At 48.8% G+C, this 66,390-nt stretch overlaps 26 protein-coding genes across 26 annotated transcripts in view; 15 read left to right on the plus strand and 11 right to left on the minus strand.

The window, feature by feature from the left end:
• Window positions 1–279: 279 nt before the first annotated feature.
• Window positions 280–2,331, plus strand: FTJAE_2163 (acetyl synthetase; the record flags this gene model as incomplete). The annotated part of the gene is made up of 6 exons (XM_037348329.1): window positions 280–561; window positions 626–1,003; window positions 1,056–1,307; window positions 1,412–1,544; window positions 1,600–1,925; window positions 1,996–2,331. 6 exons carry the CDS (start codon window positions 280–282, stop codon window positions 2,329–2,331), a joined length of 1,707 nt encoding a protein of 568 aa, XP_037210667.1.
• A 218-nt stretch (window positions 2,332–2,549) lies between these two features.
• FTJAE_2164 (uncharacterized protein) lies at window positions 2,550–3,015 on the minus strand (the record flags this gene model as incomplete). The annotated part of the gene is made up of 2 exons (XM_037348330.1): window positions 2,550–2,667; window positions 2,723–3,015. 2 exons carry the CDS (start codon window positions 3,013–3,015, stop codon window positions 2,550–2,552), a joined length of 411 nt encoding a protein of 136 aa, XP_037210668.1.
• Window positions 3,016–3,452: 437 nt separating this feature from the next.
• Window positions 3,453–7,541, minus strand: FTJAE_2165 (uncharacterized protein; the record flags this gene model as incomplete). The annotated part of the gene is made up of 2 exons (XM_037348331.1): window positions 3,453–7,154; window positions 7,203–7,541. 2 exons carry the CDS (start codon window positions 7,539–7,541, stop codon window positions 3,453–3,455), a joined length of 4,041 nt encoding a protein of 1,346 aa, XP_037210669.1.
• Window positions 7,542–7,940: 399 nt separating this feature from the next.
• FTJAE_2166 (uncharacterized protein) lies at window positions 7,941–11,039 on the plus strand (the record flags this gene model as incomplete). The annotated part of the gene is made up of 1 exon (XM_037348332.1): window positions 7,941–11,039. The coding sequence occupies one exon, from the start codon at window positions 7,941–7,943 to the stop codon at window positions 11,037–11,039; it is 3,099 nt and encodes a 1,032-aa protein (XP_037210670.1).
• A 320-nt stretch (window positions 11,040–11,359) lies between these two features.
• FTJAE_2167 (uncharacterized protein) lies at window positions 11,360–13,513 on the plus strand (the record flags this gene model as incomplete). The annotated part of the gene is made up of 1 exon (XM_037348333.1): window positions 11,360–13,513. One exon carries the CDS (start codon window positions 11,360–11,362, stop codon window positions 13,511–13,513), a length of 2,154 nt encoding a protein of 717 aa, XP_037210671.1.
• Window positions 13,514–13,577: 64 nt separating this feature from the next.
• On the minus strand, window positions 13,578–20,897 carry FTJAE_2168 (uncharacterized protein; the record flags this gene model as incomplete). The annotated part of the gene is made up of 1 exon (XM_037348334.1): window positions 13,578–20,897. One exon carries the CDS (start codon window positions 20,895–20,897, stop codon window positions 13,578–13,580), a length of 7,320 nt encoding a protein of 2,439 aa, XP_037210672.1.
• Window positions 20,898–22,102: 1,205 nt separating this feature from the next.
• Window positions 22,103–23,059, minus strand: FTJAE_2169 (sterigmatocystin biosynthesis peroxidase stcC; the record flags this gene model as incomplete). The annotated part of the gene is made up of 4 exons (XM_037348335.1): window positions 22,103–22,260; window positions 22,315–22,586; window positions 22,633–22,876; window positions 22,939–23,059. The coding sequence occupies 4 exons, from the start codon at window positions 23,057–23,059 to the stop codon at window positions 22,103–22,105; spliced, it is 795 nt and encodes a 264-aa protein (XP_037210673.1).
• Window positions 23,060–24,025: 966 nt separating this feature from the next.
• FTJAE_2170 (uncharacterized protein) lies at window positions 24,026–24,421 on the plus strand (the record flags this gene model as incomplete). The annotated part of the gene is made up of 1 exon (XM_037348337.1): window positions 24,026–24,421. One exon carries the CDS (start codon window positions 24,026–24,028, stop codon window positions 24,419–24,421), a length of 396 nt encoding a protein of 131 aa, XP_037210674.1.
• A 1,168-nt stretch (window positions 24,422–25,589) lies between these two features.
• FTJAE_2171 (KES1) lies at window positions 25,590–26,873 on the plus strand (the record flags this gene model as incomplete). The annotated part of the gene is made up of 1 exon (XM_037348338.1): window positions 25,590–26,873. The coding sequence occupies one exon, from the start codon at window positions 25,590–25,592 to the stop codon at window positions 26,871–26,873; it is 1,284 nt and encodes a 427-aa protein (XP_037210675.1).
• Window positions 26,874–26,990: 117 nt separating this feature from the next.
• FTJAE_2172 (high-affinity glucose transporter) lies at window positions 26,991–28,564 on the minus strand (the record flags this gene model as incomplete). The annotated part of the gene is made up of 2 exons (XM_037348339.1): window positions 26,991–28,365; window positions 28,416–28,564. The coding sequence occupies 2 exons, from the start codon at window positions 28,562–28,564 to the stop codon at window positions 26,991–26,993; spliced, it is 1,524 nt and encodes a 507-aa protein (XP_037210676.1).
• Window positions 28,565–30,075: 1,511 nt separating this feature from the next.
• On the plus strand, window positions 30,076–32,777 carry FTJAE_2173 (uncharacterized protein; the record flags this gene model as incomplete). Its single annotated transcript, XM_037348340.1, has 5 exons — window positions 30,076–30,095; window positions 30,380–30,579; window positions 30,634–32,495; window positions 32,553–32,622; window positions 32,713–32,777. 5 exons carry the CDS (start codon window positions 30,076–30,078, stop codon window positions 32,775–32,777), a joined length of 2,217 nt encoding a protein of 738 aa, XP_037210677.1.
• A 729-nt stretch (window positions 32,778–33,506) lies between these two features.
• On the plus strand, window positions 33,507–33,930 carry FTJAE_2174 (glycine-rich rna binding protein; the record flags this gene model as incomplete). Its single annotated transcript, XM_037348341.1, has 4 exons — window positions 33,507–33,532; window positions 33,596–33,668; window positions 33,722–33,828; window positions 33,882–33,930. The coding sequence occupies 4 exons, from the start codon at window positions 33,507–33,509 to the stop codon at window positions 33,928–33,930; spliced, it is 255 nt and encodes an 84-aa protein (XP_037210678.1).
• Window positions 33,931–35,228: 1,298 nt separating this feature from the next.
• On the minus strand, window positions 35,229–35,813 carry FTJAE_2175 (cupin 2 conserved barrel domain protein; the record flags this gene model as incomplete). The annotated part of the gene is made up of 1 exon (XM_037348342.1): window positions 35,229–35,813. The coding sequence occupies one exon, from the start codon at window positions 35,811–35,813 to the stop codon at window positions 35,229–35,231; it is 585 nt and encodes a 194-aa protein (XP_037210679.1).
• A 583-nt stretch (window positions 35,814–36,396) lies between these two features.
• Window positions 36,397–36,606, minus strand: FTJAE_2176 (uncharacterized protein; the record flags this gene model as incomplete). The annotated part of the gene is made up of 1 exon (XM_037348343.1): window positions 36,397–36,606. One exon carries the CDS (start codon window positions 36,604–36,606, stop codon window positions 36,397–36,399), a length of 210 nt encoding a protein of 69 aa, XP_037210680.1.
• An 806-nt stretch (window positions 36,607–37,412) lies between these two features.
• Window positions 37,413–39,360, plus strand: FTJAE_2177 (glutamyl-tRNA(Gln) amidotransferase subunit A; the record flags this gene model as incomplete). The annotated part of the gene is made up of 2 exons (XM_037348344.1): window positions 37,413–37,701; window positions 37,892–39,360. The coding sequence occupies 2 exons, from the start codon at window positions 37,413–37,415 to the stop codon at window positions 39,358–39,360; spliced, it is 1,758 nt and encodes a 585-aa protein (XP_037210681.1).
• A 720-nt stretch (window positions 39,361–40,080) lies between these two features.
• FTJAE_2178 (Cu2+-exporting ATPase) lies at window positions 40,081–44,539 on the plus strand (the record flags this gene model as incomplete). Its single annotated transcript, XM_037348345.1, has 5 exons — window positions 40,081–40,662; window positions 40,811–40,863; window positions 41,352–41,638; window positions 41,702–41,770; window positions 41,814–44,539. 5 exons carry the CDS (start codon window positions 40,081–40,083, stop codon window positions 44,537–44,539), a joined length of 3,717 nt encoding a protein of 1,238 aa, XP_037210682.1.
• A 788-nt stretch (window positions 44,540–45,327) lies between these two features.
• Window positions 45,328–47,073, plus strand: FTJAE_2179 (DNA recombination protein; the record flags this gene model as incomplete). Its single annotated transcript, XM_037348346.1, has 1 exon — window positions 45,328–47,073. The coding sequence occupies one exon, from the start codon at window positions 45,328–45,330 to the stop codon at window positions 47,071–47,073; it is 1,746 nt and encodes a 581-aa protein (XP_037210683.1).
• A 106-nt stretch (window positions 47,074–47,179) lies between these two features.
• Window positions 47,180–48,381, minus strand: FTJAE_2180 (uncharacterized protein; the record flags this gene model as incomplete). The annotated part of the gene is made up of 3 exons (XM_037348348.1): window positions 47,180–47,461; window positions 47,509–47,605; window positions 47,744–48,381. 3 exons carry the CDS (start codon window positions 48,379–48,381, stop codon window positions 47,180–47,182), a joined length of 1,017 nt encoding a protein of 338 aa, XP_037210684.1.
• Window positions 48,382–49,183: 802 nt separating this feature from the next.
• FTJAE_2181 (uncharacterized protein) lies at window positions 49,184–51,411 on the plus strand (the record flags this gene model as incomplete). Its single annotated transcript, XM_037348349.1, has 5 exons — window positions 49,184–49,257; window positions 49,461–49,478; window positions 49,528–50,224; window positions 50,274–50,525; window positions 50,581–51,411. The coding sequence occupies 5 exons, from the start codon at window positions 49,184–49,186 to the stop codon at window positions 51,409–51,411; spliced, it is 1,872 nt and encodes a 623-aa protein (XP_037210685.1).
• A 454-nt stretch (window positions 51,412–51,865) lies between these two features.
• Window positions 51,866–53,450, plus strand: FTJAE_2182 (benzoate 4-monooxygenase; the record flags this gene model as incomplete). Its single annotated transcript, XM_037348350.1, has 5 exons — window positions 51,866–52,243; window positions 52,294–52,820; window positions 52,982–53,150; window positions 53,200–53,344; window positions 53,389–53,450. The coding sequence occupies 5 exons, from the start codon at window positions 51,866–51,868 to the stop codon at window positions 53,448–53,450; spliced, it is 1,281 nt and encodes a 426-aa protein (XP_037210686.1).
• A 435-nt stretch (window positions 53,451–53,885) lies between these two features.
• Window positions 53,886–55,106, plus strand: FTJAE_2183 (Dehydrogenase reductase SDR family member 7B; the record flags this gene model as incomplete). Its single annotated transcript, XM_037348351.1, has 5 exons — window positions 53,886–53,988; window positions 54,044–54,237; window positions 54,291–54,356; window positions 54,418–54,721; window positions 54,787–55,106. The coding sequence occupies 5 exons, from the start codon at window positions 53,886–53,888 to the stop codon at window positions 55,104–55,106; spliced, it is 987 nt and encodes a 328-aa protein (XP_037210687.1).
• A 42-nt stretch (window positions 55,107–55,148) lies between these two features.
• Window positions 55,149–56,537, minus strand: FTJAE_2184 (uncharacterized protein; the record flags this gene model as incomplete). Its single annotated transcript, XM_037348352.1, has 2 exons — window positions 55,149–55,951; window positions 56,021–56,537. The coding sequence occupies 2 exons, from the start codon at window positions 56,535–56,537 to the stop codon at window positions 55,149–55,151; spliced, it is 1,320 nt and encodes a 439-aa protein (XP_037210688.1).
• Window positions 56,538–57,444: 907 nt separating this feature from the next.
• On the minus strand, window positions 57,445–58,284 carry FTJAE_2185 (uncharacterized protein; the record flags this gene model as incomplete). The annotated part of the gene is made up of 3 exons (XM_037348353.1): window positions 57,445–58,019; window positions 58,072–58,099; window positions 58,216–58,284. The coding sequence occupies 3 exons, from the start codon at window positions 58,282–58,284 to the stop codon at window positions 57,445–57,447; spliced, it is 672 nt and encodes a 223-aa protein (XP_037210689.1).
• Window positions 58,285–62,463: 4,179 nt separating this feature from the next.
• FTJAE_2186 (soluble quino glucose sorbosone dehydrogenase) lies at window positions 62,464–63,938 on the plus strand (the record flags this gene model as incomplete). Its single annotated transcript, XM_037348354.1, has 4 exons — window positions 62,464–62,751; window positions 62,821–63,216; window positions 63,283–63,650; window positions 63,707–63,938. The coding sequence occupies 4 exons, from the start codon at window positions 62,464–62,466 to the stop codon at window positions 63,936–63,938; spliced, it is 1,284 nt and encodes a 427-aa protein (XP_037210690.1).
• A 123-nt stretch (window positions 63,939–64,061) lies between these two features.
• FTJAE_2187 (uncharacterized protein) lies at window positions 64,062–65,301 on the minus strand (the record flags this gene model as incomplete). The annotated part of the gene is made up of 2 exons (XM_037348355.1): window positions 64,062–64,705; window positions 64,767–65,301. 2 exons carry the CDS (start codon window positions 65,299–65,301, stop codon window positions 64,062–64,064), a joined length of 1,179 nt encoding a protein of 392 aa, XP_037210691.1.
• A 325-nt stretch (window positions 65,302–65,626) lies between these two features.
• The window catches only part of FTJAE_2188 (uncharacterized protein), a gene marked incomplete at both ends in the record, with an annotated part of 2,347 nt that continues 1,583 nt past the window's right edge, over window positions 65,627–66,390 (plus strand). Inside the window, 3 exons of the mRNA XM_037348356.1 lie at window positions 65,627–65,683; window positions 65,742–66,158; window positions 66,212–66,390. The exon at window positions 66,212–66,390 is cut by the window's right edge and continues 1,457 nt beyond it. Of these exons, the coding sequence (XP_037210692.1) occupies window positions 65,627–65,683; window positions 65,742–66,158; window positions 66,212–66,390 (653 nt within the window). The remainder of the gene's footprint in view (window positions 65,684–65,741; window positions 66,159–66,211) is intronic.

Here is a 66,390-nt window from a genome sequence, read left to right on the forward strand (position 1 = left end):
TATATATATATATATATTAAAATTAAAATTAACTTTTATTTAAAATATTATATTAAATAATATTCTATATAAAATATATTTAAAAAACTTTTAGTCTCCTTTTAGTAATACTTGCTTTATTACCTGTAAACTACCTCGAGCCTCGGTTCCGCTTCCCGATTGGGACTTGCTCGGCCCAAGAACTCTGGGAAAGATGCATATAAGAACCATGCTCTACAGGTAACGCAGGAAGAGACAGTCACAGAAGTACTTCAAAACAATCATTGAGCAACAGACAAGATGGTGTTTAGGACCACGTCTCAATTACTCCAACCTTTGCCGCGTGATCTTCCTGATGATGTGCCAATTTTCGAGTTCTTGTTGAACGAGCGCTACGGGCGACATCCTCTTGCTGATTCCCGACCTGCGTATACCTGCGGTATAACAGGCTTATCATACTCGGCTCACGATATTTCAGAGCGCATTGAATATGTGGCTAGGTCGCTGGCGCAAATCATGGGATGGGAGCCCAACAGTGGTAGTGAGTGTGACAAGGTTGTTGGCATCTTTTCCCAGAATGCGGTAAGTCTCCAGCAATAAGCTCTCATTTCTAACCAATCTTGGTTAAAACGCTAACATGGTACAGGTGGATGCCATTCCGTCAATGTGGGCAACCCATCGGCTCTCCGGCATTGTCACGCCAATCAATGCTAGCTACGTAAAGGCCGAAGTCATCCACCAATTGTCGCAAGCCCATGTCAAAGCTTTGTTCACCTGCAGATCATTGCTCCCCATTGCCCTCGAAGCCGCGAGAGCAGTTGGCATCGCCACGGACCATATTTTCCTGCTTGATACTGGTGCCGACTTGTCTAGAGACCCGGGTCTCGTACCCTTCAAGTCTTTTGATGAATTGGTTCGCCTCGGAAAGGAGGCCCCCTCCCTAGAGCCACTGAAGTGGTCCATAGGTCAGGGTGAAACCCAACCCGCTTTCATTTGCTTCTCGAGCGGAACCTCTGGGTTGCCGGTACGTCATCCTGTATAAATCTGTGCCAGCATCTTACTGACTGTCGATATAGAAGGGAGTGCTGATATCGCATCGCAACGTGATCGCCAACGTGCTGCAACTCGCCGGGCTGGAGAGAACTCAACGAGAACCTGGCAAAACAGAGACAGCTCTCGGACTTCTTCCACAGAGTCATATTTACGCACTGGTAGTGATATGTCACGGATGTGTGTACCGCGGTGATCAGGTTGTGATTTTACCTAAGTACGAGCTGTCAACAATGCTGCGTGCAGTGACCAAGTACGCTATTGCAACCTTATTCCTGGTATGTGTAACAGCCTTGCTAAGCCCTGCTTGTTGTATGTGCCAGGTCTAATTCCCCGGAATTCGGGTATTTAGGTGCCCCCAATCTTGCTTGACTGCATTCAGCATGCTGAAAAACTAGAAGAATATGACCTTGGACATGTTCGAAATCTGCTGACAGGGGCGGCGGCCTTCAGCCCCACGGCATGGGCAACTCTGGAAAGGATATTTCCAAATGGCGTATTGAGACAAGGTTACGGTTGGTGCTCCATCGTTGGCGAGATTCTGAAGGCTGAGCTAAGCGTTATATACAGGTCTTACTGAGAGCTCAGCGTCCGTTAGTTCGTCGCCGAGATCTGATTGCATGTATGGGTCATCTGGCGTCTTGCTCAGTGGTATTGAGTGCAAGATTGTGACTGAGAGTGGAGAAGAGCGAACGGGCTACGGTGAAGAAGGGGAACTATGGATAAGGTCTCCTAGCATTGCCATGGGCTACTTGAACAATGACCGCGCGACCCGTGAGACATTCGTCCGAGACGGGTGGCTGCGGACTGGCGATAAAGCCTTGTTTCGCCGTGGGCCCAACGGCAGCGATCATCTATTCATTGTTGATCGTATTAAAGAATTGATCAAAGTAAAGGTATGAATGACCCTTCAGTCCCGCTAAGTGACTTGAGCACAACACTGATATCTCTTGAATCTCTTGACAGGGTATGCAGGTAGCCCCGGCGGAACTAGAGGCCTACATTCTCGCCAACGAGGCGGTGGCTGATGTAGCCGTCATTGGCGTGCAGGATGAACGGCATGGCGAGGTCCCAAAGGCCTTTATTGTCAAGAGGTTAGGGTCCAATATAACCGATGAACAGCTGACGGAGGAAATCCACCAGAGTTTCAAGAAGGACAAGGCGAGATACAAGCATCTGAGAGGCGGGATTGAGATTCAAGCTGCTATCCCCAAGAGCCCTAGCGGAAAGATTCTGCGACGGCAGTTGAAGGACCAGGAAAGCAAACTATGGATTGAGGCGGCCTATAAGGTTAAGCTTTAGGCTGCAAACACAGATAATGAATGACAACACGATATTACTTGAGAGAATTCAGTTATATTACTGTTCTCTCAACGTCCCGCCACCCTCCCTTTAACAAAAACAATGCCCACCACCCTCCTCTATTAACAATCAAGTCCCACCTCTTTAACCCATATTCACAATTTATATAGTTAAGTCGCATTTGCTTCCGCCTGTCGGCACTCCAAAAGGAGATCAATCTATGTCTCCAAGTCGGCAACGTGCTCTTCGAGCAAATCCTTATGTTTCTGTCGGCGATTCAAGCTGCCGAACGCCCAGGGGAAATCGCGGAGAAATTTTGCTCGCCTAGCGCAATGACTATAATTCGTTAGTATTCGGTAACATAAGTGAAAAGCGTAAGTGTATAACTAACTGATATTCCGCAACAATTAGTCGCGAGACAATACGCCTCAGGGCCCTTATCTCTGCGCGAGAGAGTTTGTATAAGTGGCCATGGCCAGCGCCAAAATCCTCCATCTCAGTCACCAGGCGGCGTTTTGCCAAATCCCAGCGTTTATATGCCCTATACGCTCGCCGTTCAACGACGCGAGGAAACGTGCGCGTAGGGGGGAGACGAGATAATAATGCCAAGTAATAGGCATTGCGTACTTCCTGGTACTCGGGCGGAGACAGGACACAGGGGATGACAAAAAATGTTGGATCCATTTTGTGCGACGAATGCGAAAACGAATACGAGAAATTTATGATGAATTGGATATGTGTTCGTGGTTAATTGATGGCAATTTAATTCTGGTATTCGATGTTGACAAGTTTAAGATTGGTAGTGATGGCTGTCTTGTGTTTGTACTTTCTCGAGTATGGTTGTTACTTCCTTGGACATAACTGACCAACAAACGCATATTACTGATGACCTCGGTAACTTCCTGAATACTGGTATGTAAACTCATTAACAAACAATAGGCAATGGCAATCATTTTGCTGTTATCGTCTTTTTACCTCCTGGGGAGGATTATTATGGGGGCTGCTGTAAGTCCTATCTATCTGGTTAGATATCTTTACGCCAAGTGTAACATCAGCGCTGAGTGGTTTGTTTGGGAGCTACCTAAATCACTTCAAACTAGACCAAAGCCCCATTTCCAGTGCTACTTGCCATTCTTCTTGCTCGGCCTTAACAGTAGATATCCATCTAAGGCAACAGCTACCTCGATGTCATCTTCCTTGGCCTTCTCGTTATCCGCTCCTACTGTTGCATCAAATCCTTCCCTCAGTGGATCCGTGACACCCAAATGCACATATCTCACTTCACTAGTCAAATCACCAACATCCCTCTTCTCTTTGGTCTCATCCACTACAGGCTGTACCCACTGCCACTCGGCACCAGACGTCGTGGTCGGCATGGTATGCACTGGCACAAGAGGAGCCTTCGGATCTTTTCCATCGCCGATAACTTGTATTCGCATTTTGCCGTCCGCTGCAGAAACAGGGTCTGAGCCACGAGATCCGATAATGACAGGACCTGAGCGGAACCAAACGCCGAGATTTTGAAGGTCTTGCTCTACGTCATTCCGGTTTAGCTGAGCTTGGACTGCAGGGAATATCCCTGAGCGTATATGGATTGGAAGGAAGGGATCCAGGAGTACAGTTATGAGACAGGACTGCAAGGCCTCTGCTTTCCGCTTCTGGTAGTTACTTGCCTCATTGTTGATGTTGGAGGGCGATGGCGAACCCGAAGAGAGCACGGGAGGATAGCTGGGGGACAGTGTGAGAGGAGGTGCATCACCCGAGTGCCTAACGTTCGGCAAGGCCACATCGCCGATGGCATAGTCGGTGATAACGTTCCAAGCCTTGCCATCTTCTGGAGTTGTGAAATACCCTATCAATCCATCTTGGTGACCCAGCATGTCGCCTAGTTTGATACCAAACTCGTATCGAGTCAGTTCCTCGTCTCCAGTCTCCCCAGAGATACTGTCGTTCTCATCTTCAGCATAATCAGCAAAGGCCTGACTATGCATAGGTGGAGTTGCAAGCTCGATCCCCAATGACAGATGTGCGAGAGCAACGGGACGGCCGACAAGAGCAGAAGGGAACTGAGAGAATTGCTGGGCTGGCGGTGCTTGAATATGATCCTGAGCAGCAACTATGGTCTTCCAGAGGCCAATAATGAAAGGGGCATGTGACATTGATGCGATTAGATCATCCAGCGACATCGGCTGCTTGGACCCTTTTAGTGCCGATATGTCAAATTTATCCAGCCGAGCCTGAAGCCGGAAGTCATGTTCGTCGCGCATCATATGTGGAAGGATGTCAGAAGAAACGTCAACCCCTATGAGCGAATGCCAATGGACCGATTCGTTGGGCCCAGAGGGAAGCATGGCCTCGCCCTTGAAAGTCCTGTTCCTATCATACACCTGTATAGACTGATTGTGAAAGTTTATGAGCAGCCATGCAAAAACAGGAGTGTCGCCTTCGGCTCCTCCACACAGAAATTCAGCGTGCATCCGAGCATCCTGATTGATCCGTGGAACAAGTTGAAACCATTCACAATCTTCTGCTTCATTAACGGTCGCAAATGCTGTATTTGGTGAAGCGTCACTGTCTGGCTCACACAGCAGCGAAGACCCAATGTGAGGATATAGAGTTGCTTTTGGTTGTTCTGGTCGCGGATCGTGGGCACATATGACCTGTCCAAAACGGTCAACGATCTTGAACTGGGTCAGTCGTGCTTGGCCGTGTGTCACCGGTTGAAAGAACCGATTCTTATGATCCACGGCATCAGTGCTGATCAAGGTCTCATACGATAAGCCCTCATGGTAAGTTCCGTAGGGAGTAACATCAAGACCACCGGATGAGGAGTCCGCTGGACCCCCGTAAAAGATATTGAGAGATTCTGCCTCTGCAAATATCTCTTCCCCTGGGCTAGGCGCCCCTTCACTCGTGGGTATAGCATGAGCTCCTTGGCAAAGAGTGAGAAGATGATCGGTGAACCCGTCAAGTCGACCAAAGAGCAAGTTCTGGCCTCCGAGGAACTCTGCTGCAAAGGCCTTCACCGGATCCACATCGCCAGAGGCAATAGGGACTGTACGGTGCATCATATCAAGGAGCCCCAGGATAAGCTTCTGGCCACCTGGTTGCAGAATGCTTCGTCCAGAAAACTTACGAGAGCCCAGTGTCAGATCCGACAGCTTCTGATCAGTGTCGAGGCCATACTGCACTGTGCCGTCATCGTTGTATGTCAATTGCCACATTCTGCTCGGGATGTTGACGTACTCCACCTCCCAGTCCACAAACAGCGGAAGCCATGGCTGACCGTCCCAGCAACATTCTTCCCACGAAGGGTTCTGAATTAGTGCATTCTTGCCTGGTGTCTCTGATAAAATCTCCTTGGTAAAAGCCAACATAGTATTGGTCAAACATTGACGAAGCTCGATCGGAAGCTTGCGGAGCCCACTATGATCGTTGATGTGCTCCCAGAGATCAGTAATACGAGCTTCAGTAGTTGGCGCCCCTTCCTTCACAAAAGGTGTAGCCTCTGTCCATTTTCTAAGGGCCTCGGCGTTCGTAGCAAGCCATGAGTTGAAAGTGTCAGAATCGATGGTGGTGGGTTTAGAATCCCATTTGTCTGGCCACCCGCTGCCCATGTTTCTGAGGACGAACGCAGGGTCGGTATGAGAAAAGAACTTGCTGGTCTCTTCCTTTTCAAACGGTCCATGGGGCAGTGATCCATCCAGGACCGACAGGATCTGAATCTCTGCTGACCTTATCAAGATGGTGAGGCTTTGCATCTCCTCTAGTAGCCGTTTAGCTCTTGTAGTGCACCGAGATCTGCGCTGCACAGAAAGACCGTCGCGTCTACCGATTAGGCTCCGGTGTTTCCACCACTCACAAAAGACCAGATGTCTTGTGTACCTTTTCCGACGACAGAGAGCATCCAGATAGTCTTGCATCACGTTCAGCTGGCGTAGCACTCTCTTCTGCTCTGCATTTGGTATGTTTGGCTGTTGGACTTGTGAAAACGAATTACTACCAAACGAAGCACCTTTTTCTTCCTGTTTCTTGACTCGCCAGCAAAATCCGCCATGTGTACCCTTGAAGTTGGTAGCTGCTATTGATGCGCGGCCAAGTTGTGAGTTGGATTGTTGTAGAGAAGCATCGCTCTTGAGACTCTCGAAGGCTTCGGCCATGGATGCGTCTTCTGCTGAAGAACCTCTTAACAAGGCAACGCAAGCATCCATCACGTCGTTGCCTACGCCAACTGGCTGTGTGTCCGCGAATAGCTGGGCCTTTTCTGCCGCCTTGATCTTGCTAGGTGCAGCATCCCTCTGATAATGGACAGAATAAAGCGATCCCCAGCATACCGAGACCGGCGTTGATGGTTTGCTTGGGTTGTCAGACGCAAGTTCGAGGGCGTCTTTGGCGAAAAAGCCGTAAACAGAATAATTGATCTTTGCGCTCTCAATTGAGCCGGGTTCGCCACCCTCCTTTGTCAAGTTATCATGGAAGCTAAACACAGCTGAGTTATGAGGTATGAAGTCCGCGAACAGAGGGTTGCCCGATCCCAAAACGGTGAGGGGACTGCGATAGTGGGCGGGATCATTTTGTACACCGCTCCAGTCTTGCGGAAGACGTGAGACCTGCCCTAGAACTGTTTTGATTTGATCTTCCGTTGGAAGGCCCCTATCAATGAATGGCGATGAAACGGACTGGGGGTTGCCTCCTTCATCGAGGATTTGGCTGACACTTCGGACTTTGTTGCCCTCTACTAGAAATATTTCTAGGGCCGGGGTATCTGGCTGGGACTCTGCGATGTGGCGGAAAATGAGCCATCTGTCGGGCACCGCTTCATACTGTATATATCAGCGAGTGTTGCGTTACTATAGATGCTTTTAACTCACTTGCACTGGCCCAGTGCTTTCCAGACTTTGGTTCACATCTCCATCTGCGGTTCCTAGCCTAAACTGCTTGGGCAGACACCAGTGAAGATATATACCAAGCTTGGACTTCAGAACTTGGCCCGTTTCGATATCTGCTATCCGCGGATTGACGCTCCAGGGTGAAGCATTTCTCAGATCAATGGGATCCTCAACGTCTGGCCGCGAGTTAAAATCGCCCGACGACAGGGTCTCATAACGTGGTGGATGAACCGGGGCCAGAAAGAAGCTATCTCCTACGACTGAATTGTTCAGGATATAGGCATCGACTTTCATGCCAACGCAATTGATTGACTGCGACATGTTAACGAATCTCGATGGCTGGGACAATAATTACCTGAGGACTCTCTTTTCGCTGGAGGGCTTCCGCAAACTGTACCAATGGCTCGACGTCGACATTTACCTCACATCAGCTGTTTTCTCTTCACAACTCACATGCGGCCTCGTGGATACGTACGAATGCCGAGTCTAGAAGCACAGTGTCAATATTAGTGGATATGTTGTCATTCCATAGCTTGCGCACTATCGATTTTGGTGGGGGAGCTGAAACAGGGTCTACACGGTCAACGTGTGACTCGTCACAACAGCCATCCTCAAGAGTCGGAGGTCACCGCTGCGACATGTGAAAGGATCACATTGCCTTCAAGTCGTCTGAAACATTTGATTAAATCAACAGTTTGCAAACGGAGCAAAGTTGCAACCATGGCGAGTTTGGTGGAATTGAAGCCTGGCCAGGCACAATTATTCTCATCCTTTCAACCTTCTCTTGCCCCAGGTGATTACAAAGTAACAGTCACGCAGGAAGTCATTTTGCAGGATAAGGACAAGGAAGGGAGGAAGACTCTCTCTACAGATAAGAAGTTCAGAGTCGAAGGACCAAGTCAATATCAGCTCCCTGCTGGCTCAATTCACTCCATCTACCCTGGAGAAGGAGAGTCTGTGCCCTCCAAAGTATTGCCTCAAGTCACGCTCAATGACCCTCATATACCATGGGAGCTGAGTCCAGACAACGATCAAGACATCTCCAAAAAACATCTCGATGGGTCGCTTATACCATGGCTTGCTCTGCTGGTCTTTACGGAAGATGAGATCAAGACTTTCCCCACCATGGAAGCAAGACCAGCGCCTTCCCCAACTCTATCACTTCACTTGAGTAAGAAACAGCTCAAAGCGTTGAAGTCTTCATCTACTCAAGTCCCACTATCCACCCAAGATCTCGATACAGATGCCGATGGTGGTGTCAATACAGTTTTCGTCAACTCGTCGGGGTTTCGGGCATATTTCTCGAGGCAAATGGGCGACAGCGAAGTTGAGCCAGCCATTGCGCGGTACTCATATTTATCGCATATCCGACGATCACGCTCAACAAAACCACGCGATCCGACCACAGATACTTTCAGCATTGTTCTAGGTCACCGATCTGGCCCATTGGATATTGAATCTCCCACCACTGCATATGCCCATCTTGTTTCTCTCATGGGAGTACCAGACTTGAATATGCCCGGCCAGTCCGATCTGTCAGCTCTGATCTCACTGTACTCGTGGTCGTTCACATGGACAAAAGGAAATGACGCCGAGATTAAAGGCGTGGTCGAAAAAATATCGAAGAACGTTAGGCCGTTGGCACGAGTACTGGAACTATCAACAGATCAATGGCTAAGACGACGTCTGGAAGCTGGCTACACCATGGTCAAACACCGGACCCAAACGGGAGAGCAGACTGCAGCTCTCTTTCGGGGCCCACTGATACCTCAACAACCTCGAGGAAATGAGCTGGACAATGCTGAAGCATCAGGTCATGGTTCCGGGTTGCAAATCATCGACAAAACAACTGGTATCATCGACATCACGTACTCGGCTGCATGGAGTCTGGGCCGATCGTTGGCGATAGAGAATTCTTCATTCACCATGGCTATATCTGCATTGCGGATGAAGATCGCGCAGCTACAGCGAAAAGGTTCATCGGGAGCATTCTTGGGTGGAAACTCTGAGGCTCCGGAGGGAAATACCCTGCCCGACTGGTATGAGAAGCTCAAGCAGATTTCCCAGCGTACAGCGGACTCAAAGGCTGCACTGGCGAGTGAGTCCCGGTCGCGATGGAAGAGAGCTCGAGAGAAGCTCGATAAACCGAACCTTGAGACGACTGTGCCTGGTTCTGATGCAGAGACAGATGGCGATGCCGTGCGGGAGTTTCTTGAAAAAGAGGTTGATATCCTGGTCGATGACAAGGATTGGTACGCAAGGGAACTCGCAGAACCTACACAAGAAGGACTATTTCTTGCCAAAGTCCTCGACTTTGTCTATAATCAGCTTCTCACACTTAAGGCTGTCCCACAGAGCTTTATGTTTCCCGAGCCTGACATCCTCGACACCGAAGCCATTCTCACATTCCATGTTGATCCGCTCTGGGTTGATACTCTCGTCGACGGCGCTTTGAGCATCGGGAGCCACAGCACTGTGAATGAAGACTACACTAGAAGCGAGATCAAATGGGCCATAAACCTTTACCTTCGCAAGGTGGAGCTTCGGTACAAGCACCCAAGGATTCCTCGATGGGGAGTTATCATTTGTGGCACGCTTCTCAAGACCTTTGACGACCCTCGCGTCAGGACCGGGAGCTCTGAGGCACCATCTCCTCAATTCCTGGTGAATAAAAAGCTCACCGATAGAGCTTTGCTGCTCATCTTCAACTGCAGGCCAAGCGACCTGCCTTCGGGACTGACGGTAAGTCAAGCGCCTCACCAACAGTGCTTCGCTGTAGGCAAAGTCTTGGAGCCGAACAGGATTGAGATTGAGCCAGTTGGCGTCAGGCCGGAGAAACCCGATACCGGTACTGAAGACGTGCAGGTTTCACCTATTGTAGAGCAATCAGGTTCGTCAAAGGCGTTCAACTTTAAGACGAGATGTTTGAATCCGTCGGAGATTATGAAGATATACGTTCCGGCTGTTAAGAGCAAAGGAGGCGACTATCCTGCAACCGGGTCCTCTGCTCTTCTATCCTTGGCACTGGGTGATAAGATACAAGAGTTGTCTATCACGATGACAGAAGATCAAGCTGATGCAGCAAGAGAAAAGCCACTAGAGCCGTTCCAGCTGAGCCTAAAGACTCGCGCAGAGGAGTCGACAAGCGTTGCGGCCATGGATGTAACAAACCTGAAGCCCAGCGCTGGCTCTATCAAGCTTGGATTCAGGGCTTACGATGAGAAGAAGGACACCTTGGCAGCGAGGCCGACAGTCGTTGAGAGCTCAGCGATAGTAACTCATTCCTCTTCCCATAGTACGACGCCCATAGAGGAGGTATCTCACGAAACTCATACAAGCATTATCACGACATCTTGCAGAGTTTTGAAACAGCATACTTTGGACAATGGAACGCGAGTTGTTGATCTAATCGTTGTTCTGAACCCCACAGAAGCTGAGCCACTAAACGGCGACAACTTCCAAGGAATCAACGTGTCCTTCCCACTCGTTGAGCTGGTTGATACAAAAGCAGTCACTCCACCAAGGGTAACACTGTTCGGCCAGGATTCTGCTCGCTGGGTGTCAGGCAGCGCTTACGTTACGGGAGGCAAACCCTGTTTCACTGTCAAGCTACGGCTACGGGTACCAGGTCTTGCAAGGCAGGTGAACTTTGGTATTCTTCTGAGCAATGTCGTGCTCTCGGATCAGATTAGTGATGATGTCTTGGTTAGGGTCGAGGAGGAGTACAGCGTGGAAGGGCATAATTTGAGTGGCCCTGCGTCGCAGACAAGACTGGTAAAGCAGACGTGTTCGATTGGAGGCCTCAAGATAGCCGAGTAGTCGCCAAGAGACTAGATCAATATGTGCTCGTTCGTTATCTTTACGCTTGGTCGTGCGCTCGGACTTCCGTATCTTCCGTAGCAAATGCACGCAGACTGAACAGGATGTTCTACCATGTGTGATAGTACCCGTGGGCGCACTGTGAGGGGTACTCATGGTCCAGACTCTCGCACTATCGATTTACTGCAGAAGACCCTGCTCATCGTATCCGAAGGCCATTGAACCACTGATATCCTCTGCATTCTTATTGAGAATGGAATACTGCCGACTTATCCATCTGGGCCATATCGTAAAGCTCAAGTCAGTGCAACTTGATAGCCATGGTCAGAAACTGGTATGAGCCTGACGGCTTCGATGCCAACGACAAGCCATACGTCTACAGTGGCCCACCGAAGGACAGAAATGACCTCACGTCTATCAGCCTCCTAGCTAGTGATCCAGTGCCTCTGGAAAGATACACGACGCCCACTGAGATTCCTGTTCTCGATGCCGTCTGCGCCGCATTTCGATTTCTGGCCTACTCCGGTGACAATGGCCACCTCGTCACTACGCCGTCTAGACGGTTCATCTATTACAATGCCAGAGCCTTGGCGAAGATGGACGATGCGAATGATCATACGCAATGGCCTGGTCGAGTTTACAACAGACCCGTGGGGATACGCGAGGCTTTGAGAGCTGTGACTCATTATGGTGCCTCACTAGAGTCCAGCGCTCCGTGGGTTGTTGAGGAGGACTTTGATTATGGCCATGACGTTGTATGGGCCATCAACGAACGGCCTACAGATCTGGCCTATAATGAAGCTTCAAAAGGGCCTATTCTTGAGTCATATCGTCTCGACCACTACCGGCCAGAAGAGGTGAACACCATGGACGATCTTGAGTTAACAGCCTTGGGAACTTTAACTTTATCCAAAGTCAAATTGTGTATTGCAGAAGGATATCCAGTCATCTTTGCCTTTCATCTTTTCTGGGACTCGTTCAAGTTCGTTAAGGCCGCACAGTCTGGAGATCAGGGATACCCAACGATAGAGATGATTCCAGTAGCGAGACGACTCGCTGGTCCGCGTAAGGAACACACGACACAGGCTGCACTGATAGTCGCCTTTGACCACGTCAAGAGACGCGTCCTGGTCCGAAGCATGATGGAGTCAATCTCATTTTTTTGGATGCCATATGAATGGATAATCGATGCTCGGGCTACGGAAAGCTTTTGGATGCTCAGGAACTCAGGAAGACGAGACAGAAAGGAGATAGACAACTCTTCCGACGACAAGTGGTATAATTGGGAAAGCCTCGGCTCTTGGACCTTGAATCGTATTCCAGGGTCCCATGACGTGAGCCAACTTCCCAATGCTTCAATTGCAGTCATCTCTCGGCAAGAGGGACATCTAGACGTTTTCTGGATCTCGGCGCATTGTACTGTTGAGCGAGCATATCGTGGCCCTTCGGATAAAGAGTGGAAACTAGAAACAGTACCTCTAGACTTTCCACCAGGGGAAGATAGAGAACGAGAGGCAGAAGCCAAAGTTCCGTTGCCGGGTGCTATAGTCGCTGTATCAGCACACAATGAGAAGCTCGATATATTTTGGATGACCAAGAATGGAGCAATATGCAATGGCTCCTGGCAACAGGTTGAGCCCAAATGGTATACACGACGTGTTCTTCAAGAGCAAGACGGCGTGGCTCAGCCTCGAGCCGGATTGGCCGCAACCATTGGTCAGAGAGACAACTCCTCTAAAGACAAGATCAATGTTTATTGTGTTGGACCCGATGGCTCGATCAAGAACATTGCTACAACGAGGAGCTGGTCAGGTACAGATACAGTCACAATTGTTTCTGGGCCGGGAACTGCTTATCAATACACCAGTATATCAGCAGTGGCGGTTGACGATTATCTTGGAGGCGATAGTTCCGTCCGCCTGATAGAGTCAGTCGCTTGGATAACCCCTGACGGATTAGTAACCGGAAAGAGACTGGCAAAAGATACTTCATGGGTCAACATTTGGGAAATTAATGGAGAAGCAAAAATTGCTCGCAAGTATTCACATATTGCAACTACCTATGGCGTGGCCAGCGAGGGGGTCCTGTTATTTTTCAGCTATACTAATCTCCAGGGGAATGTGAGCAGAGACCTTGCCTATTTTGATTTCGACGACGATACTCCATATGAGCGTTACTATGAAGACGTAGGCTCTAAAGAAGAACAAATGGCTCAGGAATTTTCCGATATCAAGGCTGTCTCGTGGAAACAGAACGGAAAATGGACTGACCTATTTCTGTGGCAGAACCAAGGGGGCAAAGTCTGGATGAAGAGAAGTGGAGGTGGAGCAGACACTATACTGTTAAATGACAACCGTGTCGTTCGGAAGGGAAGCCCATTTGGATCTGGTATATATGGAGGAAAGCCCATCGTGGCTATGAAGCTTGAGGACGGATTCATTGGAGTCGGTTACTGGGGTACCTTGAACTTTTGACATACATTCACAGTATCATTTGACTGTTCTGTAAGATGCTGGTATGGCATATCAATTGTACGGCCTATTCTAGTGAAACCCTTGGAGCAACGTGTGAGAAGTGAGCTAGGTCTTTGGCATATCTCAAAGGTACGTCACTCCTGAGACTGGCCGGTGACTTGAACTTCCGAATACCCATCCATTGATCAACAATATATGACCTCCGAGCATTTCGCTTCTTGAGAGCCTCTAGCTCTTCCACTCGTTTATTGCTCCCCATAAGTGCCTCTCTAGCGTTTTCGAACTCTGCTTCCGGATTCTCTTCATTCGCTCTCGGTTTTGCGTCGAGGCCATTATCTCGAGTTGGGTCGTTGTTGAAGGAAGCATGGACAGGCTCCGACCGCCCGACTTTGCTGAACTGTATGACTCGAGGGTTGTCGCTCGACCATCGAGCCATGGGAGCTTGGATACTCAGTCCCGTTGCATGCGTCACTGTGCTCTCGGAAGCTCCATACAGCATGTTATTGGGATTGCTGTTGAATGGGCCCCAGAGAGATTTTGGTAGCTGCTCGTAAATGACCTCGAAGGTGAAGCCGTGCACCAAGGATCCGCTGTTATTAGTCACAGAGACATCGATATTGGCTTTGAAACCAGCTGAAGTTGCAGGAAGTTGCATAGGTCGTGCAAGAATCTTCTCGCCAGTCTTTTTCTCATAATCCTTTGCCCCAGTAAATTCTATCCTGGTCGTAGGCATCCGAGAGGCAATACTAAACGCAAACGATCCTCCACGAACTAGCCAAGTAGAGTCTGGGGTCTGTGCCTCTGTCGGAGCTTGTCTGGGGACTATACCCCCAGATTCAAGTGAAAACACATGACTAAACTTATCGTTCTTGAGTACGATGGACATGAACTCATTAAACTCCAGCGCCTTATCCTGTACTCTATGATCACCAAACTTGACCTTGATGACCATAACAGTTACGTCGAATTCGACTGTACCAGCAAATGGCGGTCCACTGATGTACAAGTCGGCACCCATAGAGATGTGAAGCTTCTTGCGTGCGATCCAGGCATCAACTTCGTACCACAGACTCGCAGATACATGGAAGTAAACATCGTAGTGAAGGGGATGCAGCCAGAGTATGAGGTCGGTACGGAAGTCGAAGTTAGCGCCACACGACCACTTCTCGAACTGGACTTGCACTGCTAATCCGGCCATGATAGCGTCGGGAGTCACAGCTGCATAAGCCTGGCCGTCGAGGGTAAGATACTTGGTGTCTCCGTAACTCCATTGGAGTCTCATTCGAGGAGGAGCAGATGGATAGTGACTTGGGGCTTGAAATTTGGGGTGCCAGCCTCCGATAGTGATGCACCAATCTCCAGCCTGGGGACTCGGACCGAACCACGCCCCAACAGCAAACCCTCCTGAAAGGACACAGTCATCGAACAAGATGAACGAGCCATCAGCAATCCTACCCTCGAAAAGCATGAAGCCGCGCGATATGTCGATACTGCCTTGGAAATTGATCCTGATGGCTGCAAGTGCCTTACCGGGCTTTGCATCGCGTGGGAACTGAGCAGATGCAATACCCACGATAGCCATCTCACCGGCGCTAGGATCAAGCGGGATAGTCAAGACAGCTCTGACGTCTATGAGCTCACAAGCCGTGCCTGAGACACCAGCCGCAACCCAGTTTGCACCATTTGTCTCGGTCATGTACTTTATGTCTCCTGTCCCCCGAAGCCTCTCAAACATGATCATCGGATCGACGTCGGGGGACACAAGCAACGGAAATTTGTGTATGTCAGTGATAGATGGTATCTCGAGCTTCGAACCGAATCCAAAGCCCCCGCTGATGCCAGAGAGTTCGACAAGGCCTGTCTTGACCATGGGCCCATTGAGCATCGCGTAGGCCATGAGGGAGACAAACTCTTCCTGTTGGCTCTTGACGTTCTTGTAAGAGCCAAACCCGACAAATTGGTACTTCTTGAGCTTGACACTGACTCCGCCCTCGAATCCTGTAACGGAGATGTCCTCTTCTTCGACCTTGATGCGGTGCAAAGTCCCAGCGACATTGAGGCTGGACCCGGTCATCGCAAGAGACAGTCCATCGAGACCCATATCAATGTCGAGATTTCCCCAATTACTTAGGTCTATCATTTCTCCACGCGGTAGATTGACGGACATGCTGAAGTTGATCAACTCCCCATCGAAAGGCCCAACAGTCATACGTGCCGTGAACTTGACTTTGATCCTTTGTCGCTTGGCATCATATTCGAGGCCAATGTTTGTGATGTTGACACCGTTGACTCTCTTGTTGACTTTCTTCATCTCCGGGGCTTCCGGGTTCTCTTCCTCCTCCGAGATCACAATCATCTTGCCTGAAGGGTCGTCTTTCTTCTTGCTCTTCCTGGGTTTTGTAGCAAGAATGACCTCGCCATTTTCGAGCAGCATGAATGATATTCCTTGGCTGAAAGCTGGGCCTGGGGCGGAACGATTCAACCTGAGGAGTTGCTGATTTTTGAAAGTGGCAACACTGTTCAGCTTGTCTACCTCCTCGGGCAAGATGTCACTGTTGGTCCAATATATCTGAGTAGAAAATGGCTGTTCCATCTGACCGATAAGTGGTAATGGCGGTGGTCGCGGAAGGGTATTGACTGCAAGTTTGAGTAGTGTCTTCCATGGCAGTGTGTCCTCTTTCTTTGCATCATCTGGTCGAGTCCTAGTTCTTGCAAGTTGCACAGTAACAGACCCCAAAGTGAAGCTCAACGAGACAGTGATGACAGAATTTCCCTCTCCTTTGTGGCGACTTAAAGACATTCCAAACTGTGAGTTCTTGAGCTTAATCACTGCCTCCGAAATGAACGTGGGTAAAGCGTCTTCGATCGATTCGCCAACAAGCCACTCCAAGATGGGCTTGACTTTCACTTCGTCCTCCTTGATGTGTTGCAGTTTGGCGTCCAGCTCCAAAGCGTCCTTTGCGTCGACATATTCTATTGTCATCTCAGCAGACTTCGCAATTGTGAATTTGCTCGAAACCAAGGCTGAGAAAGGCTTCTCAGTTCGAGCCTTGTTATAGTCAACGTCAACGTAGATGTAGTCCATAGACATATCCCAATCAGACAGAGTAACACTGGCCATCTCGACATGCACGCCCAGCTCAGCAAACTTGAGGCCTAATTTATCCTTATCAACAAACTTTCCTTTGATGCCGGCCACGGCAATGGTAAACTCCGGGCATCCTTCTGGTCGCGGTATCTTAACGTCGTTGATTCCTACTGCGGCGAGGAGAGCCATGAGCCCGAGTTCTCTCTGGCCTTTCTGCAACGTGATTGCGAATTCGACAGAGCGATCTTTGGTCGTTGGGTTTGTCGATGTTGCAAGGCTGATGTTCGTTTGAACACCTTCAATTATGAATCCTGCAAACACATCAAGCTTGCTTGCGACTTTGCTATACTCAACTGTGATAGAGCCCACAGTAAAAGGATCTGTGTCCGTCGCTGAGGGAAGTTTCAGAGTCGCACCATTCTTCATCTCTAGCTTGAATGATGACGGGGAGCCTGTGCTGACATCCAGAGACATTTCTACACTCTTGATTTCTAGGCTGGCTAATGCTGAGTGAAGCGGACTGTCGACGCCACGAATCAGAAAATGCAAGACATCCGCCACCTTCATAGGTGATCCTGTGATAGGGGTGATGGAAGCTGTCATTTCCTTCTTTCCACCGTCATACTTGACGGTTATCACGGAGTTGATGTTCAGCAGCAAAGCAGAAAGCTCAAAGGAAACGGCTGATTCGGTATTGCTCTCTTTGCCCCGTTGCCAGGATACCGAGACCGCGATATCTTGCATTTTAAAAGGTTCAACCACCAACTCCTTGACTCGAAACTTGGCAGTGGAGGCCATCATTGTGATGGGACCATCCTTAGGCTTTTTGAACTTTGCATCGCAGTATGACAGCTCAACGGCAGTATTACCTGACAGGAATGGAATTTTTGGCAAGTCGCCGAGTCCAAAAATAGAGAATATATGGGCCAAAGTAAGGGAGTCGGGAGATGATATAACAATGAAGCCGAGGTCTTGTGCCGTTGGAAGACCAACCGAGACCTTAATCTCCTTCTGCAGTGCTGTACTTCGAAAGGTGGCTTCTCCCTTCGCTTGGATCTCTTGCTTTCCAAAGTTTTCAACTTTGACAGCCACATCTACCAATGACAATGAGCCAGGTAAAAGCTCAAGGATTGGTACGTAAAGCTCAAAGTCCCATTCTTGGAATTCCCACTTGCCCTTGACCCTGTCCACAGAAAGACCGGCCTGCCTGACTTGCACAGAGTTGAATGCATTACCCAAGAAGGGTATGTTGCTGATCTTGTCGGATAAGCTGGTAAGGCCAATAACTTTGACAATATCAGTTATGGTTACCCCATGACTAGTAGATGTAATCCGAAACCGATAGTCGTAATCGCCCAGTCCTGTGAGGGGAATGGCGTCAAACTGAGCTGAGATTGTCGTTTCTGGCTCGCTTCGAACAGGGATATCCAAGTGCACACTCGTTGTAATTCTTGATGCTTCGACGCGAAGGGGATTCAGCACCCGAACAATGACGTCCCCCTTGATCTCCTTCGACGTTTCAGGTATTGGTAAGAAGGTCTTCCAGTCTGGGAACCCGGTGCGAACCCAGATGTCTGCTAGGTCGTACATATCAGTTTGGTCAATGGGCTGCCGGACAGAGAAGCCGATTTCTTCTATAGGCCCCTGAAAAGTCCCCATGGACGGAACAGAATCGCCAGGGAGGGGCTCGGTCTTTAACGGAATATTCCCCTGTAAGATCTTCTCTACTTTTCCCTCATCATTGACCAAAGCCATGGCGAGATCTTTGATAGATGTAAGACCCGTACTGAAAGAGACGATTGTGTCGTTCTCTAGCGACTTCCAAGCCATCCTGATCTCCAGGCCTGTTCTCTTCATGACCGCCTCGGATTCCACAGTGAGATGAACTTGTGAAGAGCCGCATTTGTCAATCTTGATAGTGATGTTTCTCAGTTCGAAGTCGAGTCCAGCCATGCTGATATCGACGAAATTTCGTTCACCATTCCCGGCCATTGGTTGATACAGAACGGCACTGACGACAGCTTTTCCATCAAGTGGGTGAGCGTCGACGATGGCTCTGGACTTATCGAGATCGGCTTTGAAGCTAGTGAATCCAGCCTTGATAAGCACTGCAGGAATTCTCTTGACTATGGCTATCAGGGTAGCTTTGTCTCGCAACAGTCTGCTCAGCGTATCGATAATATCCGGGTTGTTGCCGTCCTTCATTGGGTCACCAAGAACTTCAAATGCCTGTCGAAGAGGCATATCAGAGCTGGAAACCATCGTTGGCTCAGTGGATTGGGGTTGAGAGTAAGGTATTTGGGTCTGGTGCAAGGAGCTTGTCGAGCTTCGGTTCGGTTCCCCAGACCAAGTCCCTGATTGCATGAAATTTGTTTTCAGAACGAAAGACACTCCTACTAGGAAAGCATAGGAAGGCCTTCTGTCGAATCGAATCAATCCGCTGTCCCCCTTGAAGAAGGACATGCCGGAAAGGATATCCGTGATGCCAAACAAGTTCACTTTCGCAGCATCATGACCAACGAATTCGACTGTAACCCATCGGGAGGCGAGACCAAACTTTTCTGCTCGACAATTGATTGTGAACTGATTGTCGACTTTCATATCTCTTTCGTCTATCCAGACGGATTTTGGGCTATTGGGATCCGAGATGGCCCAGTTGAAGCCATTCGCATCATGTTGTAGGTAAAGGTAAAACCAAGAGAAGTTGGCAAAAACCTTGAGCTGGTACTCGTGAGTGTCGAGTATGCGATGAGGGTCGGTCTGTTCCAGTAGGACATGCAGATCCGTTCTTTGCTGGGCATCGTTGTCGTTGAACTGAATCTCCTGTGTGGCATCGTTCGTGTCACGCTCAGTCACGATCATGGCGCTATCCTTGCCTTGCGACGCGCCACTGAGAGACATGTAGGTACTGTGACTCAGATATGAGACCCTGAGATTTCCTGAGCAAAAAAGATCGTAAACTGATGCTGGACCCATGACGCTGGCAACCCTGGCAAGCTCATCCATGTCGAGGCTTTTCCCATTGGTGACATACAGCCGGGCAGTACGGTTATTCTCAAGAACTGCCAGAGCTAGTCCAACAAGTGTCTCAGACCGTGGGTGAAAATACTTTCGATTGGCGCTCACCACATACACGTCTGATGAGAAGAATGAATAGAAGTCGCAAGCCCTGCGGACATGAATGTATGTAAGGAACTCCGTAGTAGCCCGCTTGGTCAAGAAATAGTCCCACCCCGCAGTTGACTTCATTGCATTGTCGAGTGCGTCGTAATACTTCTCTATATAAGGAAGAAACGGAGGTTGGTCGTCATCCGCATCAACAATGACTGATTTATTTTCGGCTGGCCTGTACAAATACTTCAGTTGCGTTTCCTGAATCCGCTTCACCTTTTTCTCAAGATCTGAAAATTCCTTGTTGGTAAATTTCTTTAAACGGGTGGACAGATGTTTGGCCGCGGCCTTGGCCATTGTCTTGCTCTTTTGTATGAAAGGCATATGAGCAGTCCCTTTTTGTACCTTCAAAAGAAAGTAGATAAAGCCCACGGCCTTGGCACCCTTTGAAAAATACGGCTTGTATAGATCTTTCATGTTGTCGTCACGGCTCCCGTGGTGTTGGATCTTGTAGATTGCAAATCGGCGATTCGCCTCGTGCGGAAACAGTTGGTACATGTGATGAGAGATGATGTCGGCGTGGCTATCTCCCGTAAAGAATATTCCCATTTCATTGTTGGAGTTAGTTACGGCGGTATACATCAGAATGCTGCGTTTGTTTGTCGTCAGATTCTCGTTGTACTCCTTCTGGTTTGTGATGAGCCGATTTGCTGTTCTATAGTACCAGAGAATTCTTGGCATGTCTGGGAAGAGAGCCTTGATTGGACGAATTAAGTATGATCCCAGCGGATCTTGAGGACGAATAGTTGCCGAATCCATGTTCTTATTGATGCAGAGGTCGTGTATTCGCGCGTTGGCCGTCTCTGCCCCAGAACTGGGAGTTGGTATGAAGACATTATCCGTGAATGGAATTTGCCCCTCATCCAACGCCTGAAGATACCCGCCAAAATGGTCTTCATCGGGATGCGAGAAAACAACCCCAGCGAAGGTTTTGCCATCGCCCATGATTTCCCGGCAAGCGGACGCAAGGTATCGATGATATGGAGCTTCGGTATTGACACCAAATTCATAGTTTCTTGGACCACCGTCGACGAGGAAAAAGTTGCGCTGGTTGCCGACAGAATGTTCTAGGATCATAGCATCGCCACGACCGGCATAGATAACGTGAAGCGTAGGGGCAGACATTGGTTCCACGGCGGTTCGAGCAAAGAGGGAAGATAGTCAATTACGAAGCAGGATGGATCGAAACACCGTGTTAGCGTGCTTCTTTAGCTACCTATTGTACCGTAAACACCGAAGTCTTGGTGGAAGTCATGATGTCCGTGTAAATACATAGTGTAGAGTCTACAGTGTAACTTCCACTGCTGCTATTCCAGAAAAGCTCGCCTGCATTGAGACTATCGATTTTACGCGCTGTTATTCCTAGACACAGTGTTGTCCTTTAATTCGCTACTGCACCAAATGGTAAGCCGAGCTAACCCAGTTCTATCAGTAGCGCTAGCAGCCATGGACAGGGGTTCAAGGGCGGAATTAACAATGCGCTCAGGCTCGCTTTGAAGGCAAAGGTAAGCCAGTCTGGATGATGGGCACTGGCCCATCGAAAGAAGACTTCGCTTCTGTATGCTATCAACGGTAACAACAACATACTCAAGGTGAGAAATGTTGATCACAGGGCAGCTGGCCTGGCTTCCATCGATATCACTCCAATGATCCGCGCTCGCCAGATGGCCTAGGTGCCATCCGATGAGTGGCGGAAAGACTGGGACGATAACGATGATGGCCCAGTCATAATGAAGCAGCCTCCACCTGACTTTTGAACCACAGGCTAACCAAGTACAGGGTGATAGGGAGGGATTCGGCATTTCTTTTGGCCCGCGTAGGGGAGGAAAGAAAAGACAGGACCTTGATCCTAAATAATAAAAAGACTTAGGTAAACTTATTTAGATTCAGTATATTCTTACTAGGCTTAGGGTAACTTTTACTGTATTTATTTTAATACCCTAATATAAGGTTCGCTGTTTTCTTGCCCCCCGAGGCCCGCCTTCGCTTAGCTTCTGACTCCGTAACGACGATGCCATTGCGATGCTTTTCGGTATTGTAAGTCTGAATATCCAGTTGATTTTGGGTATCTTTACTTGTTCTCTTTGCTCAATCGGTGTTTCTGAATTTGTTTTTATCTACTTGGACACAGCATCGGTTTTGTTTCGGTCGACGATTTTTCAGTATCTGCTTTTACTACACGGTAGTATATATAGAACGCCATTTCTACTTAACCACCGTCATAACGCCCGCAGAAACTTTCGCTAATATTCTACCGATTAAGTCAAGGGTGAGCCAGCGCCCTTGAATCAATTCGAACGTCCTACGCTCACGTACCACTAACAGCTGATCTACAAAACCAGTTTACGGCCATAGGCATCAGTCTTGATATCGCGACGGGCAACACCAGCGGCCTGCATGAGCTTCCTCGTGAACTCAATGCGCTCAGTTCCTCGCATGATTGTAGGTCGTCGCTGCCACCCAATCTCGGTCGGCATGCGCTCGTTCTCTGCAAAATAACACCACGTCAGCTTCATCATACCAGAAAAGGGAAGAAACATACTTAGCCAGTACTCGATAAACTTCTTCTCCACCGTGCCGGTGGTGCCATCAGCCATGATCTCAAAGAAGGACGCCATCTCGCCCCAGCTGAAGCCATCAGCTAGCTTAGACAGCGAGTGCTCGGGGTTGGTCTTCTTGGATGTAGCCAGGCGGCCCATTCTAGCTTTGGCGACTTGCTCCACTGTCATCAGATCGTCTGGGAAGTAGGTAAGGGACTCGGCCCAGACGGTCTCGTTGAAGGGGTTCGGATCGGCAAAGAATGCGTCGGAGCGACTACCAAGGTCAGTCCCTGTTGGAATATGATAGTTAAATGATATACCTGAGAGAAATGTCATGCTCGAGGATGTTGTGGCGACCGAGATCAGCCAGATCGAAGCTGCGAGTGTTGGGGTACTTGGGACTGGTCTTGATAGCTTGCGTGAAAAGGATAACAGCATCCAAGTTCTCAATGTTGTAGCCGGTAAGCATACCGTCCTTGAGAATGTCGAGTGTGATGTTCTTGCCGTCGCGAGGGATGTACCCATGGTTGGCCAAAGTGTTGAGTCCGGGACAGGGACCACGGGCTCCATCAAACAGTCAGTATAAGGCATAGATGATACAGATACTCTCCATTGCGGTTACTCACAGGCGTCTGCAGTTGGAGCAATCCACTCCTGAGGAACAAACTGGCGGGTGGACAAAAACTGGGGATGGGCGAGCGTGTGCACAGCCGCGCTGGCGGCGGCAATCAAGGAAGAGAACTTCATAATGAAGGAGAATAAAGTTCTATGCAGAAAGAAAATAAACCTGGCGTTGAGCCTCTTGATACTGGGGCTTTTCAGTGGTAACAAGAGCACCATACCGTGTCTTATATACTCGTCACTTCGCACTTCTTACATTTCACGACTGTTGCCTCTCCCCACCATCCTCGTTTCATCTACACAAGGAGACAATCTCAAGTCCTGCACAAAGAAGAAAAGAGGCAGAAATACAAACCGCAAAGCATCGTCAGTACCGAGATCCTCGACTCAGCCAGTCTCACGATTGGTAATGAGAGGGTCATCATTGACTGCTTGAGATGCGACTGGCTGAACCAGGTCTGAGCACTATTCGCGAATGTTTCTAGATCGAGTAAAGTTGCGGTTATGCTTATGCTCTCTGTTTGGTTTAAATTGAAACGCCACTAAGTCCTGAAACTTTTACTAGAGCCCAAACGCCAAGAAAAAGAAGCAACTCTGCCTTAGAAAACAACCGAGGTTGAAGGTGATTTTTTAAGACCTGGATATTTGGTTATGTTATTAATTAAACACGACAACCGCGAATCGGCAAATGACTTTAACGTATCTCTGGGAAGCGCAGCAGTCCCAAAGTCTTCCTGTAAGAATTGACCGTTGGCAATTGTATCTAGAGTTGAGAGGTTCAGTTCTGGACTGTCGTGCTAAAATCAGCCGCATTGCTTACTTTTTTCAGAAGCGGAGAGTCATGATAAGGACAGATTAGTTAGCCGATGCTGAAAGAAGTGCTCCTAGCGCCGCCTTTAAGCAGTAGTCACATACAAGGGCTGCGGGGTTTGCAGAGATGACTCAGAGCATTCAACCAAGGTAATACATAGAATCTTCACTTTACATTTCTTCTTTATTATTTAAGAAACCCCAGTACGTTGAAGTATCATACCAAAAGCCCCGACAACGGTTAATAAGACCAAACCGCCAACACAAAAGCAGCAAGTCACCATGTCTACTGTGCTTTCAGCCCGCGGCGACAGTGCCGTCACCACCTCTTACAATAAATCCCAAACTCAAGGCAGCATGGCCATAGGACCCCCATCTGCTACTGATCTATCCGCTTGGATGTACTTGCCCATATATGGCGACATTCCTGGCAAGTCCCTAGACCAGCTCATGGTCGATTTCGCATCGGAAGCTGCAACTATCAAGACTGTGGCGGTGCACCATGGCAGAGAAAAGGTATTGGAGGAGCGGGAGCTTGGAAAGAGACAGGCTTTTAGTATTCCTGTGTGTTCTAGGGAGATTAGTTCTACAGATGAAGGGCTTACGGTCTCGATTGAGGTGGAGTTTGAGACGGCTGAGGCGTGGTTGTCTCTTAGTTCTGTCTCTGTCGCGTTTTGAGTACATTCATCAAGAGTATCCTTCAAGGAGCTTATTACTTATAGCAGACATTGGAAACTCCACAACTTACTTACTATCCCCTGTGTTTAGAGTTACCTAGCTATAATGAAGATCTTTTGTTACTCATTTGCGTACCGGCCTCTTAGCATAACTCACCTTGTGATCTACGCAATTAACAGGCATTAGCTTGGGAACCACCAAGACATCGTTGGACTTGTCTCAGCCATTTGCTGTAGCTATGCACATCCATGGTCCTACTTGTGGAAGATATCTTCATCCCTCTGTTCGCTTCAACAGGCTTACTGTGCATCTGAGAGCAGCAAAAGCACTGGTATCTACTACCGGTAGCACCAGGGCTACATATCCCGATTATCATGCCGCTTTCGCCAACTCTTCATGTCTATCGCGGCCAAGCTGAGATAGGCAGAAAGGCCCAAAGCAGTATGAGCGCGATGTAGAGCACCCTATCACGACACTATCTGATCCGCCTACACACTGGCATCCGCAGCGGAAGCTACAGAACGAACTGCCTTTCTCGCCTACAGATTGATCAGCGACAAATCTTATCCTGCAAACGCGTTATTGAGCCTGTCAAACATATATGAATCTGGATAGCCTCAGCCATCACTGTAGGCGTGTAGCGAGATGTAAACATGACCTGGTTCTAGCAACAAGCTGGATATCCCGGGGAGTCAACTCTGTTCCTTCGGAGATCTGAGACGCGTGGGTTACGTCAAGATTGACGAGACAGTAAGCGCAGGTATTTCGATGGGCAGTATAGTTAGGCCAACTACGTAGATAGGTTTATGCCATGAAGGCAGAATTATCTCTGTTTGCGTGTAAATGGGGCTGTGTGACGAATTGCACATGCTCGAGACAGAGTCACTACGTAGAGAAGAATAAAAGCACATGAAATGATGCCTCCTTCAGCGCAAATAGCGGAGCCCAACCTAATTCTCTAGCGTGCGATTGGTCTCTTCGCTTCATTCTTAGCGAGTGCGATAGTGGGCTGTGCCGTTAACCGCTTCTCGATACGTAGGCCAATGTCAATGACGTCAAGACCCTGATCATCGATATCCAGCACCTAATCTCAGATCCCGTTATTTCCATGAGCTGTCTTTCAATTCATCTTAATAACCCATTGTTGAAGCTGTTTTTGTTATAGAGAATGCATCAATCTAACGAACCAGATAATTCCTTGGCACCACCACCACGAGAAACACCATCACCACCGGATATACCACCATTCTCATCAAGATCAATGGCTGACGTCGGTACCGATTCCGGAAATCTCTTCCGTCTCAAAGATGTCCTCACTTATTTCGCCGCTGTCAAGGGGGACCTGTCAAACGTCACAGCTCCTCCCTTCATCCTCGCTCCTAAATCAGCCATTGAGATTCCAGCTGCTTGGGCTTGTCACCATGATCTCTTTCTTCAACCTGCTGATGAACCTGACGCTGGAGTGAGGGCTCTGTTACTGGCGAAGAATTACATCTGCAGTCTCAAGCAGCTTGTGAATGCGGATTCTCCGGATGCCGCCAAGAAACCATTAAACCCGTTCCTTGGTGAATTATTCCTCGGCTCATATTCCGACAAGTCTGGGTCGAAATCGGAATTGGTCATTGAGCAGGTATCACACCACCCGCCTGTAACAGCATGTTCTGTATATAACAAGGAGCGTGGTATGTCATCGATTGGCTTCGCGGGCCAGGAAACATCCTTCAGCCTCGTCAGTGGCGTCACCGTGCGTCCGACAGGTTGTGCAATTATCCAAGACCACAAGCATAATGAGCAAAGTCTCATGACGATGCCAACAATATTGGTCAAGGGCGTGACGACGGGTAATCCATATCCAGAGATGGAAGGCCCAGCATACATCGCCAGCTCGAGCGGTTACTTGACGAAAATCGGATTCCACGGCAAGGGGAGACTTGGGTACGGTCAGAAGAACCAGGTCGTCGCTGAAGTATTTGCTCCGAATGACAAGGATCACCCGCTGTATCGCATCACGGGCCAATGGACTGGAGAGATCAAAGTTGAGGACTCTTCAAAAACGACGCTAGAGGAATTTCACGTCGACAAGATCCCAATCTCACCTCTCAGAGTCGCGCCCGTAGAAGAGCAAACACCCTGGGAGTCTCGTCGGGCTTGGTTTAAGGTTACGCAAGCTATCAAGCAACACAACATCGAAAAGGTGTATGCTCACAAGAGCACGTTGGAAGAGTCGCAAAGAAGGCGACGAGTTGAAGAGGAGAGAACAGGCAAGCAATGGAATCGTCTGTTCTTTACTCAAATCCCCAAGGGCGACGAGACGCTTGAGTCGTTAGTGTCAAAGGTTCCTGAGAAATTAAGCATACTCGATTTTACAAAGACGGGGGGCGCTTGGAGATTTATTGGGGCTGATAGAGCGGAGGAGGTGAAACGGCATTTGAGTCGCGACAGTTTACCATAGCGTTGTTACAAGCATAAAACATTAATAATAGATTATATTGTATGGATACGTCTACTGCCAGTCCTAGCGAAAAGCCAAGAGCTGAGCCTAACTATCCGATCCGTCCGGCATTGCACATTAGATCTTGTCAACGTGCTCTCCAGTCTCGTGCTGGGCAGCAAGCTTCTCGTCAATGGCCTCAGCCCTACGAGCGAGATCAGCCTGCAGGTTCGCAGTATACTCGCTCTTGTCGACGAATGGAATGAACCAAGGAGCGTTGGTGAAGAGATAGTTCATCTCTTCGAGAGGAAGCTGCTTGGTCTCAGGAACGAAAGCCCAGACGCAGAGGGCGTTGGTAAAGTTGCAGATAACAAAGACGAGGTAGTATTTCCAGCCAACGGCTCCCATGGCAATACCAGTCACCTGACCAATCATGGTGTTGAAGGCGAAAGAAGTCATGGTCGCGAGGGAGACGCCCTTGGCTCGGGTTCGGGTATCGAAGATCTCGGCGGGGATGATCCAGGAGAGGGGTCCGCAAGTGGCTGAGAAAGAGAAGTTGTACGCCCAAGTAACTATGATGAATCCCCAACCTTGAGCAGCGCTACCAGAACCAGGAGGATAGACAACGAGCATGATGGTGGCGATGATAAAGGTGAGCATGTTGAACAGATTACCCCAGATGAGCGTCCATCGACGACCGAATTGATCAATGAAGGCAATGCAGAGAGCCTGGGCGATCAGAGCAATAATGGAGTTGATAGCCTGATACTTAAGCGCATCTCCAGGTCCAATTCCAGCTTGTCCATAGATCGTAACAGAGTAGTACTGAATGGCAGACACACCCGTCATCTGGATCGACGCCTGAAGACCACAAGCGATCAAAAGACGACGGAAGCAAGAAACATCCCTGAAGAGCTCGAGATATGACTTGGCACCGTTTGCATGCTCATCGGCAATGCTTTCCTGAATCTGCTCGATCTCCGCACGCACCCAGGGATCGTCCTCGTTGCCGTTGGAGTGGAGGCGAGCCAGGGTCTTGAGCGCGTCGTCCTGCTTACCCTGGTCCATGAGCCAGCGGGGAGACTCGGGGAAGACAAAGATGAGAGCACCGAGGATGACGGCGGGGATGATCTGGATGCCGAGGGGAATTCGCCACTGTCGGTTGTCGCTGAAGTTGGTGAATGTGCCCCAGCCCGTCCACGAGGCGATAAGAGCTCCGATTCCCAGCATGAATTGCTGGAGAGCTGTGACTCGGCCTCGGATGGAAGGGTGTGCGATCTCAGCTTGGTATAGGGGGATGATCATGGTCAAGAAACCGACGCCAAGACCGGCGAGGAAGCGACCGGCCATGAGGTATGAGATCTTGGGTGCTCCAGTCTGGAGAGCACCTCCGAGAGTGAAGATTATAGAACCAATGGTGATAGTCCATCGTCGACCGGTGTATTCGGTTGTAGGACCAGCGAACATGGCACCAAAGAAGGCACCGGCGGTGAAGAGCGCAACTACAGCACCACTGCAAGAGTCAGCGTCTAAACGGTCCCAATGCGGAGATTGTTAACTTACGTATCGGCAGCTGTGTCGCTCGTGTCGAACTCCCGGTGGTAAGAAGGCGAGGCAATGACCTGGGCGATAACACCCAAATCATAGCCAAAGAGCAGCGATCCAAAGGACGCAAACACTCCAACGAGGAACTGGTAAACCTTGGGCTTCATGATGACTGCTTGAACAATATGCAGAGCGATGGGTATGAAGTGATCGGCAGAAGGGGGACTTCAACAGCTTTTAATACTTTTCATCAACGACCCAGAAGCTTGGAGCTACAGAGTTGCATCGCCCTTCTCGCGCTCCAATAGCTGATGGTCCCAGCGACAGCAACCCCAGAACTCAATGCATCTAGCGTGAAAATGCTCCCCATGGGGGAGAATGGGGGCACTTGCAAACGACCCTCGCGAAAAGAAAAAAACACGAAACAGTGCCGAAGACACGCTAAGGGAGGAACCTATTAACAGCGCGTGACATTCGCATAGAAGCGCTTCTTCGTGATTGGAGCGCAAAAGAGCATTCTTAAGCTAGATGTTAATGGTGAGAGAGGAATGCCAAGCTAATGAGGAGAAAGGGCAACCCGCGTATTCTTAGCATGGGTTAAGGTCGGGTTGTTTGCCGGATTTGTGGGTGCGGGGTTTCAGCTGACATGCTTGGGAGGGGCGCTATGCTGTTTCTATCGTCATGTCCGGGGCAGGAGTCGATGCGGAATCGTGCCGGGCCTGGGAGCATGGGAGATGGGTTGGGCTGGGCTTGGGGTGATGCATCCGAGGTACGAGCATGTGGATGACTTTGCATGAGAGGGAGATGGGATGAAATTTCATGATCTAAAGTTCGTGATGGAGAGAGATCGGGGCATGTCAGGTTGCTTGGCTACATGCCAAGATGGTCCTGGGTGAGGTTATAAAATGGATTGTGAATATTCGTATTGGTACTCTGATTAAGGGAACAAAAGTTATCTATGCTTATTGCTTAAAGACTGGGTCCAATCGGGAGCGCAGATCAGATACACACCACAACGCTTGTTGTCGCGTGGTTTTTGTGGGTTTACGAAGAGTTACTCGCAAAGATGCATTGCCAATGTCGATCTGGATTATTGACAGTTTCAGATCATTTGCATATCATTTTCATTGCTGGAATAACTCGCACCCGATAATCCTCTGTAAGAATTGATTTGTCTGGTGGCATCGCGTCACATTGAGCCAACATGATCATTGGTGCAAATACAGGGTAAGCAATCCTCTGTAACGCACTCAGTCCATTCGGGCATATCGCATCATGACACGTTATTCCCGGCCTGTACGCTCGCCTTCATGCATTCAATCTAGAAGGGCTTGATTGGCCAGGGCAGCCCCGCGATGGGTTATCGATAAAGAGACGTCAGGGGATCTTGACATGGATGGGAATGGAGATTGTTCCCAACGACAAGTGATCTTGCAATTCTTGCATGCTTCTACATGTGGCTCTAGCAATTTATTCCCTTATCTTTTGGCAAGGGAAGATCCGTGAGCAGTTTTGACAGGTCGAAATCAACCGATGGCATCGAAGGTATCATTCTTGATAAGCGCGCGCCTAGCTGCAGTGTTACAGCGATAAATCCTTCCAATCAGCAGGGCGGAAATTGTGTCACATCATGAGTTCTTAACCAGAGTTGAGATAATATATAACAGAATCACCCACCATGATCCCTCTCGTTGCTATGTAATGTGTAAGATCTCGGATTAAGTCTCTGAATTACTTGTTATTATTATGAGTCTTTGCAAAAGTTGCCAAGAAGCCTTGCCTGACTTCCCATCCTCAGATGGGGTTGGCGATGCTCCCATAATTCATAGTGGACCATCACCGAAGCCGTGCACATGGGAAAGGAGAAAAGACCCCAAACAGCCATCGCAAGCACGATGGTTTATGAAAGGGCGTTTCTCACTGCACTCGTCTTGGGACACGTTTGTGGCATCCTTGGAAGCTGATTGTCCTCTCTGTTGGAGCTGCTGGCGGGCGATCCGATCATCGCCAATTGCGTCACCAAGCGATGAAAGAGTAGCCGACTTTCAAGCAACGATAACTTATGCCCATTTCGATATCGAAGACGACTTCTTTAACATCTGGGTCTGCCTTGAGGGTACTGGACTGAAGGCGACGAGGCTTCGGCTGAATATCACAAAGACATCAAGAGAACTCTTTGAAGGTGAGTAATAAACTCATCATGGGTATCAGTGGAGAGCCGACTAAAACAACGCAGAAACAGAAAGCAAGAACCCCATTCCAGCCCAACATACGGCTCAATCAGCCGCCGAGGTAGCGAATCGGTGGATTGGAGTCTGCGACGAGAACCACCCTTCATGCCTGGCTCGAGCGACACCGCCTTCGGATGCAAAAATGCCCACAAGGTTGCTTGACCTTGGCACCGGAGATTCGACAACGTGGCGCATAATTGAGACTCAGCAAGAACGACTTCCTTACGTTGCGCTCTCGCATCGATGGACTGAGAACACCCCGACTCTCCTGCAAAAGAACTACGACGCGTACTGTGACTCTCAGCCAGATGGCATCTTGCCACCAGACTACAGAGACATGCTAGATATATGCCGCGCCCTCCCTATCCGGTATATCTGGATTGACTCCCTCTGCATTATTCAAGATGACAACGGTACCGATTTCCGTCATGAAGCTCCCATCATGCTCGATGTATATCGCTATGCTTTCCTGACCTTGATGATACTATGGGAATTCTCCGATTCAACTGTCTTTCGCAACTGCCGACCCAGTACCATAGCCCGACCTCGGCCGCAGTCGTATAAGCGCCCTGCATTGACAGAAACCAGCCAAGATACCTTGTTCACTTATTTAAAAAAGCTTGTGGTTTCCCAGGGAGACTCATCAAGCCACGACTCTATGTCCAGTACCAATAAATATGCATTTGTCAGAGTTGAAAACACAGGGAGCTACAATTTCGATGTGAATAACGCGCCCATCAACAAAAGGGCCTGGGTTTTACAGGAACGATCGCTGTCAAGGCGCATTCTCTGCTTAGGAAACGAACAGCTGTATTGGGAATGCGATGGCCAGACCACAGTACCATTAATTGCGAATGAGGCATCCCCTGACGGATTACCATCAATCACCCAGCGCGAGAGTCTTTGCTCTCTGTCAGGGACTCAAAGTGTCCGAAGTTGGAACTTGCTGCTTGAGGAGTATACTGCACGCCAGCTTACCTACGAAGAGGATAGGCTCGTTGCTCTTTCCGGAGTTGCTAGAGCGGTTGCAGATTCAACTGGACATACCTATTTCGCCGGCATATGGGTTGAGTCATGGATGCTGGACCTACTCTGGGAGCCAGATGTAGCCCGGCCCGAGCCTGTTCGGGAAAAGCCAAGCACGATGGGAGTATCTAGCATGGAATCACCTTCTTGGTCCTGGTTGAGTTTTCCTGGATCGGTAATACCAGGGCCACAAAGATGTGGATTCGGACTTGGACTCGATTCGAAGCAAGTCATTGCATTGTCGTTTCTGAGCCAAACAATGATTAGTCCTGCAGACGCAGACCCATATGTCTACTTTCATCAAGCTACAATCAGCATAAGGGGCCTGCTTATACCAGTCGAATTCGCTGGTATTGATGATCCAGGAAAGCCACCGATATTCTTTCGACTCCACAAAGACATCGAGTTTGCATCGGTTAGTATAGATTGCCTTCGCTTAACACCTTGGGAAGATCATGAAACAGAGTACGCCCCATTCGAGTTTCATTTCAGCAAGCCCATAAGACCTTGTGCAAAGTACTTCCTTATCCCGTTATTCCTCCAGCAAGGTGGTGCCAAGGACTCTTTAAGAAGCCACGTAGGAGATACGCAGGGCCATGGGCTAGTAGTTCAAGAAAGCTTTCAAAATGGAAAGCGCGTGTTCATTAGAGTCGGAACATGGAGAGAGGACTACAGTTGCCCATCTCAACTCAGCCCCATGATAAACAATACACTGGATCGGAATGTCGTTGGTGCTGTGCCATCGAAAAACAGCGAGGATGCAGCGGATGCGGAATGCGCTTTTGATACGCACCTTCGCAACTATGTGACGTGCCAAGTGTCATCAACTGTAAAGTTTCCAGTAAGATGGAAACGACAGATGAATTACATTAGAGGAAGTCAGGGGGACCATATACAGATTGAAGAGCTTCACAGGGATAGCGACAAGGGAGACCAGAAAGGAAGCATTGCTGTCACCAGTGTTGAATGTTTCTTATTACCCCATTTCAGTCAAGCGGAGTGGGCTACTATCTCTATAGCATAGGCAGCGCATTTAGTTACTTTACATCCCATGACAGTCCCGATATTCTTGGATGATCAGATTGAGGTGCGGTCGTTTTCGGTGCAGGAGGCTGGTCAGTAGAATAACAATTCTCACTACTGTTAGAATAATAACCAATTGGTTGGTCTGATTAAGCCCAAGACAAACCAAGGCTAATTTTGAACAGGGCTCAGTCCACATTTGGCGATTGCAACCAACCTCGTCTGACTCCACATCTATAACGGAAGTCCGGCTCGGCTAGAGCAAAAAGCCGCCGACATTGCTGGCCAAGGCGCTAAAAAAGGTCCAAACAGCCTATTGGACAAGCTTGCCGCTGGACTTCGAAACTAAGTCTATTACATCTCCATTTAGGGGATGAATATGACAACATTGGGCATTTTTGCCGCTGGCCCAAATATGAAACTGATCACCTTACGCGTTTTGTACTGTGTTGCATTGTGCTATATATAAACACAAAAACATTGGTCAACGTTACCGCGGGCCATTGCCAGACCTTTGCCGCTAGCCGATATCGTGAGAACATTACAGATATTTGACATTATGGTCACTTTATAGCGCTGGGAAGCCAGAAGGTATTGGTCAAGCTAACCGCTGGGCCTGAAGATGCAACACAGCACCTCGGTAATTTTGGTTGCATTCTTATGGGTGAGGCCTCAGAGTAAAGAGGGCGATATAGTCGTTCCCAAGCCTCAATGCCTATAAGAGACACGGACCCAGCAACTCATCAACTTACAAAACATACCTCTTATCTACAACAAACCACCAAAACACCTTTCTACATTCTATAGCCATCAAGTCACCATCTTCATCATGGCCGCTGCTGATCTCGTTATCAAGTGAGTCGCACCCAGAGTAACACCTATAGGCTATAGCAGTCTCTAATCCGATACTCTGTTTAGCAACATTGCCAGGGACACTGATGAAGAAACCCTTATGCAAGTATTTTCGGAGTATGGTGAGGTTCTGAACACCGTCAGTTTCTCAAACCCATGATTCAAACACACAAGTGCTAAGCCTTCGGTTAGATTGTTATGCGCGATAGAGATACTGGCAAGTCTTGCCACTTCGGGTTTGTGACTTTCAGTACCGCCGAGGAAGCTGAGATGGCAAGGACCCGTATGCATAACCAGGAGTAAGTTGAACTCAATAGCAAAAGCAACAAGAGCTAACAAAAAGTGAATTTAGACTTGACGGTCGCCGAGTCAGGGTGTCATATGGCAATATACGACGATGAACGTAAAAGGCAGGAATTGAAACAATGCTGGAATGAATCATGTCGGAGAAGTGGTCCGAAGCTGTATGTAGCCGTATGTGGGATTGCGATTATTATTTATGTTATCAACCTTATCTATTTTAAGAGCAACAGTTTTGCCAATTTCCGTGAAAGTATTCAACGTATGAAGGGCGCGTCGCCTGATAAAAGTAATTAAGGTATCAGACTAAAGCAGAACCAGCGGCTTCAGATAAAGGTTAAAAAAACCAGAACTAGACGCCCGATGCTAAGCCCAGCCAAACAATGAAATAGCCACGGCGTAATTTTGACTCTCAGGCTCTGTCGAGGATCATCCTCAGCGTCACCAAAGCCATCTATGACAGTTGAAGATCTGCAGCCGATCCTCAGCTGGGCTGAGACACGGGCGGGATGCGCAGCGAGGCCACCAAGCTAACCACAGATGGACGACAACTTCGCTACGCTATTGGCTCAACTACGTGTCGCGATCAGACATATTGCCTCAAGCTGAGAGACTTTGTGCCGTGCTATGCCTGATGACGTGAGAGCTACGTTTTGTTGGAATGCATTGATATCAGGGAAGGAGTCAGCATAGTGTTTACGCTCCGGCTATATAAGACAGAAGACAGGTCCCCAAAATATCGAGACCTTTCTAATGCAAGATTACATCAAATTTTCATAAATCACACGTTGCTATCATCCAGTACGATCCATAATGTCTCTTAAGGTCTACGTCGGGTAAGACCTCTTAAAGATGCACTGAGACTTTTATCTGACAATGCCCTTTCTCGATTAGAAACCTGTCATGGAACACCACTGACGAGAGTTTGCGGAATCGTTTCAGTCAATATGGCAGTGTCTTAGATTCGGCAAGTTTTAACATTTCTCTTATCAGGCGCTTTACGATATCCTGACCTCTGACATAGATCGTGATGCGTGATCGAGACACTGGTCGCTCTCGGGGCTTTGGCTTTGTGACCTATAGCAATTCCAGTGAAGCTGAGAGTGCAATCGGCGCCATGAACGATCAGGAGTGAGTATCACATGTTTATCCTCATAGACGCGTACCCTGACAATAAGCCACTTTTAAAATCGATGGATACCAAGTCAAGGTCAACTTGGCCAACACTCGTGTAGCTGGAGGCGGTGGGGGCTACGCAGGAGGTCAAAGCGGTTACGGTGGAGGGTATCAACAGGGAGGAGGATACGGAAATGGTGGCTATCCCCAAGGAGGATATGGCGGAGGCTATTAAAACCGTCGATATGTGACGTAGGTAAATGGCTAGATCTACATGTGGCTCCTACTGCCCTTGGAGAAGTCCCTGCAACGCTTCTTCAGTGTCATAAGCCTCCAATAGCTCAGCCTTGAGCTTCTCAATCTCATCCTTCTGGTCCCTCCTCACGCCATCCAACATACCCTTCGCGGGGCCGATAAGGTGAGCGTCACTAAGCTCCATCACAACAGCCATGAGCACCAAGCTATCTCCCATCTTCGCCAGCTTTCCATCCGCGTCAAGGCCATTCATGATCTTTAACAGCGTCTCGAAGTCCGCATCCCCCGGTTCGAGGATTACTCGCAAGACAGCGCCTCCATCACAATTGACGAGGTACTTGTGAAAGAGGTTTGGCGTAACAGTCTGCGGTTTGCCCACTTCTAGTGGCTGAGCGGAAGCTTCTAGGGTGTCCAGGTCGGGATCGGTGCTTTTATAAAGAGAGATAGACCCTTCGATGAGATCAAATGTTTCTGAGAAACGTGTGTGGAAGTGAGGAGGCACAGTAGTTCCGGGAGTCATGGTTTCAATGAAGATTGTGCGCTTGCCATCGTTGAGGGTTGTCGACTCCTCGAGCCGAAAGCGGCGTTGATCCCAACGACGTTCTGATGACATATTGACAAACAGGAGTTATAATAGCGAGAGTAGTAGTAATTAAACGAGTTCTCGTAAAACACTTCACTCAGTCCATATCCTATGTTTAAATACTCGACTTCACTTCGTAATGCTGACGGCTTATTCAGCGGCTCATCAGCTACTAACCCCGCCGCGTTACGCGTTTGGGGTTAGTGATTATGAAGGATTCAGATCTGCGCCTCGAGATATCTTATCTAGGCGCAATTACCGATTAGATAACTGACCGATTTGATAACTGAATCAGCATCTGCCAAAAGCCGAGTTTGTCATCAGGAGGTGGTTTCTCCTCCTGGTCCGGCCTGGGCTGGCTTGTTACACATTAAATGAGTGGATGGCATCTGGGCCACGATGCAGTATGGTGTACTTGCATTGGAGCCAGAGGAAAGAACTGGAATGACATAGACCCGAAGAGAAATGTGGCCTGTGAACCTCAGTAGCTGCTCAGAAAATGTCCTTGAGCTTTTAGACATTCTCGGCTTGAACATGAACTCGAGAGCTGAACCCACTCCCGGATGGTCAAGTATTATGAACCCCAAGCCTTCAAACAAGGAGTGGCCTCATCTTAATCGGCAAGATAGGCATTGACACTGATGCTCTGAGAAGGACCCTGATGATTACGTTGCGTAGTAGAATACGTAGCGCCAGCGGGAACCTGGTCATCCACGTCGCCAAGCTGCCAACCAACCAAGGCGTTGACGACATGCTGGGCCAGGTTATCAATGATGACCTGGATCTCATTGGGGGCAAGTCTGATGATGGTAACTTTTTGCATACTTGAACGCAACAGACACCGCTTGTTGACCCCAGGCCAACGGATGTTGGCTCGGCGGACCAAAGCTGCGGCATCAGCAGCAGCAGCTAGATCAGCACCAAGATGATAGTCGTGGGTCCAGCAGACATAGGTGCTGTTCTGTGAGTCATCAGTAAGGGTCAGGTCCTTCACAGCGTTGCTATTATGTCTCTTAGTACGTGATTGTCTCTAGACACTCTTGTCCGATGTGGGCTTATATCGATTATCACTCTGTTATACTAGATAAAAGAGAATTGCCTTACGGCAACTAATTAAGTAACATCTTATTATTATATATTTAATAATAACTAGCGGGACTGGAATATACCCGGCAGGTAGAAAATGAAATCCGAACCCGCCGGGTAGTTGCCGCCTCTAAGCTTAAGGCCCTGATCGGTAAACGATGGGTAATAGATATCGGATAACAATATAGGTACTTTTTAAATTAGCACCCTGTAGCTGTACAGATAGAGCCTATCGATATCCGAATCCAATTCTCGCCGATCAGGGCCTAAAAAGTACCCATATTGTTATCTGATATCCATTATCCGTCGTTCACCGATCAGGGCCTTGAACTAAGTAACTCTGCTTGACATTTATTAGTGCATCTTCAAGTTAGCTATGATAGTAGTTAACTCGTCTAAGTGCAACTCGATTCATCAGCTAAGTATATTAATGCGGATTGCGCGCTTTACAGTCATCGCTTTCTTCAACGGTTTCAAATTCCCTCTGCTCTCAGACAAAGGCCTCAAGTGTAATTGAGACAGACGTCTTGAACAGTCCAAACTATGTTTGCCGCATCTCTTTCCATCCTTGCAGCACTCTCTGGGGTTACGCATGCCAGCCTGATCAATCACGGCGCGGCTGTGACAGTCAATGGGGTGCAGTACTTTGTGCATCCCGAGCCCGTGCGGTTCCCCCTGGTGCCTTCTTGTCTGCATAATCACAGACTTGGCGAACTTGTCCCGGTCACCATCTTCGAGGCCAAAGACAGCCGATTTGATGAGTCTACTCTTAACAAGACCGTTAAGGCTTGGCTTGCCAAGGATGACGTTTTCAACGAGGGTTTTCTGCAAGGTACGTTATCATTACTCTGTGGCGACTGCCATTTAGACTTATGCAGTTTAAGCGCTCTATGTGAACAAAAAGTTGGTTTATAGTCTTATGTTGGCCTTCCTATACTAATGTAACGCATCATCGTTGTGGGAGGAAATGGAATACCCCTTCGATGTTCCCAGCGGTCCTTACATCTTGAACCCATCAACAGGTTCTCTGCATATCCCGTATCGACTTTATTCTGATACTCAAGGCGCCTTCGCCCAAGGCGTCATACCCGTCCCGGGCGGATCTTTCGGGGCACTCCCAGCTGCAATCCCTGGCTCCTCGTCCATTACAATCGGCGTTCCTTCGAGAATCTACTACACTCCAAGTGACAAATACCCGCTTGCTGGTGTGCGTCTCGGTGTAAAGGATATCTACGACGTCCACGGCCTCAAGACTGGAGCTGGAAGCCGTGCCTACTATGACCTCTACCCCGAAGCCAACGGCACTGCACCTACAGTGCAGCATCTGCTCGATGCCGGAGCTGTCCTGGTCGGCAAGATGAAAACAACTCAATTCGCTGCACCCGAAAATGCCAGAGACGCCATTGACTACCAAACTCCGTTCAACCCTAGAGGCGATGGCTATCAAGAAGCTGGATCATCCTCGTCCGGACCCGGGGCTGGGGTCGCTTCCTACAATTGGTTAGATCTGGCTTTGGGGTCTGATACGGGAGGGTCCATTCGGGTACCAGCCGAGGATAACGGAGTCTTCGGGAACCGCCCGACGCATGGTCTTGCGTCGTTATCACGGGTTGTTCCACTGGGACCAGAGTTTGATACGGCTGGTTTTCTGGCTCGCGATACTAAGATTTGGTCGAAAGCTTGCAAGGTTATCTACTCGAATCTTACGACAAACTATACACGCTATCCGAAACGAGTCCTTACATACGACCTCCCATCGGCCAAGGACGCCAGCCTTTCCGAGTCGGACCGTGTAATCACTCAATTCGTTGATAAGCTAGTCAAGTTTCTTTCGGCCAACCTCGCAACCTTTAATTACACCGAGGAATGGTCTCGCAGCCATCCGAAAGGCACACCCAGCGACTTGCAGGAGTTTGCTGGGTTGACATGGGCGGTTATCTCAGCCAAGCAGCAGACCCGACTTGTTCGCGCTCCATTCTTCAAGGATTATGCAGCCGCACACGACGGACGCGTGCCCTTTGTCAATCCCTCCACCAATGGTAGTTGGAGCTGGTCTGACACTCTTTCTAATACACTGGACGAAGCAGTTGTAAACCAGACCACTTTCAAGAATTGGTGGAATATGGTCATGCTCCCCAAGAATGCAGAAACGTGCTCAGAAAGCCTAATGCTCTATACCTTTAAAGAAGCCACCCCAGCATACAGAAGTGATCCAGGTAGCTTTTTAGGTTCTGATGGTTTGGTAGGTGTTCTGCTCGGGCTGAACACCGGCTTCATCTCGCCGATGGCTGGGAATCCGGACTTTGCAGTTCCCATTGGCCAAGTCAAGTATAATAGCAGCATCACCAAACACATAGAATATCTACCGGTCTCTATCAGAATTATGGCAGCAGAGGGATGCGATGGTATGTTGCTGGATCTGATTAATGATCTCGTCAAGGCTGGGATATTGCCGGAAGTCCAGCCTGGAAATAGCATTAAGAAAGATTGAGACGATGTATAGACGCGTACATGGAATGCCAGACTAGCTTGAAGAATAAAACGGCATAATATATCATGGTATGAATAGTTCTGCAGATACCAACAGGAACCTTAAGTCTCTGCTAATGTGTAGCCATTGGCCAAGCGGCTCGGCGCAGAAAGGGCCAACTTCAGTTATGATATAATATCAATAATTGACATAATACATTACATCGAAAGCGGAATGTCCAGGGTAAGCAAGTTATCCCACAGTTCCATAAATCGGAGCAAGCCACCAATCACATCCGTCAAAAGTGTCCGCCCCGCCCCGCGGCGTGGATTCAATTCCCAGGTTTTCCGCTTGGCAAAAGCAGCTCGGGAGAGAACCTTGATGGCCGCACCCGTCGCCAAAAAAACCAACCAGCAAACGCAAACACGACACGCTACTATATATGCTCTGCTCCCTAGTCTAGTACCGCAGGCATGAACCCTCAAAGTATAAGTGACAAGAGCCAGCACCGCGCCTGCGATCCCTGCCGTCAGTCTCTTTCTCTCTTTCCCCTCTTTGTACCTCCATCATCAGCTGATGAAATGACGTATAGGCAAGCGAAAAGTCCGATGTTCTCGCCACACTCCTTTATGCGAACGATGTTCTCACTTTGCTTTGACCTGCGAGTACTCTCCTATGAGGACCATAGGGAGGCCGAGAAGGGGGCAGCCGCTGGGGTATAGAGGGAGTGGCGTGGTGGGCATGGCTGCGTCGCCGGAGGTTATGGATACGGGGAACTTTATGGATCAGTTTCTTGATGATTTGGGGACGCCATTGCCGAGTTTTGATATGGGCTTTTCGACTGAGCAGGATAATGCGCAGGGACAGGAAGGGCTGCCGTCGGATTTGTTCGATCGGGCAGCGATGCAGCAGGACCAGAATGGGGTGTATCCAGGAACCACGGAGAAGGCGATGGACATGACACCGACGTCTCAAAACACTGAGAGCATAGCGACACCAGGGACGTCTTCTCAGAAATGCTCCTGCATCGAGTTGGTCAATCAGCATTTCTCCGACATTGAGAGCTCTCTCGAGACCTTCCAGACCCTTAAAGTCTTGAAGCAGTCTCTCGCATCAGCAAGGACGATCCTTGAGTGCACAGTCTGCTTCCAGTCCATCAAGAGCCCACGTACATCACGAAACGTTTATCTCCTGGGTTCTCTCCTATCAAGCATCGGCTCCTCATACGGCGACTTTTTCTACGTACAGAAGCAGCGCACCGAGTCGTCGGTTGGTACACCAATCCGTCTTGTAGTTGGACAACAACCAGATGCTCGGGACGTAGTAGAGCTTTCCCTCGGGGGACCAAGTTACATCGCATTTCTACAAGCGAGTCTGAAAGGGGAGTTGGATTGTCTTGTGAAACTGGGTGAGGGGCTGGCGACGAGACAGAGTCAACTTCACACCGAAGGTCACGAGAACTGCGAAACAGGGACGAGCTGTTCGAATACAGAGTCACTGCCGACGACGAAACATCCTACTGAGGTATGTCCGAAGGAAGTTGACATGACAACTGCCTGTGCATGCTTCAGGACAGTCGATCAGGTCAAGGCCGCGATAGCAGAGGCGCAACGGATCATCTCAGCGTGATGATTACTATACGATTATGACTTATGATTATCCGACAAGCTTTTAGCAATATACCCAATGCTTGTCTCTCTCAATGACTCTCCCTTCTGGCAGTGACGTAAATGTAATCACGAGAGATTATGTCGTACGAAATGACTGATTGGAAAAAAAAGTCCCCGCGCCTCCTGTTTCACAGTCTAAAATGGTTTAGCGAGGAGAATCGCGGCGCGGAAACGGAGCGCGGAGACTTTTAGCGGTGGTGGAGCCATCCGCGGAACACGAAGAAACTGGCTTGCGATGAGTTGCGACTCACGATGTTTCGAGTATTTAATGAAGATAAATTCTGCCTGGTTTGAGTTTCTCTAAAATCACACCTTGTATTGCAATTTACTACTCCCCTATAGAATCTCCATCTTTTACGAAACCATGGGTGCATCTTGCTGTGGATCTAAGGCTGAGCGTGTTAGTGCCGGCTTGGAGGACCATGGCCATCAGCACACCAATCATGGAAGCGATTCTCCAACAATCGAGCACGATGGCTCTCATGATCATGACCATGACCATGACCATGCTCACAGTGACGGCGATGAACACGCCCACGAGCACGGAGGATGCTGTGATGATCACTCCGATGCTTCTAGTATGACCTCACAAGCTTCAACTTGCTGCGGCAGCGAGGAACACTGCAGTGGTAAGTCCTCTTCATCTTGACCAAATCGACTGCAAGTTCCCTCTAATACTCGCGCTACCGTAGAGAAATGTATCTATGCCATAGCGGCCATCGAGTGCAAAAAGGCCTGCGACGATGATCCAGACCACGAAGGTACCTTGCCTCCATACCACAACGTGACTACCCAATTTAACAGGTACAGGTTCACAGGACCAGCCCCATGAACATGACCATGGCCTTCACAAGACCGACACAGCCTGCGGTACTCATCTCGAAGCTGCTTTCAACCAGTACAGCAGCTACCTCGAACAGATTCGCTGCATCTGCCGAAGCGCCATCGAGCAGGGAATGACGTCCCTCGAAACATGCTGCATGAGCACCCGAGCGACCCCAACCAAAAAGCATCGAAGAAAACATGCAAAGAAGAATGCTGCACCTTTTATCCCCGCTTTCATTCCCTCTGGAACAGGCAGTAAACAGGTTGATGTTGAGAACGCTGCGAATCTTGAGACTGTGGGCTTTCTTGTTAGTGGTATGGACTGTACCTCTTGTGCAGACAAGTTGCTCCGGATTTTTGGTAGTATGACTGGTGTTTCTAATGCTCAAGTCAACTTTGTCATGGGCAAAGGAGAGTTCGACGTTGATGCATCTATCACCAATGCTGAGGAGGTACTGAGCTTTGTATCTGGTGCAAGTGGCTTTATGCTTAGCAAGATCATCGGCGGGAACTACTACGTCGATGTTTTGGCTACGACTGCGCAGAGCAAGGATCTTATCGATAATCCACCCCAAGGTGTGACGGATGTTCAGTCGCTTGACAAGAAGACAGTCCGCCTCTCGTACGAACCCACTACAATTGGAGCTCGAGACCTGTTGGAGTCAGTCAAAGACAAGTGCAATGGTCTGGCTGAACCCCGTGGAGATCCTCAACTCGAAAACAGTCGCCGTCGTCTCTGGGACCAACTCACGAAGACCCTCGTCGCCGCAGCCCTCACCATCCCCGTCGCAGTAGTCTCATGGAGTGAGAACCTCGTCGACAAGAAGACAGAGGGGATCGTTTCACTGATTCTCGGTACACTTGTCCAATGCATCGCTATCCCTGAGTTCTACCGCCCTGCTATATCCGCTGTTTGGTACAGTCGAACTGTCGAGATGGACATGCTTGTCGTCATCAGCATCACCGCTGCTTATGTCTACTCTGTCGTTGCGTTTAGCTTCGAGATGGCGGGTAAACCTCTTGACGAGGGGCAATTCTTCGAGACTAGCACCATGCTTATCACGCTCATCCTCGTTGGTCGCCTCATCGCCGCTTTCGCCCGTGTCCAAGCTGTTTCGGCTGTATCTCTTCGCTCTAAGCAGAATAACATTGCTGTGCTGGTCGAGAAGGAAGGGGATCGTGAGATTGACGCTCGCCTTCTTCAGTATGGAGACGTGTTCAAGGTTCTGCCTCACTCGAGAGTTCCTACGGATGGTGTTGTGCTATCTGGCAAGACAGAGGTTGATGAGTCGATGCTTACGGGAGAGACACTGCCTATTGTTAAGCAGAAGGGTAGTGACTTGATTGCGGGGACGGTCAATGGAGGTGGTACCGTCACTGTTCAGTTGACGCGTCTTCCTGGGAAGAACACGGTCACAGACATTGCTCAGCTCGTGGAAGAAGCCGCAAAGTCAAGGCCTGAGATTCAAGACCTCGCTAACAAAGTCGCTGGCTGGTTTGTCCCCGCAATGGCTACTGTTGCTATATTGGTTCTTGTCATCTGGATCGCCTGCAGTATTGAGGTTCTCAACTATGATGCTGGAAAGAGTGTTGGCAATGCCATCACCTACGCAGTGGCTACTCTCGCAGTCGCTTGCCCCTGCGCTCTTGGTCTTGCAGTCCCTATGGTTCTCGTCGTCGCTGGTGGTATCGCAGCTCGAGGTGGTGTCATCATCAAATCTGCTGATACAACTGAGGGAGCACGCAAGACTAGCGATGTTGTCTTTGACAAGACTGGCACGATCACTGAGGCCGAGCTTGCTGTGACTGAGCAGGTCAATCTTAATGGTGACATGGCAGATAACCTTGCGTTGGCAAAGGCTCTTGTTTCTGGTGGCAAACATCCCGTCTCGGCCGCCGTTGAGAAACATCTTGAAGGACAGTCCATCAAGGCCATGCCCGAAGTGGTCAATGTTCAGGTTGTCCCAGGCGCTGGAGTCGAGGCAGATTACCTAGACTCAACTCTCAGAGCCGGGAATGCTCGATGGACTGGAGCTGACAAACTGGATGATGTGTCGCGCCTTCAGCATGGTGGTCTCACTACTCTTGTCGTGACTCGCAACTCTGTTCCTCTTGTCGTCTTTGGCCTCTCAGCTCAGGTACGCCCAGAAGCAGTCCGAGTTATTTCTGAGCTCAAATCTCGCAACATCAACGTTCACCTTGTTTCTGGAGATCAGATCAAAGCTGTCCACGCTGTTGCGGCATCTGTTGGTATCCCACCTGAGAATGTTGTCGGTGAGCGTACTCCACCTGAAAAGAGAGACTATGTCGCTTCTCTGATGGATCAGGGCAAGCAAGTCATGTTCTGCGGTGATGGCACGAATGACGCCATTGCTGTAGCTCAAGCTCACGTCGGCGCTCAAATGGGCGGTGGTTTGACAAGCAGCGATGTGACACAGGGTGCAGCAGATGTCGTTCTCCTGAATGGCCTTGAAGGCATTCCTTTCCTTCTTGATATCAGCAAAGTCTCATTCCAGCGCATGTACTTCAACTTTGTATGGTCTGCTGTTTACAATATCCTGGCGATCACGATGGCTAGCGGTGCTTGGGTTGAGTTCAGGATTCCACCTCGGTATGCTGGTTTGGGAGAGATGGTCAGCGTGGTGCCTGTTATCCTTGCTGCCAACTCCATGTTCTTTGCGCGATACTTTAAGCTCAAGGAATGATGATGGATTGTTTATGTTGATTAGGCGCTTCAAACTCAAAATCCTTCCGTTACCTGTATCAGACCAAGCGCGCCAACTGCCTTTAGTTAAGACTATGTGGATTGTAAAGAACCCAACTACATAGTAGCCAAAATCAAGAAATTAGTGACCTCACACCTCTATCTTTTCCTCAAACGTCTCTTGCTTGTCGCCCTCGGTCAGCCTCTTTACAACCTTGGCGTCTTGCCATCAAACAGGACAGCAATTTCTTCCAGCGTCGGGCCTTTGGCCTCAACAAACAAGAACCAGATACAAGCCACTTCAATAACCAGAATAATAATATAGATAAAGTAAAACCTCCAGTGAGTGGGGAAAGCCGACGCTTTTAAGGTGTCGAGACTTGGACCAGCAAAGCTATGCTCCGTTTGTTGGAAGTGTTGAACATGGAGAAGTTGAAAGGGGAATAATTCTGTTAGCCCGGCTGGAGCAAGTTCATGCTTTTCCAGCTACAATCTCTGGCCATCGATAATTGCTCGTATCGCCATTCGCCACGCCACGGCCTTGTAGGAGCGGCATTGCAGCCAATAAGAAGACATATATTCCGGGTTGCACGACACATGAATAGTCGGCGTACCAACCAATCGCAAAGGTTGGATTCCGTTTACCATGATATCATTGAGTGTCACGCGTGTCCCTTCCGTTGTTCAATAACTGTTGTTACCCTACTTTACCCCTCAGTCCTAGTCTTGCTTCCTCGCGTGCATTCTACAACTCTATCTCGCACATCGCATTGAACATACCAACATAACATGGGCTCACTCAGCATCGACATTCCTCACCTGAGGCGCAATGAGAATTCCAAGCAGCTCATCGTCAACGGATGCCCATTTCTCATGAGAGCAGGCGAACTTCAAAACTCTTCGTTGTCATCGGTTGAGTACATGGAGCCGATTTGGCAAAAGATGGTCGACACAAACATCAACACTCTGCTGGGCTCTGTGACTTGGGAGATGATAGAGCCTGAAGAGGATGTTTTCGACTTTTCTGTCCTGGACGAGATCATCATTGCGGCACGGAAGCACTCGATGCATCTTGTGTTGCTTTGGTTTGGTTCATTCAAAAACGGTAACGTATCCCTTCTGAGACATGGTTGGCAAACATTGACGGGGCTTAGGTCTTTCGACATATGTGCTATCGTGGATCAAGCAGAACACGAAGCGATTCCCCGAGCAAAACTACGCAAAGCTGGTGGTCGTCTTGAAGCGGCTGATGTCGTATCAATCTTCCACCCGGAATGTCGTAAAGCTGACACCAAGGCCTTTGGTGCACTCATGCAACATCTACGCGAGTTCGACGAGCCATACTCCACAGTCATCATGGTTCAGGTTGAGAACGAGAGTGGTTTGCTGGGCGATTCGCGTGATGGGTCTGAACTAGCCGAGCAAGCCTTTCGCCAACCTGTTCCTCGGGAGCTACTTGACTTCCTCACTTCAAGCTGGGAGAGCCTTCACGAAGATATGAAAACGCACAACCTGGCACACTTCGATCCTCTGCGCGAGTTTGAAGGTGGCGACTGGGAGACAGTTTTCGGATCAAGTCCACATACCGACGAGCTCTTCATGGCGTATCACTACGCTCTCTACGTGAACCAAGTTGCAGCCGCTGGCAAAGCACAATATCCTATTCCACATTACACCAATATGTGGATGAACTACGCCGGGGATGATAGCGATAACGACTTCCCTGTCATCGTGGGTGGGGGCGATATGCCCGGGGATTATCCCTCTGGCGGTGCTGTAAGCAACGTCATGGATATCTGGATGCAGTTCGCACCCAACCTGGACTTCCTCGGCCCTGATATCTATCTCAACGATTACGGCAAGTCCTGTGCAAAGTATAGGCATAGAAATCAGCCGCTCTTTGTTCCGGAAATGAGACGAGATGAGTATGGCGTTCGGCGTATATGGATTGCTTTTGGCTCACATGCCGCCATCGGCACGTCTCCTTTCGGGGTTGATACGGTAGACCCAGCTGATAGTCCCCTCACCAAGCATTACGCGCTTCTTAAGTCAGTGTCAGCTATTATTCTTGAAGCACAGCGTCAACGTAACTCATCAGTCGGGTTCTGCTTCGACGAGATTGCCAGCTGTGAATCCAAGAGCATCTCTCAACCCATCAAGCGGAGCTGGGGAGGTTTCGACATCACAATCGATCGATGCTTTGTCTTTGGAAAGGCAGGGACAGGATCAGGAATGGTCATTCATCGAGGGGGCGGCAAGTTCCTTCTGATCGGGTGGGGGTTCCATGTCAGCGCAAAGAGTACGTCGCAGAATGCAACTTTTACCGGGATCCTCAAATTCGAGGAGAAGGCTGTCGATGATGAGGAGACTGGTAGTTTGCGAACAGTTCGTGTTTTGAATGGGGATGAGACCAGGAGTGGCAGCCTTGCTATGATGCCTAACGAGGATCCTGATTATGGCGGCTTTCCTATATCTGTCACTATCCCAGCTAGGACGATGATTGCCGAGGTAACGTTTTATTCTGTCTCCGAGTAGCTTAGAAATACTTCAAGACTGTCCATATCATTAAATTATTTATCGATCAACCTGAACTGTAGAACCTTGATATCCCTATCCTTGTCTCTGCCATGTTGTTCTCCTCCTAAATCGCAGCACTTTCGTCAATATTATACATGTTTACGCCATCCAACGTCAGAGCCTCAGTGTCAAATGCAGTGTATTTGCCCTGTCCATTGACCTCTTGAGCACGAGCTTCAAAGCTGTCCATGTCAAGATCCATGCCCGCGGTTACTGGCGCAAGTTCCTTCTCACCAAGAGGAAGCGAGTATTGTATCAAAAATCGCAGCATCCAGCCGTCAAGCGTATGTGTTCTGTAATCACTGGAGAGTAAGCAGTAATTCTGAAAAGTGACGAGTCGATGCATCTATCAAAAGTCAGTCCCACCCATTTTCTCACAGTTGAATAACATACCATGGACTCAGTGTTTGGCCAGTAGCGTCGCAGTTCGAGGATCGCCTCAAAATTTGGCTTGAGGGCATCTCGGACAGGTTGGACATCCTCGTCCAAACTGAACAAAAGCGTATGGAGCAAGACAGATGAGGATACAACTGCCATGTGACCGACAGTTGGGTAGACAACCTCGCAATTGTCCTTCTGCTGAGCTAGCTTAAGGAGGTCGCTGTACGAGGAAGCGTGTAATTTTCACTTGGCTTGATATATCGCTGCCAGTGGTGATGAAGAGGCTGTAGGCTCGAGAAAGCGAAAGTATAGTAGGGTGGCGTAGTGATGATAGCCTAAGTGGATAGCGATGAATGCGCCCCCATGGCCTTCTTCAATGTGTCGCTCAAGATTCTCCATGCTCATCCTAGCACATGAGGGTATTGTCTGTTCCCAGTCTTGCAGTACCGCAGACAGCGACGCGATAGTCGACTCAATTTCGTCGTTACCGATGTTTCTATGAACACTGCGATGATTGAGATCCTTGATCGGTCCAAACAGGCGGACCAGAGAAATCTTGTGCGCCCAAAGGCCCGGCTGCCAGGGAACCCTCAGTTCCGTCTCGTCGCTAGAGCGTCGGCTTCCATGATTTGCAGCAGATTGACACCAATACCTGTGAACGGTAAGTAGCCGCCGAAGAGGAATCTCGGTGTACCACTTACGGAAGAATAGGGCTTCAGAAGAGGGGTTCAGGTGGGCAGCGTAGAGGTTAGCGATTAAAATACATGTCTGCACGTTCTCGATGCAAATGTTTTCCAAGTCCGCCAGAAGTAAGCCCTTGGATTCGCCAATGTATGTGTCTTCCAATGACCTAATCTTGTCATGTGCATCGAATCTAGCACCCATACTGCAAATAGCCAGTAGTAGCGCTTTATTGACAGAGCCATCCTGTACCTGTTTCTTCAGGGTAGCGGGGTGGAACAAGCTATGGGGTCGATTATGGAGCTTGGTGAGATAGTGATGAACAAGACGAGTAGCGACGTTGACTGGGATATCGACCGTTTGGCGGCAGGGAAAGTCTTTGGGCCGTGACGTTTGTTAAGTACACTTGACATTCTTCATCTGACACTGGTCGCATCAGTCTCTAACTCGCCAGGTGCATTTCCGCTTGATCTTCGGCATTCGGTGCATGCTTTGAAGGGCTTCGTTATAACCAAGGAAGTACTGTGTCCTGTGATGTTTCTGTTTGAGGAATGGTGACCGGATCTGGGGTGGGGAGGGGTGATTAGGGGCGGAATAAAACTCCGGGGTAAATCTTTAGGCGCTCATTACCTTGGCGCGTCATCGGAAGCTGCGGTCTGCTCTTATGCCGGTCGCCGTCCGGAAGCGGAGTAAAGAAGACAGAAGTTCAATCAGCTTTAGAGATCCCTGAAGGGAAGACGACTTGAACTCCCTCAGTCAATGTCTATGCGCATCGACAATTAATTGTCTCATATGTGCGCAATGGCTCGGTTCTGCTGATCCTTGGTACTTGCAAATACTGTAGTCAGAACTCAGTTCCCCACATCGGAAATACCACATTCCAATTGGCCAAAATACCGCTCTTTTCTTCGGTTAAAACGGGTCTCGGCATGACGGTCGAGTCGAGTATCCTTGCCCGCTCCGCATATTTTTCCCATTCCTGAAACTACACCAAGGTGAGATCATTATGGGTGAGAATCGCAAAGCAGTGTCAAGAACTAAAGCCCGGTCCAAACGAGCGCAATATGTCAACCAGGCCTGGTAGGTAGCCCACCGTCCACGCCACACCATACATGTAGCTGACTGTAGCCTAGTACCTACTGTAGACGACGAAAGACCAAGTGTGATGGTAAATCTTTCAAGCCCCAAGTCTTGTAACAATGCTAAGTCCGCCTGAAAGGTGAACAGCCTTGTAGGGGATGCTCTGCGCTGCGTAGAATATGCGTTTATGAAAATACGCAAAGTCTGCCGAATCCGGCCTTGTGCGTCCTTGCGATTCTAGCAGGAGGTCATATTAATATCTCAAAATAGGGCGAACCCTCGGAATACACTCAACGCACCTATCCATACTGTCACCTCATGCAACGCAACTGCCGAAGACAGTTCCAAAATAACTACAAATGAATCCACGCTCATCTATGGTGAGACTCAGAAAGCTGGAATGATGCCACATGCTTCGCAAAGCGTTCCGGAATTCTGCGGCCCGTCAAGCTCCGAGTTCGCCTTAAGAGCTGTTAGCGGGAACCTCAGGGAGATGGGCATGCCTTCTGCTCTTCTCAGCGAGCTGAGCTGTGATAGTGGGAACATTTCGGATGTCCCATCTCGCTTCTCGAGTTATGGCCCGTTCATGAAGCTTGTGACTATGGATCCGTTATGGGATATACCTAAGACGGAGGCTGCTACTCTCGTCAAAAAATGGTTCACTAGCATGGGCAGTCTTTACCCATTTCTGCGCGAGCAAGAGCTGCAAGGCACATTTGACAGGCTATATGCAGTTATGGAGCCTATCAATGTTAGGGCGCCGGTCCCCCGAAGAGAGCTGGCAGCAGATGTTCTTTTGAATGACGAGACTAATAAGTTGAAGATTGTTCTCGCTGTTAGCAAAACAATGGAGAATGGTGGTAGGAACGTTCAAGCCCAGAGGTTGTTCCAAAGCACAACAGAAGCAGTTGAGAGTCTGATATGGAATCCCAGTGGCATCAGTGGCATACAGCTGTTGGTATTGACTGTTAGCAGCTCTATCACTAGTCCAGACTGGCTACTAATTCGTTTTGTAGGCCATTTATCATTACCAACTTGACGATGAAGTCCGGACAGGGAGGATGATTGGGCTTGCAGCAAGACTTTGCTTGGAGATAGGTCTACATCGACACACAACTATAAAGAAGGTGTTTGTGAATCATGAGGATCAAAAGACTGCGTTGAATGTCTTTTGGTCTGTATACATGCTTGAAAGACGCATTTGTCTTGGCCAGGGCATTCCGTACTCCATTCAAGACTCTTACGTGGACCAGTCGCTATTTCTGCAGGTTGGTGGCAAGACTACATACAAAAATGGAAACTATCTTATTGACGCCTCTTTAGGATAATTCAGATCCTGTACTTTGCTGTCTGCTCAAGTGGACTAAGCTTGTAGGGGGCGCGTGGAAGGTTATGAACATCGACGGAGAGAACGGAGCAGAGGTCCAAGGTGATGATCTCGAGTATCTGGACGCCCAGGCCAGCCAGTGGTATGACGATCTACCACAGCACCTCAAGCTCGACATAAGCCATTGCCAAAGTCAGCCATTCTCGACGTCCCTTTTTATTCAAGCAGCTCTGTATCTTCGTCAAAGTCTTCTTCGCAACTTGATCTTCCGTCCTGTACTGCAATCTGTCTCTCGAATCAACCAACACGAAGCCAAGGCCCATATCGCAGTACGCCTGGCCAAAGACGCGGTGTCGACGCTTCGCAGACTGAGTACTCACAGAACATTGATATTCTCCCATGTTCTCTTCTTCAAACACCTTCTAGTTGCAGCATTTGGGAATATCCTACTCGCAATTGTACATGCCCATAGCCTATTCTGGGATACGGTGCGAACGGAATTTGATCAAGCGCTTGATCTTATTGAGCTTCTCAGCACAAGGTCGCCCCCAATGATCCAGTTATGGCATCGCCTGCAGGGCTTACGAGAGCTTCCTCAATGGTTGAACGCATTGCCAAAACCGGCGTTGTCAAGTGACCCTCATACAGGACCCAGTGAAGACCGTGGAAGGGATGGTTTATTGCCGGGCTCACCGACTGATTCAATATTCAACTCGAATCTACCCTTTGAGTCTTTGTCTGGAGTTTTCACATTCTCGTCTGAAATCGGCATTGGAATTGACGGCTTTCCTGACTTTTCGTTTCTTTTACATGAGAACCTCGAATAAAGGCATTATCCAGTTACGGGAGGTTATTCTATGTAATGACAGTATGTTAGTATGGACTGGCTGAAGTCTGGTCGTAAAATGGCTAAAAGGGCAGCTGATTAAGTAAACATCGATTGTAAGCATAAGACAATAAAGCCATTCTTGAGCTCCTCGCCCCGACAGTTATCTTGGTCTCCGTTGTGTGCCTTTTCCGATCCGAGGGTCTTGGATCTAAATTATCGGCAGTTGAGCTTGCGGGGAAATCCACTGTACTAGTTCCGATACACACACTAGTTCCGTGTTGCTCAAGAACGCTAGTTCCGCCTCCGCGCTTCCCGAATGTAGCTTCCAGTCGGCATAGAGTATGTAAGCAGATGAGCCTGTAGATGTGCAAAGTAAGTATAAAAGCGGGAGCTATAACTTCTTGTTTCTTCCTTACGTTTATTATACATTTATTGCTAAAATATCACTTAAGATGGAATCTTTCATGAGCTGGGCCATTGGCCTGCCAATCCTCCTTCAAACGTCGACCGTGGTCGGCTTCTTGGTGCTTGGATACATTGTTTACTACCGCTACCTCCACCCGCTCGCCAAGTACCCTGGCCCCCCACTCGCCTCGCTCACCAACTTGTGGAAGACATACCATCTTTGGAGCCTACATCTCCCTCATACGCTTGTTCGTCTGCATGAGCAGTATGGCGACGTCGTACGGGTCGGGCCAAATGACTTGTCGTTTCGAAATCCCGATGCCGTTAATACCATCTACAAGGCAGGCCGACAACTACAAAAGACGGGGTTTTATGATGGATTTACGGCTTTCAATCCTAACTTGTTTGGAACACAAGATGAAGAGGTATGCTAACCTTCGTCCCTCGATGAGCTTTTAACTAAGCCTTGTATCAGATTCACGCCATCAGGCGTCGCCAAATGGCCCATGCCTTCTCCCTGCAATCTATCAAGGAGATGGAGCATTTCGTTGACAGCCATATCATGAAACTTAGGAAAAACCTTGACAACTTCTGTGACACCAACCAAGAGTTTGATCTAAAGGACATGATTGCCTTTTACGTCTTTGACGTGCTTGGTGAGCTCGCTTTCAGCAGAAGTTTCGACTCGCAGGATGGGAGAGATCTATCCCGGCTACCGCCCATCAACGACCATATCTATCTCGCTTGTTTGATGGGAATGACACCAGAGGCTCTCCCGTGGATCAAGAAGGTTCTACCCTTCATCCCCATTCCATGGATCAAACGCCTACTCAACGCTCGTGCGCAGCTTCGGAATCTGACCGCGGCGTGCGTCCGGCAAAGAATTGAAGCTGGTAACAGCGATCGCAGGGACCTTCTCTCGTCCTTACTGGTGGCCGTCGACCCTGAGACTGGGTCTAAGCTTACTGAGTTGGATATCAATACCGAGGCCTTTGCAATGGTGTAAGTGACTTTGTCTATGTTTCTTGCCATATTCTCACAAGCCGCAGTGTCGCTGGTTCTCATACAACCTCTGGAACACTGACATTATTGTTCTCCCATGTGTTGAAGAACACCGAGATGTTGAACAAGGTAATTAAAGAATTAGATGCGAACTTGTCTAGTCATGCAGGTCAAGTCATTCCCTACGCGGCCCTCGAGAAAGACCTACCATACACTATGGCATGCATACATGAAAATTTCAGGATTAACCCTGTGTTCACCATGCCATTGCCTCGGAAGATTATGACTCCAGGTGGATTCACGATCCAGGGACAACAAGTACCTCAGAAGGTGAGGTTGAGCCACCCTCTGAGAGAATTCCAAGTCTAATATTAGAAAGACCGTTGTCTTCGCTCTGAACCACGTCGTTCACCACAACCCATCGGTCTGGGGCGAGGACCACGACCAGTTCATCCCAGATCGCTTCCTCGGACCCAACGGCAAGGAGCTCCAGAGTTACTTGTCGCCTTTCAGTACTGGGCATCGTATGTGCATAGGCAAGAACCTGGCGATGATGAACATTTTGAAGGTGCTCTCTACAGTACTGAGAAATTACAAACTGGAGATGCTCCACCCGGAAGAACCGGTTGAGACTTTGAGCGTGGGTATTTCTGAGAAGAAGGGAGGCTTAATGTGCAAAATATCGAGGAGGTAGCGTTGGTTGGCAATGGCAAGGCCGAGGCAAACCCGAGGCGACTAGATAGGTAGTGCGACTAGATAAACGAGGTACTTTCAAGCCACGTAAACTGGTACACGTTTTGAATTGGCCTAGAGTCCACCCTATCCGCTGATCATCTGTCATTTCCTCAAGATGGTGTAGCCTCGGGTCGGAAGGGGATCGGATGTAGCCCAGTGTTCGGGAACTTTACCCTGGTTACATGCTGACCCCGCGATTACATTTCTCCGCTGTTCAAGAATCCAGCTGTCAGCACTACATGTGGATGTATAAACTATAAAGGCTCTACCTGGTTGTTCTAATGTAGCGTGAAGGCCATCAGACTGCCCCCCGTATTTCTCAGCATCAACATGGCAGGACAGCAGCCCCCCCGCATTCACAATGAGATCTATCCTTTCCTTCATCCATCGAAGTTCAGAAACTCCTTAGAAGGGCAGAATGTTCTAATCACTGGTACGCGGCTTGGAGCCAGGTTATAAACTTGTTCTTGTTATCTAACTCTTAGTAGGTGCTCTGGGCACCATTGCCGGCGCGACCGCTGAATGCTTTGCTACTGCCGGTGCCACTCTCCTCCTATCCGATATACAGCCTTCGCTGCCAGACTTTACCAAGGATCGTCTTTTACATCTTGGTGCTAATGCAGTGCACTATTATCGCTGCGACGTCGGGAACCCCAATGAATGCGAGGAGCTGGTGAAACAAGTATGCTGTGCCCAGTAATGAGCCACGGGATGGTCACTAATATATATCAACAGGCCGTTTCCACTGCAGGTGATATCGATGTCCTTATCAATGGTGCCGGAGTTGTTGGTATCCGCGTGGTAAGTGTCCTGCCCCAAGCATTTTCCCAGACATAGGAATTAAGCTGAAGCGCATGCACAGTTCCATAAGCAGGATCCTGCTATCTTCATTCGGGACATGGCAATCAACTTCAACGGACCACTCGTTCTGACGCGTTTGGTGTTACCTGGCTTTATTGAAAGACGTCGAGGCTGCGTGATTAATATTGTGTCCAAGGCGGCTACTGTTGACTTCCCATTCAACATTAGTTATTGCACCAGCAAGGCTGCTCTGACCAAGTTGACGAGCGTCCTCCAGGCCGAGGTTGATGAAGTTGCTCCATCATCTGATATCAATCTATACGCGATCCATCCAGGCGCTATACGTTCGGGCATGAAGACAGCAGGTCAGTGAACACTTTTTCCTATTAATTTTGTTAACATATGCTGACGGAACGCGTTACGCCACTAGATGGGCATCAAGATGTTGCGCTTGCAGAGTTCCCTCAGATCATGGCCCACTTCGATGAGTGGATGAAAAGGTTCACTGGCTCGCCTCATTTGGCTGGCATGTCATGTGTAGCTCTCGCGACGGGCATTGCGAAAGATGCGCTAAGGGGCAGATACTATGATGTAGAACAGGATCTGGAGGATGTCATTTCCCAGGCATCGTTGTTGAAGGCGGACCCGCTGCTTCACCGTCTGCATATCAGTATGCTCGGGTCCTTTGAGCGAGAGGAGGGTGCTATTGCCCAGGAGCCGGAGGAGAGGTTCGACTTCCCTGGCTTCTAGAACTTTATGAGAATCGATAAATGTAGTAGGACTAGTCTTGAACTATTCTGATGGGTTTGGTGAAGGGGCCCTTGAATCATCTCCAGGTGCCGTAGAGGCACTGTTCTGTGTTTGGACCCATGATGTTTGATCCAATCCGTCATCGCGCAGAATCCAGTAACTAAGGGGAGAAGCCGTACCGGGGACCCAATCAAATATTCCACCGTCACGGTGGGGTGGATCATTTGCCAGCATGAGAACAAAGCCCGGTGCCGGGTTGTTTTTCATGTCCTCAGCACTGACTGGCAGAATATTGAAGAGTGCCTGAGTAAAGGTGACACGGTCACACCAGTACTGGGGATCTGTAGTCGTGGTGAGCCCCGCAGAGTTAATACCAGCAGGAATACCATCATCACTGTGTCCCTCCCAGTTGTAGAAGGAAACAGTCGCTCCATCGACACGGGAAATGACCGTTGCAAGACCATTTAGCGGATGGCTCGCTTCGTCGAAACGGAACTCAACAGCTGGGTAGATGCCTTCGTCATCGTCGCAGTCTAATGGATAGATCTGGTACATTGCGTTTGTGTCATTCTTGAATACTCCGTAATTTTGGTTGTCCGGAACCCAGCGACCATCTTCCATCCATCCAACGTAGTTCTTAATATGCTGGCCTGGCTGCCACATTCTGAACCATTGGTTGAGATTTGAGCCCACATCTGTATAGTTTGGCTTGAACTTCTTTACAAAGGATGGGAACTGGTCATATGCCACGCTAGCGACGGCAGCTGCGTTTGCCTTGAAGTCGGATGTATACTGGTCAGCTTCTCCCTGGAGATCACTGGCTGACATAGTAGGCGCAGCGAGTACTGTTTGGTCCAAGTTAGCCGGTCTGACGCATCACCAAACTCAACCCTTTCGGACAACGGATCGCTAACCTCGTAGTGCAATGATCTGACATATGAAGGCATAGCCAGCCATGCTGACACCCCATGAAACGATTTTATTGTAGTCATCGAGGTAGTTATTCATAGTGAAAGTGTACTGGCCATCGACTGGCGTGTACATCTTTGCGTAACTGGCCGCATGCCACGATTTAAGTAAAGGAACCGTGCCTGGACCAAGACCTTGTCCATTCAGAACATTGAAAATGTTGGTAAGATAGGTCGGCGCATTTTCATTGAACTCATTGATCAAGGTATTGATCTCGTTAGTGTTGTTAAACTTGAGTGCAGTGGCATACCGTGTCTGCCAGGTCTCGATGTTGGTGAAACTGCCCCCAATCATCGCAATGTTGGTTGACTGTTGCTGCTCGTCTTGGAGTGAGTTGAGCGTCAATTGGATGTTGTCCAATGCGGTCATGATCTGATCCTGACGCGCTTTGGCTTCTTGTTCTGCTGCAGCATCTTTAAGGTAGTCAATGGCGAAGTCCACGATCTTTCCAACAACCTCCATGGTTGAGTCTTTAATAGCCTGGCTTGGTGAAGTGATGATAACTGGGGTAGGAGTAATGAGTTTAACAGCAAGCTCAGAACAGCTGATCAAGACTATATATATATAAATTCTGAGATAAGAAATTGTCATTCAGCAGACTATAGCTGTCTTATCAGGCGAATTAGACAGACGTTCCAGACTCACATGTCTTAGACTTTGAGATGTAATTATTGGTGTGAGCTCCGCTGACTTGCATTACAGCCTACCACGACTTGCATCAGGTACACCATCTTGGGCCTAAGTGGGGTAGTATTGGTGACTATTACTTGTCTAAGCCAATAAAGCATTGCCATGCATTTTCAGCTCAGCCATGAATTTTAGACGCATGGAACTTTACTTATTTTAGTCAATTATTCAATATTATATCCAAGCTGAACTGTTACTCTGATCCTTTTTAAATATAGAGATGGACTGTCGGAACGTTCTCTAGCAAGAAAGCCCGCTATTCGTTATCACTGACGTTATCTTGACTAAGAAGTGTGAGTACGATCTAGCCAAGGGTAAACCTCAATAAGATCCTTGGTTAATATGGTGAAGGATGAAGATCTTAGAGCATTATATATAAAAAAAATGAAAACTTTAGAATAAAAGTTTTAAACCTCTCTGCTGCTGTCTAGTGATAGGCGGATCAAGGTATAATAATTATTTTCTCTCCGATAACCTATATCTATTGAGCACGTCTCTTCGGCCGGACTGAACTAGATAAAGGGCGATAAGTACCACGAAGATAGTTGGGTTTGAGTGGTAAAACAACAATAGGTCATTAGTAAGGAAGGGATTCCATAATCTGATTCATGAATGGCACGACAGCTACCATGGATGAAGCTTCTTAATGCCTCATTCAAGAGAAGTCCTATCCCAAAATAGATCAGGTTAAGGGATTTCCATCAGATGTAATGCTCCTCATGATTCCAATCTCTTGTTCCAAGTCGAGAATACGCTCTCGTGCAAGGTCAAGTATTTGACCCCTACTCAAGACCTGCCCTGAGCTTGGCGAGCTGTCCCTATCAGCTAGGGTGTTTGTTCTGGACGCCGGCAGCACTGCCAACAGACTCTCGAACTGCGCCTTGAGTCGGATGCGGTACTGCTTCTCGGCGAGATGATGGCATTCTCGGACGTGTGCTGGCGTGTCTGTGGTCACCTTATATCGGCGGTTCTTAGGCTTGCGTGAAGCGGCTCGAAGTTGGAGATTGGTCATCTGTGCGCCCTGAGCCGCTTGGGGTGGTGACAAGTTCTGTTTCTCTGTCGCAGGAGATCCTTCAATTGTTCTGTTGGTAGGGGCTACCATGTCGGCGTCGTGGTTTGGTATTGTTGTAGGGTTCGGTAGGTAGTTGAAAGGGTAATGAGTTTGCACATAATCAGCAAGCTCAGGTGAGCTGGAGGTGTTGGAGAGATACTCGGATAAGTACTCATCCACACCCCACGGGAGGGTTTGAGCAGTTGCTGTTCAAGAGTAAGAACACAAGTGTCAGCTTGGAAGGAGGGGGACACTTACCCTGCTCAGTTGCTAGGTCAAGAGGCATCTGATTGGTGTGAGTCAGTATAGTTCATGTTCTTAATCAACATGGATGGCATGATCAAGAGCTAAAGCAGAAGCAGTGCTGGGTAAATGACGGTAAGGACGTAAGGGATGACCTACTAGCGGCTGATTGTCATCAGCGCCTTGATGCAGGGTGTTGGAGGGTCGACCGAATTCCAGGGCGGCCATCTGGAGCTGCAGGTGGTAGTTGGTGGGTTGATTGTTGGTTTGATCAAACGGTTTATATAACCCTCTGCCAGATGAATTGGGTGGCTAATGGTTCACATTTCAAGACAATAAGCACGGCCTGGCTATTAAATGAATCTCGTTGTCGTGGTATGCCGTGACTTGGAGCCCCGCAGCAAACAAAACACCCAGCCCTGTACCGAGATAGTGGCGTACCGCGTGCCATGTCGACCGATTCTGAGACTTGGCGATCGATCATACGTTCTCGACCCTCCGGCAGGGCCAATATCTCTATGCTTATCATATTTCAGTAACATGATGGGGTCGGGGAGCCGGGCTTGCGGCTAATTCCGTTTCCCTACGTCGGCGAATCGATTTTGGCTATGAAAGGGTCTAGACCGGTCCATGTGTTATGTTGGGCTGAGGTCCAGACCGGGCTGTGAGACGACACGTCATCCAGAGGCGGGGGTTTTACAAGCTTAAGAGAGAAATTCAATAGCCCAGAACAGTGCCAAGCTCTGGGAATGCCCTCTCGTCCATCAAAAATGGCCGTAGACCAAGTATTGATTTTAAAATCGGAGATCTGGCCTCATAGAATTATTTATTTGACTTACTTGCACAAATTAAACAATAGCATAGCCTTCGCTCTAGCCAACTATAATCACAGCCCATCACATATCTGTTCAATGTTGGCTGCTCGTCCCTTACCAGGCTTCTCAATTGCCGACCGCCACACTTCCCACCCCTGTCAAGACATCTCCAGCTGTGGAAAGGCTTACAATCACTCCCACTTGAGGTGCCTATAGTGCTGCGATCTTATGCTCGGCATTGCTTTTTGACGGCACAGCAAGCGAAATCCCCTGATTCCTGCTGTAATTTTCTTAATTCAAGATCGAGGCCGTGATCAGTCATTGTTTTCACGAGGCTCAAGCTCTGATAATATGTAGTTTATTTGGAGCTCTGCCTTTTACCACATAGCTAACCATATTAGGGAATAGGTACATAGGCCTACAACAGGTTTGAGTAGCACTAAGTGCTTGTCCCATTATTCTCCATGGTTATTCTTTTACTACTACAAAGCGCACGTTATGGCCTTTTTAGCTTGTGTAGTAATGAAAGAATTGTGTCGACGGGGAGTACTAATCAGAGAGCCGTGATTGGTCCTACATAGGTGACCCTGTCGTGGTCTTCACAAGCAATCAGAGGTAAGCAGTAATAGAGCCAAGCCACTTAAGAATATCGTAAGACTTTAATTAAAGTGTCACCCAACTCCCGGTGCTACCAGTCAACGTGACACAATTGGTGTCACGGGGTAAGCAGTAGGATAAGTAATTGTTGCATATCTATGCATCCTTAACTTCCAGTAGCTTCTCTCAGATTTGTATCGCCAGTGTCTCATGTTACGGAGGTACAAGGCCGACACCATGGCACCATATCCTTATCAAAAGAGACTGAAGCAGTAGGTCATGTGACAAAGAACTTCTCAAGTCCCGGGTGGCACGACATGGAGTGATGATAATCTAAGCCCCTCATTGCGGCATTACTCTATTCGCCGAATAACCTAGTCCCCTGCGGGCATGTGGCTGCTTACGCATCTGACGCCACGAAAACCTCTAAATCACTGTCGGAATACCGAGGACCTGGTTGACTTGAGCCTTCTAACGGGAATTCAGCAATACCGCATCGGACTAAATCCATTTTCGGAAATCGTATCGTCAAAGACGAAAATGCGGCTTCCCGCCATTATCATATGACGGTAAAACATGTTTCCTCAGCCGCAAGCCAAACAAGCTGTCAAGAATCTGATCTCAGCTTTGAGTCGGGAAAGGCGGCGGTCTAGACCACCAACCCCTGGTATGACCCTTGCGCCTACTGTGACGTTCCATCTCAGATACTTGAGAGGAGTGAAGAGAGAACCTGACTGCTGATGCGGAAGGCTAACGGAGGAATACAAAAGGGCTGGCTCTAGTAGCTGCACGGACACTGGCAGAGCGTTGGGAATAACTAATCTGAATAGGCGCAAGCTTCTTATACAAGGAACATAAACAGTATCCAGGTACACCATATAGTAAGTAGAGCAATAATCCCTATGTAAATCTGGTCAAAGCTGAGAGACTTTGTCAAGTAGCAACTACCATGGATACATTTCCGTCTGGCTTCATCGAAAATACGTGGCATCAGCCCTTGGGATACCCTGACTTTCCATCGCCACCCGATACTGATCTCGGTTTCCATGGCCTTGAACCGTCGAATACAGTTATTGATTACCCAAATCATATCGTTCAGTTCGATCCTTGGTTCTGTCAGAGATGGCTAGATAGGTCTGGGGGCGTGCAAACAGAAGCTATCACCTCCTCAGTCCACAGGCAGGATTTCTCAGCCACAGCATGCTCGAAAGATGGCACTCATAGCCGCGCTCAGGCTACTCAGGAGAAGCATTCATACGCAAAGTCTCTGTCACGTAAGACTCCCACTGTCGCAAAGCGAGGGTATTCTTGCAAAGGCAGCCAGAGCCAAGACTTTACACAAGACAGAGCATCGCGCATTCGAGAGAGAAATAGAAACATTGCTCGCAAGTATCGATATCGCAAACAGCATGAGGCAGAGGCGTTGCAAGCTTACGGGGAGAAGCTGCAAGAAGAGAATGAGGTCTTGAGAGCCCGCTGCGATGGCTTCATTAAGGAAGTACTTGAGCTTAAGAGTCTATTGCTGCAGCATTCAGAATGCAATTGTACTATGATTCGGGCGTTTATTGCATCTGAGGCTAAGCGGTCACTGCATTACCTTCTTTTCCCATACTCATTATGTTAGATTTATAAAAACGTATGCGTTCTATATATCTTATAAGGGCCAACTTCAATCTAGGCTTATTAATTACTGCCATGACGGCTTCTATTTTTTATATTCGTCCTGACAGGTAAAAAAGACCGCATTTTACTTGTCAGGTTGCTTTCCCCGTCGGTATGTAGCAAGTTGGCTCTGCTCTATACTACATATACAGGTAGAATATCTATCGTTGATTTGTTGCACTCGGTAAGTGCCGCCAGCTTCAAGTTTTACTAGTGACATACGGATTTTGGCTCGATATTCTGAGAGCAGAAAAATGAGTATGTTGAGATCTAGATGATTTTTTTACGAAGAGCTAAGTAACAGCGGAATGACAGCCAGGACGGTGAACAAAGGTCTATACAGTGCGGCGAGGAAGTCACTTAATAATTGGCTGGACGGCAATCAACGCGATCTGTGGAACAGGATTATGTCAACATCGAAGGCAAATGTAAATATATGCCAACACACTAAAAGGTCCCAACCAAGGTCCATATTGCCTTCTAAAATCTGAAGTCTCCCGGTGTACCATGTGAGGAAGATGAATCTTGGCTCCAGTACTCTGCTTGTCAAGACGGGAATGACGAGACAATACCACCTAGAATACAGAGTACAGATGAAGTCTCTTTAGATCAATTGTCATATTGAGAAAGGTGACCGGGAAGTAAGAGAATAGCCAAGGTTGAAAGGTTCAATAGCGAAGCACCCATCGGAGTCATGGTTAACACCTGCCTGATTGGGCCAGCGGAGCTCCGGCCGATAGCTGCCTGATTCGGCAAGTGATCAAATAAGCGCAATATAGAGAAGTTAGACAAGGCAAGGAACGAAGCAGCTTCCGGGGCCAATTGCTGGATGCATATCTAAGTAATTCTTCCGCGCATTTAGGTGGATCTGTCGAGTCGAGAAAAGATGTCTTTAAGAACCGACATTGGCAGCGCTAGGCTGGGGGTTCTCGGGTAGCTGACAGTTTAGCAACATAAGCATTTAAGCTTATATCGTATGCCGCTTGCTTCCCTTTCACTATCGCCCGAGTGGAGAATCCTCAGGGGACGGCTGGGAGGGAGGTCTTGGCAGTATCTGGACGATGTCACGTCCTGCAAGGATAGGGTACGGGAAACAGTCTTGAATTGAGTAGGGACTTTTTTTTTCTCTCGCCCCGTCTCGGTCTCTGAAGAATGGGATGATGTCACTCATGGATTTGTTGCCGTGACTGGCAAGGGACACCGGAATGCTAATGTCGATGCTTAAGGCAGTGATTGACCCCCATTCATATATATTTATCAGCTAGTCGCCCTCCTCCGACAAAACAACGCACTTTTCTTTTTGTGACACAGAACAGCCTCTCAAAGTACCACAATGACACGTCTAGCGCAGCTACTCCTGGCAGCCGGTGCCACTCTTGTCGGCCTCACCTCTGCACAATGCAGCCTCACCCCCACGGCCAACATCGCTACCGCTGATGGCGTCGAGTTCAAGCTCCTGCGCACCGGTCTACAACGCCCTCGACACCTCGTTGTTGATACTGAGGGCAATCTTTTGATCGCCGAGGCTGGCAGCAAGGGCGTGAGGAGGGTTGTTCTCGATGATGGTGAAGACCTAGATGTCTGCATCGACTCTGACAAGGCCTTGATCTCGAACGCCAATGTATGTTCCTCCAATGCTGCACGTTCTTCAGCGGCGAGTATATCATAGTAACATGACTTTGCAACATAGCTGAACCACGGCATTGCTTTGACCGCCGATGGTAAAACCATTCTCGTATCTACTCCCAGCGAGGTGTATGCCTACGACTACGATGCCTCCAAGGGCACCGTCGGGTCTCGTCGAACCGTCATCACGGGTATGAGTGCCACTTCGACTCATTCTACTCGTACCCTCACGATCCCTCTCGCCGGCAATCCTAACCTGTTACTCGTGGCTGGCGGATCTGATGGTAATTTGGATGTCGAGACTGTGAATAAAGATGTTGTGCGCAGTCAGGTGAGAGTCTTCAAGATTGACGAGCTGTTGGCGTCGGATGCTCCTCTGGTGTATGGTGAGGCGGAGGTACTTGGCTGGGGTCTTCGAAACAGTGTCGGCTGGGCAGAGGACCCTTCTACGGGCAATATCGTGAGTAAATCTTTACAGCCATGACGTTTGGTTCAGTGGTAGCTTGTTGACTAACTCGATTGGCAGTGGTCCGTTGAGAACTCAGTCGATAATCTTTACCGAGGCGATGTCGATGTCCATAACACCAATCCCGGTGAGGAACTCAACTTCCACGGCCTTCCCAACGACACCTCCAGCGCTCAGTACGGTGCCAACTACGGATACCCCGGATGCTTCTCCATCTACGACACCTCCAACGTTAAGGACTACCCTGGTGGAGCAGTGGTTGGCAAGCAGTTTGCTGGTACACCGGACGGTGAGACAGATCTGGGATTCACAGATGAGGAGTGTCAGGAGAAGCAAGCCCCAAGGATTACATTTGGATCTCATCTCGCCCCATTGGACATCAAGTTCCTTGATGGGAGCGCGGCATACATCGCATTCCACGGAAGCTGGTCAGTGCCCTTAGATGTGCTTACCTGTTGCATGAGTGTTTGCTAACTGATTCCAGGAACCGCAACCCTGGTGATGGTTACCGTCTTAGCAAGGTGGACTTTGCCAATGGCGAACCGGTGCCGGAATCTGACGACCCTAAAGCTGAGGTACCGCTGATGTGGAACACCGATAACACCAAGTGCCCTTCCGGTTGCTTCAGACCGGCGGGCCTGGCATTCGACAAGAACGGAAGGCTATTCTTGACCAGTGACTCTACGGGAGAGCTGTATGTTCTCACTGGTATATAAAGGTTTGTATTACTCGAAGATATTTAGTAGATGAGCTATAATTGGGTGGATTCAATTTATTCTTGCTATTATATGCTGGCTATGCCTCAATGTCGCGATAAAGGAAACTATCTATCTGTGAACTTAAACATCAACCGCAAACACCGAGCCATCGCTGTTACCACTATACGTATAACCACATTTTCCATTACCAACAACGAATCCAGCACCAGTATCGGCGCCCTTTTTAGACATGAAGTAGTTGGGATGGTTGCTCTGTGACTTGCACGTCGATCCAGCATGGTACAAAAGAAAGCAGTTGCGGTTAGCAGCACGGAAGCTCCAGGTCTCGCAGCCAGTGAATTGCATGCAAGAGACACAGCACTCTTCAGCGCTGCTGGCACCATTCGCAACAATCTGGAAATCAGATGGGATACCAGGGCCGTTGTTGAGAACGTTGGTGGCGTAGTAGCCTGTGCTTGCGCTATTAAAGTCGGGGCCAAACATGTTGGCTTCTTTGCAGGCTGCGTACTGGGTGGGACCGGAGATGACCTTTGTTTTGGTGGGGGTGGCAGACTTTGTTGTTGTCTTCCACTTGGTGGAGTAGGTGGTGACCTTCATGGAAGTGGTGAAGGACTTGGTGACAGATACATCTTTGGGAATGAGAGTTGTAGTGGTAGAGATTGTCTTGACAATAGTGGTTGTCTGCATACTATTGACTGTCTTGGTAAATGGAGTGCCAGTTTTCTGGACAACCTTTGTGTTGGCATTTGGAAGGAGTTTGGTGCCTGTACAAAGATGTCAATCAAATGATCGCAGAGATGCGGACGAACGATGGACAGAACTTACACTGGACCTTTGAAGGGAATTTGAAAGCCTTTATTCCAGGCTTGATTATCGCTCGGGCATGAGGCTTCTGGAACAGCCTATGACGCTTTTGCGCATCCAAAGATCTCGAGTTTACAGTGTCCGAGATGAACTTGAACCCGGCAGTAGTTGGAATCTGAGTAGTAGACGTTGAAGTCCTTGTGCCCGTCTTTGTGCTGGTTCTAGTAGATGTAGATGTCACCACAACAGTGGCCACCTTAAACAGCGTGGTGGTAGTGCTGAAAGTGTCGGTACCGCCTTTTCCTGTGACTGTGAAGGTCTTTGTAGAGAACACTGTGATTGTTGACCATTGATTGGCTTTCTTGACCACTGTTGGAATTATAGTGGTTGTTGTTGTGGGGACTACACTGTCTGTCTTGGTGACCGTGACAGTCTGGACATCTGCGGCTGATTCCTTGCCGAGTTTCGTCTGGCAGGTCACATCATCGTCGTCCGCCGCGAAGACGGATGGTGAGAGAAGGGGGAGAAGGAGTGCGTAGAGGAGAGTGGTCTTCATGGTGGATGGGGAAGATGTGATGATTGGGGAAAGGAGAGGTATTGGTATGCTCTTCAATAGATAGAGAAATTACCTAGCACCAGTCATTATATACAGGAAGCTTATCTGGAAATTGAGCGTGCAGTGCTCGTAATTTCCATATATATGAATGCGGTTTTCGCCACTCCCTAAAACGCAGTCTGGGAATCCAGAATATTAAAACTCACAACCTTACACAGTTACAGCGATCTGCAAACGGCCATGCCCCTTTTCCGAAGAACGGAGCAAAATATTATAGACAAAAGTATGCCAGCGCAAAGTTTCCCGAGAAGAAGTGTCGGCCGCTATGGCGTTGTCCAGACCGGCAGCCCCCAAGCCTCGGAATGTGAACATGGGAAAGGTGGTCTTTCTTCCATACCTCATGTAGCTCGATTTTCCCCATGTCTTAAAAACGTGGTCAGCCACGTTTTGAGCTTGGATCGAAACGAATGAGGAAGCGCGACAACGCCATCTTCTCTCAAGCCAACTTTACCTTTCGATACCCCGTCATTCCTCTTGACCACTCCGTCTTTATCTCGAGTGTGTCTTATACCAAGGGTGCATTGAGCGGTGTGATATCGAATTCCGCGGCCTATAATTATGCCAAGGGGCAGTGGAAGGGCGCTGGGAAGATCATCTTCATCACCTCTGTGGATGGGTGCGGCGAAGATCATGCCAATGACTTGTTTCTCTCTCAATCCATCACGTTCAACGATACCACCAAAGCATTCACTGCTAAGGGCTCCACCACTGAATATGGAGATGTATATGAGAGCTTCAAGCTCGACTTCGGCAAAATCGGAACACTAAATGTCCGGTGGGCGATCGATAAGAGAGCCGTGAGTTGCAATCATCGCTGCCAACTGTTCGAGTTTGAACTGACTTGATATAGATGTTTGAGCCACATAAGCTTGAAAAGCGCGTGAGCAAGACTTGGTCCTACGAATGGTCTCAATATCGCAATAACGAAGAGCTTCTTGGGACAGATGAAGACGCGCCATGGCCAAATGCGGCGAAGCTCATTGCATGGGGCTCAGAAGGCGGGGAAGAGGATGATTCATATAAAAAGGG

This window comes from Fusarium tjaetaba (assembly GCF_013396195.1).
Source record: "Fusarium tjaetaba strain NRRL 66243 chromosome Unknown NRRL66243_c0000040, whole genome shotgun sequence".
NCBI classification, from domain to species: domain Eukaryota; kingdom Fungi; phylum Ascomycota; class Sordariomycetes; order Hypocreales; family Nectriaceae; genus Fusarium; species Fusarium tjaetaba.